The 58,711-nt window shown below is 43.6% G+C and overlaps 3 protein-coding genes across 4 annotated transcripts in view; 1 reads left to right on the forward strand and 2 right to left on the reverse strand.

Moving 5' to 3' along the window:
* Positions 1–11,307: 11,307 nt before the first annotated feature.
* On the reverse strand, positions 11,308–40,325 carry LOC307245638 (uncharacterized protein; the record flags this gene model as incomplete). The annotated part of the gene is made up of 21 exons (XM_080021284.1): positions 11,308–11,474; positions 14,282–14,330; positions 15,575–15,648; positions 19,931–19,988; positions 23,343–23,426; positions 23,938–23,978; positions 24,569–24,646; positions 27,124–27,211; positions 27,930–28,168; positions 29,259–29,332; positions 32,172–32,229; positions 32,754–32,898; positions 34,049–34,122; positions 34,487–34,681; positions 35,369–37,396; positions 38,281–38,399; positions 38,642–38,678; positions 39,075–39,163; positions 39,282–39,362; positions 39,810–39,863; positions 40,252–40,325. The coding sequence occupies 21 exons, from the start codon at positions 40,323–40,325 to the stop codon at positions 11,380–11,382; spliced, it is 3,834 nt and encodes a 1,277-aa protein (XP_079877410.1). The 3' UTR covers positions 11,308–11,379.
* A 2,170-nt stretch (positions 40,326–42,495) lies between these two features.
* Positions 42,496–53,603, forward strand: becn1 (beclin 1, autophagy related). Of its 2 annotated transcripts, XM_080021612.1 has the most exons (12): positions 42,496–42,618; positions 43,775–43,901; positions 44,017–44,087; positions 44,165–44,223; positions 44,609–44,699; positions 45,367–45,503; positions 46,209–46,403; positions 47,355–47,501; positions 49,189–49,338; positions 50,100–50,160; positions 51,031–51,173; positions 51,273–53,603. In XM_080021612.1, the coding sequence occupies exons 2-12, from the start codon at positions 43,775–43,777 to the stop codon at positions 51,439–51,441; spliced, it is 1,350 nt and encodes a 449-aa protein (XP_079877738.1). In that variant the 5' UTR covers positions 42,496–42,618; the 3' UTR covers positions 51,442–53,603. The 2 variants fall into 2 exon arrangements, with proteins under 2 accessions (XP_079877738.1, XP_079877739.1); XM_080021613.1 differs by lacking the exons at positions 43,775–43,901; positions 44,017–44,087 and having other exon boundaries at positions 42,552–42,618.
* Positions 53,604–54,843: 1,240 nt separating this feature from the next.
* Positions 54,844–58,711, reverse strand: part of LOC307245796 (integrin beta-3-like) — a 29,900-nt gene continuing 26,032 nt past the window's right edge. Inside the window, exons 13-15 of the mRNA XM_080021474.1 lie at positions 58,564–58,683; positions 56,098–56,264; positions 54,844–54,933 (exon numbers count right to left, since the gene is read on the reverse strand). Coding sequence (XP_079877600.1) covers positions 54,865–54,933; positions 56,098–56,264; positions 58,564–58,683 — 356 coding nt within the window. The 3' untranslated portion in view covers positions 54,844–54,864. The remainder of the gene's footprint in view (positions 54,934–56,097; positions 56,265–58,563; positions 58,684–58,711) is intronic.

Raw genomic sequence — 58,711 nt, forward strand, 5'->3', positions numbered from 1 at the left:
CCCTCAAGAGTTTTTAGATTCACCGCTTACGCTGAGAATGTTTAATCAAAAGTAAAACAAAATCCTCAAAGTAATCTCACAGTGACTGGTCTTAAAACTCATTGACCACTCCACTCAATGCTGCATTTTTTATTTGATTTGCTATTGTTTTTTCAGGGTCGAAACAAACTATCTACTTTTACTTAAGTGCTGAACTCAAGCACAACTTTGAAATATTCTTAGCAGTTCCATTTCAGGGGATTTTGTGTATTTTTACTTTTCAACATTTCAGTGGAATTACTATTTTAATATTTTTTATTAAATATGTTTAATTACAAATTGGTAGGAAGGATACGGTCAAAATATGAAAACAGGAGCTCACAGCCTCAATCAGAAACAAAATGGGTTGTTTTTGGAACGGGTTTCGTCTCTCTCTTCTGCTGCATTTATTCTTATCTTAATGACGTTTATATTCTATATTATTAGTATTGTGTATTATAGTATGGTATACCTCTACTGTAGTAGAGTACCTCTTCTGATAACACACACACACACACACACACACACACACACACACACACACACACACACACACACACACACACACACGCACGCACGCACACACAGAAGTTGATTTTAAAATAAGTTTCATGTCTTTAAACTATGAAATATTGACCAAAAAAATCTGAACTATAACTTTACCCTTTAATTTAAAGAGGTCTGAACTCCAGGAATTCGACATTTAGCTTCCATTTCTTCCCAGCACTGGATGAGGCCTGCGGCGGCGCCAACTCGGGGCCCAAAGTAAAGGGACTTTTTATTACGTTTCCTACGTCTCAGCGCTGGGAGTGGGACACAGCCGCCCTCCAGGTGGGCCACACCACACCACATGCCATACCAGGCCCACTCTCCCAGGGGCCAGGCCCGCCGCCATGACCTCCCAGGGCCAGGAATACCCTTCCTGGGGCCAAGGCACCCTGTCCTCCTGGTGGCCAGGTCCACGCAGGGGCCAAGCCATGCCCTACCTCGCGGGGACCACTCCCACCCTCATGGGGCCATGACCTCCTGGGGGCCATGTCCGCCCTCCCGGGGTCCAAGCCACAGCCTCCCTCCCAGGGACCACTCCCACCCTCCTCGGGACTCACTGCATACCCTCCTGCAGGCCACACCACACACCCTCACTGGGCATGACTTCCCAGGGGCCATGTCCGCCCCCCCGGGGGCCAAGGCACGCCCTCCCTCCTAGGGACCACTCCAACCCTCCTAGGGGCAAGGCCGCATACCCTCCTGGGGGCCACGCCCATCCTCCTGGGGGCCACGCCACACGCCCTCACTGGGCCATGTCCTCCCTCCATGGGGCCAAGCTATGACTCTCCTCTCGAGGCCACTCCCACCCGCCCTCCTGGTAGCCAGGCCCGCACTGGGCCACACCTACCCAAGGGCCGCACCCACACTGACCGCAAATCAGGGTGGGAGTGCAAAGCTCATAGGAATTGCGAGTAAATGTCTCTCTCTCCAGCCGCCTGTCTGGAGTGTCTGCAAAATGCCTGGGGACCAGAAATATGTGCAGCAAGTATGGCTGACATGAAGATTTAATGCATGATTTAATCTTGTTGCGTTTGTAATTATTATAATTAAAACATGCCCCCTGGCTCTGGCTTTGCTTGTGGATGTAATTGGACAGAAAGATTTTTTTTCCTGGACTTTTCTGTTTCACTGTCGCTTGGTTTTCTTTGGAATGGCCATGAAAACAGCGGAGTGAGATGGCTGTGCTGGTAAAGGGAGGTGTGTTCAGATTACTGGCGTATGCATATAATTGGCTATTAAAGCCAAGGTGTCAGTTCGAAGCCTCAGCTCTGGGTCAGGACCTGTCTGATGCAACACGCTGATGATGCTGCGGAGGATGGAGAAAATGAAGATAACGATGATAATAATGGTGATGGTGATGATGTCAGGATGCAGATCCTTCAGCCTGGAGGGAGGAAGAGGGAACGTTTCATTTCACTCAACACAAATCCTCAAACGTAATGCAGAGGACATCATGGAACACAATGCAGTAATACGACTAGTACTACTACTACAAATATTTATACTATTATTTATACTATCACCGGTGCTGTAGTGCTGACAATTAAAGGGATAAAACCACTATGAGGTATTGGGGCTGGTGTGATTAAAGCAGCCACACCTGTCTTGGGTCTAGTAAATTGGACCCGGGATCAGGGTGGCTGTACGCCTGTTGCTCATCAGCGCAATCAATGAGCACAGGTTAGATCACCCATCCCCAAACACACGGGGAGGAGCCCTCGTCATGACATGTTTCCATTTGCTCCGGGCTTGTTCCACCTTGCCCAGTGGCTACAGTAAACTGGTGTGTTTTCAACCCTATAGTCTGTGTCTCTATGTCAGAGGGCGACACAAAACATGGCATGTGGCAGACGGAACCGCCACATACTGTATATAATAATACAACATCTTCCCTATAGGTTTTCAGATTAAAAAACACCATTAAAGGATAGAAGAAACTTACCCCTGCTGTAGCTTCCCGCTGTGTTTAAATGCAGTCCAATGGGGCAAACATTTAAGCCTCAAAATAACATAACACGTTAAATCTCCTTAGAAAGCGGGACGCTGACGATATAATCAGACCGTCTGTACATGTCATACCGGGGGAGCATTTTAATCAGGTTTTTTCAAGGTTTTATTGATTCATTTGTACTTCCGCAAATCAGCTGTATTGAATACGTCCGTGCTATATAAAGAGAATAGAAACAGGAGGTTGTGCCTTCGAACATCTCAAGTAACAATGTACTGCGGCAATGGAACCTAGTTCTGAATAAAACCGGATATTACCGTTATTCAAAACGTGTTAAAAAACATAAACAAACAGACACATGGGGCTACAACGTGAGTTTAACGTCGTCAAAAAAGGAAATTCAGCCTTGTCCAGGCGTTCAAGACCTGTTCAAGTTATAAGAGTACACTAAGACACGTGACTATAGCCTGACTTTCCTCAACAGCCAAGCTTTCAGCATGTTGTGCTATAAACAGTTATAAATGATGGGAATCAACATTTAAACAAGAAATGGGTTGAAAAATAGAAAGCACCTTTTAAGCGTCATCAGTTTGTCTGCATAACAACATAATATAATAAGATGTATTGAGCATTGCTCTGTTTGGTAAAGCAGCAGTTGCAGTGAGAGCAGCCAGGGCTTGCAGCGGGGGGAAAATAAAACAAAATGCACATCTTATTGAATAAAGGACATCGCAGCGAGTTTAGGGAAAATAACTATTCCGTCTATTAGCGTCTGGGCCAAATCCGCAAAAAAACCCCCCCCAAAAACAAAAAACAAACCTGAAAAATATCTGGAGTCGTTTTCTTTCCCTCTCGCCATAATTGCATGGGCCATTAGTGGCACAGAAGCAAACTTTCTGGCATCATTTGTGATTTTTATCCCTAAATTAAGTGATGTTATCAGTGACCGCCGGGCTCCCACCTCCTGCAACTTTAATGTCTTTCAGCTCGAACGGCGTCTCCTCTCATAAAACCACGACCCCAATGCTCAGAACCCCAGAGACGCAGGTCGGCATTGATCTATTATTAGCGCATTGAACTTCAAATCCTCTCCTTTGGAGGTAATCGATTTCTTCTGATCTGGGGCCAAGAAGAAGAAGGAAAGCATCCCGTAATGCAGGCGGCACTGCGCCGTGTCAGCGGCAGGGGCCGCATTAAAAATGCAGAGCCCATTTAAACTGTATGTAAAACCAAGCACATTAAATATACATGCGCGCTGCGTCCACCGGGGCAGACGCTGATCCTCGTGCTCTCTCTTCGCAAACAACGAGCGAGAAAAATGGAGAGATTCCCGCCGGGGAAATCTGTAGCACGCAGAGGTGGAAGATCCGGGTTCAGAAAGTGAAACTCCACCCTGGGATTTGGAATCAACCATGTGATAATTTGCTAATTAGCACCAACCCAGTGGTCCAGCTAATGAGTTAAATGTGATTGGTGCATGGTTGGAGCCGTAATTGGACATTTTTTTATGATACCAACTTGGAGAATTGAACTGGGGGAATGAAAGCAAAGTGAACCGTAATTTACTTATTCCGCTGCTCGCGCAGTGCTGCCACCCATGGCCAGGGCTTGTATTGCAACCAATTTAATGTACAAGGATGTGCAGCATTAAATTGGTTGTTCTGGCCACGGATGGCAGCACTGAGCTAGCAAAAGGTTATCTAAGGGAAACAGAATAACGGTTAATGGAATGTGATTGTTCCAAAAAATTTAATTTTTTGGATTTTTGCAAAGGCCAGCATTAAATTGTCTCGCGGGCAAGATCTGGCCCCGGGCCTGTGGTTTGAGGCCCCTGAGGTAACTGATAGATAAAGTAAAAAAAAAAAAAAAAAAAAAGGATGTTTGCATTGCTCTCTCAAACGAAACCTCTGGCTTGCTGGGGGGCCGACATGTCCACGACTTGACTTTTAACATCCCGGTGAATCAGCACTTTGCTCGTTTAGCGTGCACAGCGAGCGAGCCAGGCTTGTCTGTGAGCGTGCCCGTTGTTTTTGTGTGCACGTTGCAGCCAGCTGGAATCCTGCTGCTGCAGCTCTGCGGGGCTGGAGGCCGCTCGGGCACTGGTGTGCTAAAGCGTGAACGCAATCAGGGTCATCACAGATAACTGCACTCATTATTCACATCAGCTCCCAGGCGCTGGATGCGTGATTTTGTGTGCGTGCATGCGAGGACGTGCACGTATACTAGCAGGTGCTGCAGGTGCACTTCCTTCAGCACAGACAGACTGCACCACAAAATATCTGAGACCATTTGTGTGTTTGGGCGAGAGAATAGTAAATGTGTTAATATTTACTATACCTAATATTTCCAACACAATTTGGGCATTCAACTGAGGTGACACCTGGTGCTACCTGCATGTAAATCACCGGAGATTTACTTGTAAAATTACCTCGTGTCACCTGAAGATTTGATCTTGTTTGCATGGTTCGGATGCTTTGCACAGGCTTGTTTACTTTGACTTTGACTTCATAGAACATGTTTTATCTTAGAGCCAAATATAATTGTCTTCATGACCTCCTATTGAGTATGCATGGTGCACAGACTTCAAGAACGCCTTGCTTTTTTAAACACATACAGAGGAAATACATAATATCCAATATTGCCATTTTCACTCACTTGTTTTTCATTTTCTAGTTACAGTATCTCCTCGCTTGATTATCATTGCCTGCTTGTTTTGAGCTGCTGTTACACTGCAATTCCACCCCCTGGGATGAATAAAGTACCTATCAATGTGATGACAAATAAGCTCAAAATTGTCGTGTTTTGAGTGATAGTGTGGGGTTAAAATGTGGTGTGTGTATATATATATATATATATATATATATATATATATATATATATATACTGTATATATTGCCAACAGAGCAGCTCAGACCTCCCTTTCAACAATAACTTCCTCAAGGCTTTCCTGGGGGGTCACTAGGCATTCCAAGTCCAGCTGAGAGATAATCTCTCCAGCGTGTCCTGGGTCTGCCCTGGGGTGGAGGAGCAGCCGCTGTACTCTGAGGTCCTCCCAGATAAAGGAGATTCTCACCCCATCACGGAGGGTGAGCCCCACCACCCTGCGTAAAAACCCCATTTCAGCCGCTTGTATCTTCTATTCTTTCGGTCACGACCCATGACCGTGGATGAGGGTGGGAACGAAGACCGACCAGTAAATTGAGAGCTTCCCCTTGCGGCTCAGCTCCCCCTTCACCACCACGGTCCGGAACAGTGTCTGCAATACTGCAGGCACTGCACCTAATCGCCGATCAATCTCCCGATCCCTTTTCGCCTCATTCTTGAATAAGACCCCGAGATACCTGTACTCCTCTTCCTGGGGCAGTTGCTCCCCCCTCATCTGTGGGCAACAAGTCATCTTTTTCCGTGAGAAAACCATGGCCTCAGATTTGGAGGTGCTGATCCTCCTCCCGACCACATCACACTCGGCTGCAAACCGCTCAAGTGCGCGTCGAAGATCACAGTGTGGACGACATTATCTGCAAATGGCAGTGATGCCGCCCATATGTCACTGTGGCAATTCCGCCTGCCACACCCCACCCGGGTGGCGTTTTCAGGGCCCTCAGACACGAGGACACAGGTAGAGATGTTGAAAACACACCAGTTTATTGTGGAGAGTGGCAAGATGTAACAAGACGGGAGCAGATGGGCGCATGTCATGACAGGCGCTCCCTGTGTGTCTGTGGGGAAGGGTGATTTACCTGCTGCTCGTCGATCACTCTGACGAGCAACAGGCGTACAGCCGCCTCTGATCCCGGTCCCAATTACTGAGACAGGTGTGGCTGCTTAAACCACACCACCCCCACACCGCGGTCACCCAACTGGACACTCTCCGGACAAAGGCTATGGCTTGATATCCTAATCACCTTGGCGTGAACTTTCCCGGGAAGGCGGAGTAATGCGATTCCCCACCCCCACTCTCTGGAACACCCCTGCCGGTCCCCTGTTGTCTGTTGGGCATTGCACCCCACCCCCTACCCCGCACCTTGCAGAGGGTGAGACCATACGATAGAGTCTTGGTCTTCATGTTCACTGTGTCATCGGAGCGTTAGGATCATGTTTATCTCGATTCTCACCCCAGACCTGTTCACCTCGGGAGAACCTCCCGGGAGCATGAAGCTCCTGACGATATAGCTCGGGCGGTGGGGGCGGGTCACTGAAACTCGCAAGCCCTTCCGCCACGACGAGGCCACAATCCGGGAAGGCATGAAGGGCTGTTTATTAGTGAATCTACACAGATGTGTTCAATAGCACCCGCCAGCCAAGTGCTTGTTAAATTACCAATAACCATCACAAAAACATGATTGGGGGTGGTGGATTTTGCTGATGTAAAAGTAGAAATTACCTGACATCGAATGACTCTCGTTAAAGTGAAAGTACCACCTTGAAATTTATACTAAAATAAAAGTATGTAGGTACTTTTATCTCTTTTATCTCTTAAATGTACATTAAGTGTTAAAAGTCAAAGTACACGTCAAATCCAGTACACCGACACAACACAGTCTAAAAACAGGACGTTTAGATGTTTGCTTTGAAATTTGAGATGTCGTGGGGTAGAGGTCAAAAGTCTCCAAAACTCAAAACAGACACTTGAAAAATATACTTTAGTTCAAGGAAATGAACAAAGTGCTGAATTGTGCAGCGTTGACTCATTCAAACAGATTTAAAAAAGTGTTTATTTCTTATAATGTTTTTGTGCTCCGTGTTCCTCTGAAAGCCAGGATCCATCTGAGGCTCTGGTCCACTGATGATACACCATAAAAAAACAAACACAAAAAACCCAAACACAATAATAATCATCATAATTTTGGTCTGAAAAATCCACATTGTGTGACCCCCACATCTGGAAAAGCACATCTGGTATTCCGAAAGTCTTGGAGTGGAAAGATCTTCCGTCATTGCCTCTTTTGATCGGTTTATTTATCTTTTATTGCTTTATTTGTTTATTTATTTGCTGTGATTTCGTAAAAAAAAAAACTGAAAAAAAACGAACGCCAAAAAAAAAAAACCTTCAGCTTTGCGAGCGAGGAGCACAGCGGGCACGGCAATGATGGACAACAGCACTCAGCGACTTGGCCTTCCAGTGCGGGCAGATGTCTGAGACGCATCATCCACTCAACTATCAGATTTTCCTCGATGGCTCCAAGAAAATTTACCACACACACACACTATATTTACTGTATATATACAAATATACATATATACTGGATATATATACTGTATATACACATACTGTATATATACACACATATATACAATATATAGAAAATTGCATTTGGAAAAACAGCAGAGGCTAAAAATAACAACAAATGATTGGATCCATTAGAGCAGAGACGAGGCTATACATTGGAAATTCACAATCTCACGTCCCTTCATAGTGGTTTTGTTTTAACGCATGCGAGTGTAACTAATGTAGTTCCACTTTCGGCAGATATCTGCATAGTTGCGCCCGCGGCGCAGGGGGTGGGGTGCAATAAGGAAATCATCTCGACAGCAGATCCTTTTGTTTCTGGTCAGTAGGACATAGCGTGCAGTCATTCAAGTAGACACGGGGACCATCATCCCATCCAAGTCTGGTTCTCCCCGTGTTTAAGTGTTTGGCGGTTATCGTTTAAGTTAAGGGTTTAAGGCTTTCTCTGTCTTTAAAGGACCGGTTTGGTCATTTTCAACCCAGGCCTCATTAAAATGTTCCCATCGTTTATAATTGTGCTTCAAAACCTCCTTACATTCTGTTGAGCAACTTACCACTCTGCTGCAGCTTCTCACTGCACTTGATGCAGCCCAATGGGGCAAACGTTAAAAACATAAATCCCCTTAAACTTATATTATAGTGGCACGTGTCTGAGTGTATTTTATTTTTTTTACATGTACGTTTTCTCATTAGGGGAGAACATCCAGAGCGCAGCATTGGCTACAGCATGTTGCCGGTAGGAAGCGTCAGAACTTCCTGTTTTTGATGTAGCCATGGGAGATGATTTGTGGAAGTGCAGAGTCCTGAAAAAACCCTGACAAAAGGAATGTGTTGCAACCACTTATCCCCAGTACAACATATAAAGGCCGTCTGACTATATTGTCAGTTTCCCGTTTTCGAAAAGGAGATCTAACATGTTCTTTGTTTTTTTTAAGTCTAACGTTTGCCCCATTGGATTGAATTGAAGCACCGTTAGAAGCTGCAGCAGGGTGGTATACGTCTCCCAATGGCAAACCTTGATGGGAAGCAGCACAAAACATTTTAATAAATCACATTTTAAAAGAAAAGCACACCCATCGTTTAAAGAGTTCCCTTTCATTACACCAGGTCTTTTTTCCGACCGCATTAGTAATTATTCCCTAAACTTCCCAGTTCCCACCACTCCTACGCTGCTTTTATCCACAACCATTAAGCCGTTGTGTTTTGCGTGTTTTAGGGGAATATTGTTCCCATTTGGGGTGCAGTTACCGTCGGACCAGATGCGAGAGCTCGTCCGAGTACGTTTCAAATGCCACGTGCGAATTAATCTCGTTTGCACGCGAATCTGACACAACCTGTGGCCCCCGAGCAGCTGCGCGGCGTGCGGCCCACTCAGCCATGTGCACGGGGCATCGGCGGCCAAAGAAACAGTGGGCTCCGAACGGACAACCCACTGCCAAATCAAAGTCTTTGGGACTAAGATCTGAATGAGTTTATTCCGCCAGGTGAACTTACATGCACTGTACAGCACAAGGAATTTGTCGCGGGGATGATTCGTACGTTTATACAGACGATAAGCACTTAAAAAATGTAAATAAAAAAGAAATAACATAAAATAGAAGAAAATAGCAAAAAAATACAAAACAGAAATAGTCAAATATGAAAAAGATATACAGAATATTCAAATGTGATTCTTTATGCACAGGATACATTATTAGTATGGTTATATAGGGTATAAATTGCAATTATTGCATTGCATTACTAAGTTATTACAGTTTGTACAGTGTGATTATCCCTTGAATTGTAATAATGAAGTGAATGTTTTCAGAGCTTTCTCTTCAACTAAATTTTATGTTATCATCCCTTTGTTGAAAGTAAAGAGACTAATAACAAACTATTATGCATCTAAGCAACACTGATCGGACCGGTGTTATGGGACTGCAGCCTGCTGTGTATTGATTCAATGGGCAGGGAAGCTGGTGGTGGACTAGGGGGAAGCGCTGCCAGTTCTGTTGATTGTCAAGGAAGGAGCACATTGTGTTTACCATTATATTTCAGACGTGGTCGCAGATGTGTCCCGTGCGCGTGTGTGCGTGTGTGTGTGTGTGTGTGTGTGCGTGTGTTCCGAACCACCAGAATGAAATCCAAAAAACAACGTCCGGATGAACCAAGTCAAATGAAGGGTGGGTTTTGCGGCAGCACTTTTGACATTCGGGGGAACGCTGAGATCACACATTCATAGGATCTGTAACTTCTGTAAGTCATGACATTTATTAGGATGAACAAAACGAGCACTGCACACGAGGTGCTCATTGATTCTGGGCCGAATGAGACACATTGCTCCCTGAAGTGCTGATATGATCAGGTTGACTTAGGAATGTTGAACTTTTAACAAATACAAGACCGATTAATTTAACCATAAGCCTGTTAAAAAAAACAAAAAAAACAACAACTATAAATTGGTAAAAAATGTAATTATGATAAACATAATATATCATATATAATATAATAAATAAAACAACATTTCCAATGTGTGCCTTTTTCAGCCTTGAAGACGGCATACGGACCACTGAGAGCTCTTTCTGTTGGAGATTTAAATTCAGACTCATTCAGCGTGAAGCTGGATTTCTCACAAGCCAACAGGCGAGCTGGTACATTTCTTAGCAGAGAAAGGTCACTGTTGTCCCCTCACACTGCATCATCCCCAAACCCCCCCCGCTCTCCTTTATTCCCATACATTGCCTCTTCAATAATTCAAGCTAACGCTTCGTCTCGGCACAGAATGTTCTGGTCGTTTCCTCCGCTCCGAGTGGATATTAGTCTTTGTCTCAGTGAAGAGTTATTATACTGCACATATACTGTATATTGTACATATACGTATACTGCACGCGCTCATACCGAAGAGAAGGAGCGATGGTGCAGACGTGACAACTGATTGTATAAGACGTTGTGGGCAATGATTCCAATCAAGTTGACATAATTGTTGAGGCCTGATTGACAAAAAAAAAAGAAAAGAAACAGATTCTGGGTCTCCTTACTCCGTTGCTCAGAGGTTTTGAAAGGGAAGAGCTCTGGGGAACGTGAAGGACACCACAGAAGTCGAGACAGAATTTTGTACAATGCAGCTTTTTGCAAAGATGTTCCAGAAAGCTGTCACTTGTCAAAGTCATTTTTTTATGGATTGGATCAACCCCCCACCCTTCACAAGTAATGTGAAATAATCAAATAATCAAATTAGGAAATATCTGGACTATAGCATAACGACTCCAAATTATTAGGGTTGAAAGGAGGGTTTGGTATTGACGGGCAATTCCAAATTCTATAATTTAATTTCTCCAAATAATTGAAAAGGCACAACAGCACTGGATAGTGTATTGAATGATTGTGTTTTTTTATTGAGGGAACCAAACTCCAAGCAGAAATACAAAAACACATGAAACACAACACGGGTGAAGTGCGTGAATGACAATCAAAATAGATAATTTAGGACATCAAGTTAAGATTATTACATCGATTTCCACATCAACTACAACAAAGTGGAACAATCAGAGCGGATTCCTTCAGAAAGCTCAGACCAGTTGTTTGACTTTAGAAAGAGTGACTGAGACGTGGGAGGGATCGTAAAACATGCGACCGTGAACAGAGTTCCCCCGGCTCAGGGTGCGTAGTCCTGGTGGTTCTGGAGGGTGTAGGTCGCCACAGAGTCCAGCAGCCACGCCCGCGTCACCGCCGTGGCTCTCCCGTGGAGGTCTGCGGAGACAACGTCTTTAATGTTACAGCCGGTCAGTTTCGACCATTAGGGGGAGCGCGGCCTACCGAAACCCGGTCGGAGAACGCCGAGTCGGGATCCGTTTCGAAAACACTTTGGCTCGGTGACTTAGAACCCCTCCGTCTTGTCGACGCAAGTCCGACATAGATTCAAGTTTAAAAAGACTATTTCTCCGACATTCTTTTATCCGAAAGAACAGGGCTTCTTTGTGTCCCCGGTGGCGGGTTTCACAACGGAGTCCTCCGTCTCGGTACTTCGACAGGAAATGAGTCAGTGTCCGGCGGGCGAGCCGGACGGACTGAGCTTTGTCGACAGTGACAGCTGCGTCTGAGGCGGCACACAAACATACTCATTAGCACGCAAACCCGTATGTGAACGAGCCGAGGCTGTCCGACACCATAGCATTCGGAAAGTACCGGGACGGCGCACTACAATCTGGTGAGACACGGCCAGCGCATAGAACGCATGGTGAGGGCAAGACACTGGTAAAAGTTTCTCTGCAGTGCCAAGAAGGAAACCGACGCGGCCGTACGACCACTGCTGGACGTCCGAGAAGCTGCCGCTCTTTCTACTCGCATACTAAACTGGACAATCCTACGAACGTTTAACTGGCCGTAAGGAGTACGTCACTTTGGAATCGGAATCCGAATCCATACCAGAACCCTCCATCGTAGGAATGGAGCGGATTCCGCTCAAAGCAATTTCTTCCTTGAACGTTCTTTCATCCAGAGAACAGAGATTCTTTGTTCCGGACACTTTGGGGTTTCGCGTTCACCATGCGGTCCTCCGTCACGTCACGTCACGTCGACAGGAAATAGTCGGCGTGCAGAGACGGGGAAAAGAGGCTGAAATGACAACAGCCTCGATGACCCCTCAAATGTCCCCTTCATAACCAGATGAAACCCGTCTCACAGCTTTTACTGTGTTTATTATTGTGTGCGTTGTACGGGAATACAAGCTGCCTGGACTCCACCGCCCTCATCTTTGAATACCATGAAATTTTAATTTGCGATGTCAATTTCGACAGAATGCAAGAGATTTAACAAGAGTTTTGCATTGCACCATAGAAACGACCGTTAAATTCATTAAAATAATACCCGACATCTAATTCTGCTGATCCTCGTCCGTCTTGAAGACCAGCGATGACTGATGGTGACAAATGTACACTCCCAAAAGACAGTGATACGATAAGTATCAAGTATCAAGGAGGCCTTGCGGAGGAGCATCGCGTCTGGCAACGTTGGTGCAGCTTCTGCGTCTTCCCGTGGCTGTCACAGTTTGTTCCCACTTGTCCCAAAAATGTGAGTGATCGGGCCTTTAAATCTGCATTATATTTCATATTAAATCCGTTTGGGCTGTCTGGAGTAAAATAATAAAACAAAAATTTATGAAACTTAATATTTAGATGTGAGTGGATCTCTGACCCGCGCCGTCAAGTGACAAGCTTCCCATGTGAAAACTGTCTGTTTTAGCATCTATTTTAACAGCGTGCCGCATACATTTCCATTTCCCAGAGGACGAGGGAGAGGGGGAGAGAGAGAGAGAGAAATCCACGGTCACAGAGAGAGGAAGTAATCGGCGGTTCAAAGCCAAGGGAGGGTGAGGGTGAGCGGTGGCAGCCAAACCGGTGACCTGGGCTAGAAGAGCCCGAGGAGGTGGCAGAGAAAGGGCACATTAAATATACAGCAGCGCAAATTAGGGAGGCAGGGGAGCCCGAGGGGGGAGGGAGCCGGTGGCACTCGCTCTTCCCCCCTTTTCCAAACTGTCAACCTGCTCAGTTTTGTGTGTCAGGCATTGCCATAACCCGTCTCTCTCTCTCTCTCTCTCTCTCTCTCTCCTGCTTGACGTCTTCTCTTGGATCTCTCTCTCTCTCTCTCTCTCTAAAGACACACGTTCTTTATCACTATTTCAAACTAGCCACAAATGCTGCACAAGTCCCAACTTTGCTAAAAATAAATTAAAAAAAAGATTTTCCAAGTTATTTATTTAGTCCATCCAATAATATGAACTTAAGCCAGCCATAATGATTCTAGTCAGTCATTTTAAAAGTGTTAAAAAACAGCACATATAATCAGTCAATCAATGGTGCATGTTCTCTAAACTCATCCCTACAGGATGGCTGCAGGAATCAGAGACTTCAATTTAACACTTTACGACTTCGAAAGGACCTTGCAGGACGCCCCGGTCCATCACCAGAGGCTCCGTGCTTCGGCTACGATTGCGGTAAGATTTGTCAGCACCTTTGGCAGACCTTTCCTGAGGGACGACACCACACACACGCACAACCACTTAAATCCACAAAAAAGTTAAAAACTGTACCCTCGGTGAAGGATTTGTCACTGTTGAAGACTAATTAGACGCCGTCGGTGCCTATTGAGAGCACCGACATCTCACACTGGTCATCACAAGTACAGTGTTTGCTCAAATCAACCCACACAGAAACACCCACGCACGCGCACGCACACGCACACACACACACACACACACACACACACACACACACACACACACACACACACACACGGTCTATTCCTCCGTCAGACGTGAACCCTCCAGGCAAAGCGGTGCACAGATTATGCAACCAGTACCCCTGCTGCTGTCAGCCTGTGCTAAAGCATGGGGTGTGTGTGACAGTGTGTAAGAGTGTGTGTGTGTGTGTGTGTGTGTGTGTGTATGTGCGCTCGCACACAACTTGTTATATGTAAGTGAGAGAGAAGGACTACAAGTCGGTGAGCGTGTATTATTTGGTGAGAGTGCGGTTGTGCTGCTACTATGAGAGGAGACTCACCGCTGCACGTGAGCGCTCCGGGCTGCACGACGACCAGCTGCCGGGACGTCTACGGGAACAGACGGTGGAAATGAATCCAAACATTTTAAAGATTACACACTGCATAACATGATGTCGTTGATAAGACGATTTTGTCTGAAGTGACTGATGATATGTCCAATTAGTCACAGTATGAAAGCAATTGTATTTCACAGCTTAACATTTAACTTTTTTTTTTTTTTTTTACATACATACATACATACATACATACTAAGGGGGAAAGAGTTCCGTCAGTGCATCACAAACAGGGGCCGATGTGATGAATTACACCTACTTACTTTGCTATAATTAAGTATTTTTTATTTTTTTTTTAAGAAAATACGTTACACTATATCATGTACTTCACACCTTTCACAACGACCAATGGCTACCGAGTGCAACTTGAATTTTGACCAAACCTTTAGTTTGAATTTCTTTTTTTGTCACATGGTCCCCATCATTTTCCATTTGGCCTTTATAAGACATTTTAGTAACCTGCTTTATCTATATTTTGGTTTATTTAAAAAATAACCGCCTTGGTTGATAGATCCATTAATATTATTTAAAGAAATCTCTGCTTTGCTGAAAAGAAGTTGAAATGTGTTTTCTACATGGATCTCCGCTTTCAATTGACCACTTCTATTGATCACGCATTGCACATCAACAGTTAAAAAGCAACTCATATTCTAAAAATTACACCCAATAGTTTTCTGTGAAGAATATTTTGCATTTTAACGAAGTATCTCTTACATCAGTAAATTTAACTTGTAGTTGTGTACAATTGTCCTGCTTCTACTTGAGCGGTGCATAAAGTAGTAAAATAAAACATATGCGCCCCCTGCTGTAGGCAACAGAAGTAAATACTAACTAAGTTAATACTTTTACACTCAAGTTTTGTTTTGGAGAACTACTTTTACATACACATGACTGAAGACATGTTTTTTACATATTTAATATTTTAGGAGTAGTGACCAATAGTTACCATTTTTTAAAGTAACCATACATAACTTGAGCATAATTTGCGAGTAACTCACTCGTTCCTGTTCAAAGTAATTCTCCTGATTTGCTGCCGTTGCATATTGTACAAAACTCACCGCCGCCTGTACATATGCCAAGATCATTTTGGATACAATTTAAGTTAAGGACGTACCTATAAACAGATATAAAAACTAAGGCGCCCCAACAAAGATCACCTCCCACAAGCCTCCAAATCACAAGTCGAGGTTGTAGCAGCTACTCTGGTTTCTTTCGGGGTCCGAGAACAGATGCACTCACTGATTTACTGTGGAAGAGAAGTGGGTCTTTCACTGCAGAGGCGCCACAGAGCTCGGCCATCCACTCCAGCTGATCTAGATAAATAACACACAGAGATGAAGCAAATGAAATAAAAGCACCACAACAGCTGACCAGAGCCTGTTGCGATTTCCCCACTTTGACAAATAATCCCCTTTAACGTGTAAATGGCCTTGACTGATTGATTGCGGTTGAAGAGAGAGAGACTTTCAGCCTCTATTCCTTTTAAAAACAGAATTCTTTCTGACGTTATATCAAAAAAATCAAAATAATAGAATAAAAAACCCAACAACTCAATGTGCACAACAAACTGCTTTAGGACAAATTGCATTTGGCTTGAGAGGACTCGACGGGGGAAAAAAAGAAGAGTGGACACCATCTGGAAAACGACAAAGTGTATCTCCATCAACTCAAATTGCCATCGTGCGGAGGAGAAGAGCAGCAGGGAGGAAGGGTGGGCGGCTTGCTGGGTGCACTGAAAAGGGCTTTACACGGGAAAGTTCAGAGATGTGTGCATTTGATAAATCATTGGACAATGAAGTACTGCTACTCAGGCTCAAGCAAAGCCACTCGTGACTTAAATAACACAGGACGCTGAATGGACAAAGGACACTGAGAGGACATTGTTCTTTCCATCTTAACTGCTTCTATGCATGCACCATCCTGCACTTCATCAAAAGTAAATAAATCAATAAATCAATAAATCAATCAAATTACAGCATTCAAGACAAGCGTCAACCAGAGAGCATAATGAGAACCAGGAATGTGCCGACTAGCCATTTTGCTGACACCGTGTTTCCACTGCTGGTGCTGCCGTCTTTAGCCTTTCCCATTTAGATAATACACTATATACACACATCCCATTAAAAACTGATATAGTGCTCTGTCTCAGATTTAAAGTATGAATTTACAGTATTTATGTATATCATGAGTGTTGCACTGTGTTGTGGTCAACCACCAGGTATACACACCACTAAAAAATAGATTGTTTTTTTTGTTTTTTTTATTTGCAGCGGTTGTTTTTTGCCCTTCAGATATCCGGATATCACACGATATATGTCAGTGGCAGGGTCTTACAACAACTCTCTTGTAGAGCATACTTAGCGGGTTAAATAATGCATGAAATAATCCTGTTGGGAGGGACGGAGAGAGCGGGCTCCATCCTTGTGTTTGTAGCATGTGAAAGGGAAGCCTTGAAAGTGCTCACGCTTTGCCAGCCGACGCTGACCCATTAGCAAAGCTTCATCGATCAAGCGGGCGGCCTGAGTATACCACTGGACCACGTTAAGAGCCCCGGTAAGGAAGAGGATAAGGCCGGAGAAGAGGGGCCCCTGAGAGCCCCACTCGTGGCCTGGCAGCCCATTCATCCGTGCACTCCATCAGGGAGGTGAGGGACGCACGGGGCGTGCTTTGGGGATCTCGATCTCTCTCCCTCTCCCTCTCCCTCTCCCTCCCTCCAGGCGGGAAGCGATTAACCATCATTAGACCCCCGCGTTCAAACTGCTGTGGACGCCAGCAAAATTTCAAAGCACATTTATCACCGCACGCACATCATTTCCTGGAGAGAAGTGCCAACCTGTTCACTGACAAGCCGTGAAAGCGGAGAAACTCCCGTCCATGAACAGCAAACACGGCTCCGCGGCCATAACCGTGGGACGCAAAGATAGTGCACCAACTAATCCATGAACCATGAATATCTCACACACACACACACACACACACACACACACACACACACACACACACACACACACACACACACACACACACACACACACACACACACACACACACACACACACACACACACACACACACACACACACAGTCTCTCTCATTCACTCATCATTCATCTATCTAACTACGTCTTCCTCCTTGTCTGTCTGTCGCCATTGGTGGCAGAAGTACTCACATTTTTTTATTTAAGTAAAAGTACAAAGTGACGCAAAGTGAATGTACCACATTTATATTCAAATCCAACATTTAAACTCCACTGGTTATAGGCAACACCGAGGCCACACACACACACACACACACACACACACACACACACACACACACACACACACACACAGACACACACACACACACACACACACACACACACACCATTGTTCACCATTTCCAAAGCCATTCCAGGTGTCAATCAAAACCTCTGAACTACTTTGACTACTTTGCTTTGTTTTGTTTTGCAGCCACCTGAAAGCAGAGCAGGTCATATCTATCAGGGTCCAGCAGGATACCACAATTCATTAAAGAGCAGACAATATGGCGGAGAAAACACAGCATTGAAAAGGTTGGACCGACGGGGGGTGGATTCTTTTTGTTTTTTTTGCACCGCCACTCCCACTGCAATTCCTCTTGTACCGTTTGAAGCGTCCATGAAAGAGGCGTTAAGTCCTTCCTGTCATATTTGACTGCTGCAGGTGCTCCCATGCCGTGTTAACTCGCAGAGACCAAATGCCGTTCTGACTGAATGACGTCCAGGGCTCCAGACGAGGTGAGGGGCAGATGAAAGGCTTCGGGGACGAACCCCAAGAACTGCGGCATTTAATAACACTTCCTATTTTCCCGCAGTCCAGGTACCGCTGGATGTATTCTCGCACCGTCCAAAATATCTGGGATGAATGGGTTGACCCAAATATCAAAGCTTTCTCTGCTATAGCAGAAAAAAACAAAAAAAATAAAAAATAAAAAAATAAACCCACATAAGTTTGTCCTTCCAAGAACTAAAGTCAGCCCTTCAAGAACTTGGTATTGAAACGGTCTGTGGCTGCCGCCTGATTGAGTTGAGCAGGGTTGCCAGTACCACTCTCTTTCCAGGACATATTATATGACTTGCACGTGTATTCATATTAAAAAGACCCCCTCCATTCACACAGGGAGGTCTTTCCACTCATTTCCCCCATGATTCTCCCGTCTCTTATGCTTTGTTGCACCAGAGGACCTGCAGGACAACGCACACCTTCCTACACTATACCGGGCACCTCCCACATTTCTGACTTCAGAAAGTTCAACCTTCTGCTCAACCTAGAAGAGGGTTCCCAGAGAACCCTAGTCTAGTAGTATTATGGCATTATATAAATATGAATTCTAAAATGAATACTGTTGCACAAAAAGAATATCGCTGCACATTGAATACCGATTCCATTGTCCTTCGTCATATTCCATGACTGGTTTTCCAGAGGGCTCGGGAACCATCTTCATTTCAGGCGCCACTTTCTAACTCTTAATCATGCCTATGCATCTCTACAACATGATTAAAGACCCGGCACAAGTCCCACGCCGTGCAATAATGATGATCGGAGTTAAAAAAAAAAAAAAGAAAAAAGAAAAAAAAAGAAACCCTCTTCCCTCGTCTTCGTAGCTAACCTTGCGCAGGCCCAGCCCCGAGGAGGGAGACCACCCTCGGCGAGGCATCTGCTTGCATCTCCCATCATTGGCTGTTATTATTCCACTCTGCTTCATCACGCCGGCTTCCCGCCTGGCTGCAGCGAGGCGGCGATGCCCTGGCAGCGTCCTTCCTCCTCGCACGTTTGCAGCGGCCGAGAATGGAAACCAGCCCTCAGCAGCACTCGGGGGCATGTGGGCTCAATGGGTTTGCCTTCACATCCCATTGCAAGAAATACAATGTATAACGTGTGGTAAGAGTCTCTAGGTCAGGGCTGTTCAGCTCAACTCTGTTGGAGGCCAGATCTCTAAGTCATTCACGCTTTTGTTTGTTGAACCATCGTGGCGACACAATCAAAAACAATCAATGAAACAATGAAAAGGTACATGCACAAACACCGACATTTTTTTTATCTCACACCTGTATTATTTATATTACTCTGTTGCACTGTTCTGTACTGCTGTGCTGCTTCTGCACAACCATCTGGTTTATTTTGTTTTAATTACCATCGGGTATATCTCCCACTAATCTAACTATGAACAAGAAAGATTTTTTCACTTTGCTCACTTACCAATTTATATTTAATTAATTAATATGCCAGACTATTCAAGAGAAATGACACTAGTTTGACAGAAATTAAGCAAGCAAATTGCTCTAGGTTGACAAGGCAACATTTAGCCACTTTTTGTTTTGTTTATTGCCAATTTATCCTACTCAAAGGGCCAAATCTAGCCACATGTTGCATAATAATATGCAAATGGTAGGAAACAAACAACTAAAACAAGTTTATTCAGGTGTATTTACCCACAGCACAGTGTTAAAAGCTGGCTTTGTTAGCAGTTCAGCATTAATCTACACACTCCCAGCTTCTACTGTCCCCCTGAACGATGCGATACAACGATACAACTCAATTCCTGACTACCTTTGAGATGTACATAGTGAATTACCTGTTGTCATGTTTGTGAAGGATCCTTGGAAGCAGATCTTGTAGCCCTTCATGAGGAGCTAGGGGGAAAGAAATAGATGCAAAGACTTAACCAATGGCCATGATTATTTAAATACTTCTGCAAAATGTCAAGCAATCACGTCAAAGTAATCACCTAGTGCACCTTGATGCAACAATAGTGGGACTCATATATGATGTGAAAAACGGGTTTTTCCATTTTTAGCACATAAGCAGTCTAGTTGCAAGTGGCTGTGTTCCAATTTTTTATTTATTTAGGCTCAGAGGAGGGGGTCGCGACTGCAACAGCGGTGCCATGATACTACACAAGGCAGCCCAAGCAATATATTTTAACCCCGCTGTGGTCTGAACATCGGAACTCTTATTAGGCCATTGCTCTTATTGTGGCACTTTGTTGGGAAAAGGCTGGGGAAAAGTGAAACTGCGAAGCTACAAGACCGCACACACACCGGACATTCCTCGTGGCAGGATCGATTAAGGAGCCTAAGAATCTGCTGATGATGATGAAACAGGTGAATGGCTCCAAACGCTTGCATCACAAGCTAATATCCACGGCTGGGTGAGGGCGCTCGGAAGATAAATGTCTGAGCAGCCAGAGCAAGAAGTGCAAATTTCTCACAGCTCCGTGGCTACCCATAATGATCGTTAGCCCGAAGGTGCTCTGGTCGGTCTGAACGAGAGAGCTTCTCCCATTCTGAGATTTTTAATTTAGACAACAACTAATGTCCTTCAGGTGGTATTAGTGCAGGCTCTGCCGCGCTCTCCCGCACCTTCCGAGGCATCAACATTCGTGTGACAAACTCCCCAGCGAGGCTGCTTTATCTGTAAGCGTCTGTCACTTGGAGGTGACAGAAAGTGAACAGGACAATCTGTCTGACTCAATCAAAGCCCTGCCGCCGTGATAAGCCCCCCAACGCCCCGCGCACGCACACGCACACGCACACGCACACGCACACGCACACGCACACACACCTAACCGCAAGTAGGCCTGAAAATTACAGCCAAATTGAATTAGTGGTGACTCTTAAGACAGCAGTGTGACCAACATGCCAATATTTTTTCCCCTCACTGGCAAGAGAACGATTCACACTCTGGCCTTACAACAACACAGCCCAACAGAGAATTTGCCGATTCCTTCCAAGGCAGATCCAGCAGAGGGACTTTTTTTTTTTTGGTTCAAAAGCACATTCAATAGTGGAGTGGATTGGAGAGTGGGAGAGGGACATGTGTGCTGTCGGGGAAATGTTGTGCGTTTGCAAAAAAAATACAAAATAAAAAAATAAAAGAACAAAAGTGATGAAAAAAATCCCCCGAGAGCGGGGCCGCGTAAAGTGCTGGTCTCGCTGAAACAAACGGGATTTGCCTCCGCACGTGTCAGGCGACAGTCATGATTGATATGTCTCATTGACAATCAACGACAAATCTGAAATAAAACAGAGTAAACCAACCATAGTAAAGCTTACCGCAATCATGTCTTTAAAAACATAAAATAAACGTTTAACAAAAACAAAAAACTGTATACTACAGTGATTGATACAAATGTGAATGCAAGTGCAGATGTGTAATATATACTGTTTATAGCAACTGCTGTCCAAATGTCAATTTCCTTACTTCTGACCAACAACATAAAAAAATGTAGTAAATACAGAAATGCTCCCATGCATCTTCCTCTTCTATGTCATTGGTCCAGTGAATTGAAAACGACTGTAAAGAAAATCAATACAAAATGTGATGGTGTGTATTAATATGCCATCAACGGAGTAGACGCCGATAGGATGCTAATTTAAAGCTAAATGGAATAAAAATGTCTTAAAAACACAGGAATTACCTGTTTCACGGAAAGCAGCTCCAGGCATGCACATTAGTGGCAGTAAATGTATCCCCCAGCGTCAATTTTACCGTGCGAGCAGCCATTTACAGTCGAAACCTGACTTCGACCGACATCGCGGGTTTTCTATGGAAAGGCTGCGTCTGCTCCAACTTTAGTTCAGTGCTCAAGATGAATCTGTTTGCGGCTTCTAAACACTGACACCAGGCTGCTCCCTGGGGGTCTCGCCCCCAGCCAGACCGAGAAAGACACCATTCCCGAGTAAGACACCATTCCCGAGAAATTAGGTCAAATAGGGCATTCCGGATGCACCAGACCTGGCAAACAGTCACCAAATATATAAGACAACTTTTTTTTTTTTTTTTTTCTATCTGACTGAAACACTAAAACTCCAGAAAAGGACAAGTGGAAGTCGGACCCATACGAGATGAGCAGACAAAACTGTCGCAAGGTTCGCACGGTCGACTGGACAGCGGCTCCTTTACGCGGTCGGTCAGAAGCTACCGTGATAGTTATTTCTGTCGTTGCGTCCAACGGCTGGAAAAATAAAAGCCCTCCCTCGTTCGACGCCTTTTTCCCCTGGTAAAATATCCTTCTTCCGCTCTCTCAGTCCCAGCGCCGTGTTGACCAGTCAACTGATGAACATGTCATCCCCCACTTCCGGGCTCCTGTAGGAGGACTCTGAGGTGGCTCCTTCCCCCTTGGACGACTCACCTCACACCCCATAACTCAAGCGCTGGAATCTGCAACCGGGGCGGCGGAAACGCTTCCCACCTTCGGGGTGAGGCCGAGGAGCCGTCTCTCGGGGATGCACCTGGACCCCCCTCTACCCTCCCTCAACCTCAGCCAGTTTTTGCCCCTCCGGTTTAACCTCTGTTCCCTTCGCTCGGGGGCTCTTTTACCTTCTGTGTTGTCTCGCATCCTTCAAGAAGTCCTGATGCGACAGAGCATTAACCCGGCTCAGAAACACAATAACTCATTTAGATTATCGGCACAAAGCCATAATCGCTTTCTAAATTATAGCTATTCATTTCGATTTTAGCGGTACAAGTCAAGATTAAGAAGCTTTTCTGAGAGTCTGCGGAATTATGGTCATTTTTTATTCTTGTTGTGGTTCTCGTCAAGATATACTATACGCAATAATGAGCAAATACTAATTGCTGTAATCCATAACATTTACCTCTTGAATTCGTAGCAAAACTTCAAATGCCTCATTTTCTTTCAGCGCATGACTGCCTATCATCTCCAATAAGTTGGAAAATTTTCTACTTTTCTTCCATGTTGAAAAGCAACACGACGCAATGTCTGAACAGTTTAGTAGGGGGGTGGTAGTGACTGGAAAATGTGATCTGGTGTCCATTAATAAATATTTATGATCTATATTTCTTGCGTAGTTTCACATTTACCTGATATGCTGCCGACAAAAAGTGCAAGTGAAAATGTATATACACCCTGCGGAACCCATGCGATTCCTGCTCCTTAACCCAGGACTCCTGGGCGGCCGCGGACCTCGGTTTGGGAACCCCTTAATAATGAAAAGTCCAGTATTTATTATTCCGAGACTCACGTTCTGATCCTCTGTGGTCCGAGCCCTGGTGGGACCCTGGTGGTTCGGTCCATTCACCACGTCTCCCTGCACCTCGAACGGACTCTGTTGGGGGGGGGGGGGATAATAATAATAAATCACATAAAAAGCTGAATTAACCAGTAAAAAAATATATGTAATATCCCAGAAGATGTTATATCTGGCTTTATTGCTTCCTGTTACTGAGCTACAACTATAGCTCTAATAGCACCGACTTGATTCATGTTGTGAAAGAAACGTTTATTGTTTTTCATTAAAGGCAACAAAGAATACAACGTATGTTTACGCTTGAAGGAAAATCAAATGTACAGTATCTCTCACAGCGACATCGCAAATCTAGGCTTTATCTGCAAATACCGCTAGGTTGAGCAGGATCCGTTGAACAATGAAACCACGACTTAACAGCAGGTGAAACAGCCGTAATATGTGAAACATGCCTACAAAAGCTACAAAAGATTCATCCCCAATTACCTACCAACGGCAAACGCTGAGATTTAAAAAATTCCAAACAAATAATGCATGAGAGTCGTCACGCGGCCTTAATGCGAGGTATCGGTCGGCACCCGGGACGACGTACCTCGTCTAAGAGTTTCCCTTGTTTCAGACACTCAGATATCCCTGCGGGGGTGGGGGACGGGAGGGGAACAGAAAGCAGAATATTATTGTCGGCGGGTCGACCGCTGCGGGGTTATGCAACAACTCCATCACCACCACACTGTTTTAAGAGCATTTAGAACACGGGGGGTGGGGTGTTGTTCTCCACCGGTTGAGCCTCAGGATCCAGATTTGTCGTTAAGTCGTTGAGTCCCGACAAAAACCACAAGTGGCACCGAGCACGAGAGCGTCACGTACACCGTGGGTGTGTATCACCAGTTATAGGGACCAGCGCATGATGGCCTCCCGGTTAGTGCCTTACTCAAAGGGATTGGGATCAGGACCCACCCGTTGAAAATCCCCAGGGCGGGGCGGGGGTTGCCGGTGGCGTTCGAATGCTTGAGCTCCATGCAGGAGGGCAACGAAAAACAACATACACCAAGGGTTCGTCAAAGTAGTCGGCATTCATACTCATCCAAACACTAAAGACGGCATTTTTCCACCATTTTTCTGGCGGCCAAGCGGCGGTTCCACACGCGTGGTGTTTGGGAAAGATTGGGAGGAGGACGGGTTTCAAACCGCGTCGATGGACAAACTTCTCTTAATGGACTCACACTGGAAGCTCACCACCCACTTCCTCCCTGCGATGCCCAGGAAGTACTTCAGCGTGCGCTCACACACCAGTCGTTCATCTGTGGCAGGAAACGAGAAGGAGAAAAAAAACAAAACATGAGAGCGCTCAGAGACGACATCTACATGTGCATAACAAACCGTTGGGGAATTCCACTACTAGAGAATTTACCATTTAACTTACTCAAATTATAAACAATGAAACAATGAATCAACTAAATAAGTAAATATCTAATTGAAATTAATTTACTTACTTATTTCATAGATAATGTAGATAGATCATTAATACAATAATAAATAATTAATACTTTTTTTTTTTAGGGATGCACCGATTTATATATTTGCCTTGTTGACTGCCACCGGCCTATCGGTAAATGAGATGACACTGACCGATGGCAGTGGCCAATGTTTATCCAGTGTTTCCCCAACTCATGGACTTCACTCGGGCCGGCCACCGCCCAGGTCATTAAATGGCCGTCAAAGTATATTTGGCGACCCACTATAGCATTTTTTTTTATCCGTCCCTGAGAACGACACCATCCGCAATAGATTTTCGAAGACAGGGCTCCTTGCAGCTGTTCCAAGAAGGAGCTCGGAAAACTGTACGTGATGCTGCATTCAGGGGAACTCGGAAAACATCGGCAATCGCCATCGCCCAAATTGTTAGTTTGAATATCGGTATCGGACTACAATTTTACAGTCGGTGCGTCCTTACTTCTCATTCTTTTTTTAATTACACTCATCTTTGCAGGTTACTGACCACAACGAGCTAGACTGGTTTATCAAATTGCCTGATGAGTGCATTCTTGCTGGGAAAGGCGGACCCCGCCACCAACAATGGAAACAGCTGGCTGCGGCTGTTTCTAAACACTGACACATGGCTGTTTCATAAAAAAAAGTGCCAGCTAAAATACTACACTAACTCCATTTTTTTTTTTTTTTTTCATCTTTTATAATATTACGGAAATTGGTTTGAATTTTCATTCCGAGCTCCTTCCAACTACTATTACAACAAAATTGTGAGAGCCACAGCGCACTTTTTACTGCGTACATTGAGTAGGCAATTCTGCCGAGAATTTGGACAGAATGAAACAAAGCGCACGCACGCACGCACGCACGCACGCACGCACGCACGCACGCACGCACGCACGCACGCACGCACACAGAGTGTGCGTGGGTGGGTTTGCACCCCCCGCTGTGATGTCCCAGACACTGCTGGGATCCCCACCCCCCACCCCTCTCTCCGGTGCCAAAAAGCAGCTCTATCCACTTCTTGATTTCCTAGATTTCAACTACCGTCCGCTTCTCCCAACACTCCCTCCAGACCCACATGCGACCACAACCAGGCACGCTGTTCAATTCAATGTGGGTGCTCAGAAAATTTGGGGATTTTATATAATTTTCTAACCTGTCCCAGTCGCTTTATGCTCCTTGTGGCCGAAATGGTGTACTGCCCACAGAGAAACAGCTACGCCTTGTCCTCTCAATGCATTGTGGGATACGCTTGCGCGAAGTGTTTTACAAGATGTTGTAGTGTGATCCTGGTACTTTTCCCCGTAGTATGGATGCACACTGTAGCTTCAGTCATACTAAACACGCTCACATACGAACTTGCCGTACTTAGTAGTACGCTCGCAGTAGAGAGCACACAGCGCTTGACGACTGAAAATACGAGGAGTCTCATACCTTGCAGAATCACTTTTCAACTCGCTGGAACTTTCTACCGCGTGGAACGTCACAAAATCTCCAAGGAAAACAAACATTGGTTCCGATATTGGACAAGTAGCATCGAATTTCTTGTCGTGACTTTGGTATTTTTGGGGTTCACCGGATTAAGCCGTCTGCCTCTTCCAAGTGGTTCCCTTAGTACTATATCTAATAAATAACACTAACCTCCAGACACTTCAGACCAGCATTTCACCACAAAGAATCAACAGACCCCGAAGAGAAGTTCTAGGTTTTTTTCAGTTGCTGGAGAAACTGTTTGGATTGAAGAGGCTCATTAAATGGTGACTGTTAATGTGGTGCTTAAGAGACAGCGGGCTTTGCAGTAAAAATAAAAAATAAATAAAAAACAAAAAATCTATCAGCAGAGGTAATTAGCAACAAGCCAATTTAAAAAGAGAAGAGGAGAAACAGAGAAACAGAGAGGATATCTCAGAGGAGCTCTTCTAAGAAGGCTGTTAAAAGGTACTGTCCGCAAGAGTAAAGACAAAAAAGGGTGACTCGAGGAACAGGGAACGTTTCCTGATGAAACATTTAAATATTTACTCTGAACCTCAAAGGAGTTCCGTCATTCCGTCGCCGCGACGGAAATGGGGAGAGAAAAAATACAATAAAAAAAAAAAAAAAAAAAAAAAAAAAAAAAAAAAGACATTGTTCAACACTCACACCCACTGTCAGACGAGGATGAAAGCCCCCGCGAGGCCTTCTTAAATCGAGGTAGACTGTTGCACTGAACAGCGTACCGTTTCCAGTACTTTCTACAACAACCATCCACTCGCATGTGTGGAAAAACCACGCCCACGCACGCACCTACCTGTGCACATGACGACATGGGTCACCGCCGCGCTCATCTGGGAAGCCACGCGAGCGCCCGTCCTCCTGGCGAACTGTCTCACCATCACCTAGACAACAGGACAGAGCGGGGCGGGAGAGCCTCGTGATCGGAGACAATGACGGCCTGCTAGCTCTGTGTGAATTCTCAGGGTTCTGTGTGAGTCCCGCCGTTCTCTGCGAGAGTCAGGAGCAGGCAAATAATTCTGTGTGAATTATGAGAGGCTTCCGTGCGAATACCGCCGTTCTCCGTGCGTGAGTCAGCGAATTGATAATACTCGTGAATCATTTGCCGAGAAATTATCACGATCCTTCAAAGTCCAAATTGACGACCCGAATCCGAAATTAGTATAATATTTGTACTTGTATACTTATACCCTCAAAAGGCTGCAGTCGCTCAGTCGCAAAGACGCAGAATGAGCGAAGAACTAATAAATAATCATTTGTTAAGTGCTTTTTGCCAAGTATTGTTTTTTAACAAATTTTGCAAATTGCACTGCAGCAAGGAGTGGCATAGAACAACTCTAAATAGGAAAAATAGATAAAAAAACAGAACCACTAATTATTAATAATAATAATTCCTTCAGTGACTTTTCCCGCACTGAGGTCTTCACAGTCCTGGGTTTGAAAGAATCATAAATAAAATTAGAGCGACGCCGCGCTGCTCCACATTGACAAGAGGAATTATCAGTGAGGCGGTTTATCTATTCAGATAACACCATACTGGAAGCGGTTTTCCCCAAACCCAGCACATTGACCAGAGAGTGTCCTTGGGAGTCGTTCCCGTACCTGTTCGTTGGAGTCCAGTCCTGAGGTCACCACCAGCAGCTTGGCCTCGCTTTTCTCCGTGAGAGGACTGTGCATTGTGGATGCCCGTGCGACGCAGACGTCGTGTCCCACTGGTGGAGAGCGGCTGATGGTATCTGGCGCCCTGTCGGTGGCTTTGGCCCCAGACTCCAGAGCCCCCATCGCCTTGGGGGATCCACAGAGTCTCTCACTCCGCCTTATCTGCCCGGACATCTGCAGTGCTGGAGGAAAAGGTTTATCCACTGATCAGACCCTGACCAGAGCAGACCACGCTGAAACATGTTAGAGAATCTCAACTGATTAGCTGAATATTGTACATCCTCCAACGGTGCCAACGTCTTATAAATATAATAATGAATCAAGATTATCTATTAATAACTTTGCTGGGGACCCCCTGGAACCTCTTTGAGGGACCCCCTGGGGGTCCCCAGACCCGGCATTGAGAACCACTGAACTAAAACCATGAAAGATGGGCTTGAACTTTTTTACTTTGCATTAAAAGATTCCCTCTGCCTGCATGAGATTGCATTCCATTGTCCCAACTCCAATTGAGCGCTTCAGCGGCAAATTTACAGAAGATAAAGAACACACAATTTAGGCTCCATCTTCGGCATCTTTTCACTCTGTATTCTGTATTTGTCTCCTTCTCTGAGAAAACGTCCAAACTCCCTCCAACTATACAGCCAAACAAGCGTTTATCAGTCAAAACCACTTGGAGATGGAGAAGGAGAATTGTTTATGCTGCAGAATGCCAGACTTCTTTCAAATAACCCTTTTGGAGAAACATTTAAAAGCTTAATTTTAGTTTTTTGTTTCCCTTTACAAAGAGAGAGAGTGCCTTAAAACCAACTGGTGGTTTTTAGACTTTGTGCTTGTTTTTATTAGGAAAGAGTTTTATAGGGAAACAAGCTCTTCAGGCATTCTCAAGAGTTCTATTAATTTAAATATTAATAATTATATTTATAATAAGCTGAAAATATATTGTGTAAAAATACACTATAAAAATGTAATACCGATTGAAAAAAATATATAATAATAATGAAATAAATAAATAAATCGCTGGATTGGAGACATTGGATGGATTTAAAACAACACAACTTTCTCGACTTAAAATGTCCATCTTAATTTCAAGTTGAAAAAAAAAAATATAGATTTCCTACAAATTTAAGCCAATTTTTTAAGTTTATCTGATGACAATATTCAACGACAATTTAACCAGTACGCAGGAGCAGCAGAAATAGATGGTATTTCCTCCCACCCTAATCTATCACTGTACACTTAATATTTACTAAAAAGCACCAGAGTCAGTACCATTACAGGGGCGGGTCTCTGGACCTGGACGCGGGGAGCTGAGGCGTCGGCCGCCCAGGTCTGGAGGGGTTTCACTGGAGACGAAAGGGAAGAGAAACAACATGTAACGGGTGAGTTGGGGTGGTCGTAAAGTGATGGCGAGTGCATTATTAATATTAGATCTATTTTCTGATCTCAACGCTATCTCAACAACATTTCCGCGCTCTGTAAAATATATACAGTAAATTGTTTCTTGGGAGGTTTGCACTTTTTGTCTGAAAAGTTTAAGCCAAATTGTATATTTATATTTATTAAAAGGCTTGGCCTTAACTAAGAGCGCCATGGCATAAAAAGTTTGGGAGCCCCTGATCACATTATTTAATGCTTTTGTAAAAGTTGAATTAAATTGCATCCCTTTCCCGACTTTTTGCTGCTGTAACGACTGAATTTTCCTCCAGGGATTAAAGTTTTATCTTATCAAATAATGTATTAATAGTAAAAGTAAAATGTCAAAATTACATTTACTTTGCATATTTGCACCTTGGGTGAAAATGTTCCAACACACAGCACCCAAAAACCTCTCCACATAAAAATGTGGAATAAAAAAAACAAAAACAAAAAAACAACCTCAAATTAAAAGCAAAAAAGCGTCTGATCGGGACAAATGAGTCGGGGACGGTGAAGAGTCTCCCGGAGCACTTGATATGCTCTGGGAGTGCCTGTTCCCACTCGGGCTCACGATGCAGAGGCTGGGGCGCGTGGCAGTCTGCCCGCAGCCACATCGGCTGAACTCAGGTGATAAGAGCTCGGCGGAAGCCTTGTCACAAATTCCACCGCGTCACATCGCTCATGATGTCACCGAGTGCGGCGCGCCGGCGAGCGGAGCAAAACTTCATGTCTCATCTTGTGCAGTCGTCAACCGTCCTCATTGTCATCCCACTCTCTCTCTCTCTCTCTCTCTCGCTCTCTCTCTCATATGCCTCTGTTGTTTACAAACACTCCTCTCTCCCTCCCCCCTTAATTCCATCCAAACCCCCCTCCATCTCTCTCTGCTACTCCCCCTCTCATCTTTCCCTCCTTAGTATCCTTCCTCCCTCTCTCATCTCTTCCCCTTATAATTTCTCTCTCTCTCCTCCCCCCTCACCCCTGTCTCTCTCCCTGTTTCTATCTCTCCACTAACTCCCACTCTCACATCCTCATATCCCTCCATCCCATCTATCTCCCCCGTCTTCTGTCTCACCCACAGCTCCCATCTGATCTATCTCTCTGTTCCCTATCTTTCTCTCCCCCATCTCTCTCCCTCTATACCCCTCTTCTCCAGCTCCCATCTCTTCCTCCTCCCCATCTTATCTATCTCCACCCCTCTCTCACAGCTCATCGCTCTTCCTCCTCCTTAATATCCCCCCCCACCCTTTTAATCTTTCTCTCTCTCCGCACTCCCCTCACACCTCTCTCCCTTTCTCATGTCTCTCTCACCACTTCCCTCACACATCTCTCTCCCTCATCCCTCCGCCTCCACACACACACACACACACACACACACACACACACACACACACACACACACACACACACACACACACACACACACACACACACACACACACACCATTAGAGGTTGGAGGGGTGCAGTCAAGCAGGCCAGTGGGGAGTGAAGGGGGAGAGTAGATGGATAAATTACCATCGCAGCAACACAACTTTGCCTCTAAGTGCTCTAAATGACAGATAAGATGCAGTCACTAATGACTTTTTTTCCACCCTCCACAGCATAAGCAGATTCTGGGTTCATTAGGGAGATTATCCGCCTGTCCTGTTCCCATGCATCACCCTGCGCGAACCAGCCTGCAACTTTCTCCTTCGCTTACAGGCCGAGAGAATGAGGGAAGAGTTACGCTCGCTCGAGGTATCGCTTGGGGTTATATGGTTGCGTAGCTGGAAAAACAGCAACATTCATATGTATTATGTATGTCAATGGATATCTAAAAAGGTTTTATGTCAAAATCTGATGCACCGAGCCATGTATTATCCCTTTAGGTGTGTTTCTATACAAAGCAAGAGGCTAAGGACCACATTTTGAAGCCCCCCACCACCCCGTCCCAAATGCAGTTTAAAGTGAGAATCCATGATGTCTGTGTCGGAGGGATTACACTGCAAGTCAGAGAATCCCATTTCCATCAAGTCACTTTCATCCCTCCAAAGTTTGCCTTCTTCTGACCGATTGACTTGTCCAGTTTTTTCTTGGTCACTTGAGGTGGTAGGGATATTTTTTGTTATTTTTTCGAAATGTTCATCCATATCGACAGTTTCCTGTCAACAACTTGCTACGCTGCTTAATCAATTTCACTGCAGCTTTCACTTCTTGCACGTGCCCGATCTTTGCATTCTTGCCGAGACCCCACCACCAACAGAATGTGCCAGAATTAACAAGAGGGATCTTTTAAAACGAAATAATCTCAGATTACTACTTTAAACTAGAAATAAGTGTCAGGGTCACGTGTGAATGAGAGCAGGAGTCACTTTTCAGTATAACTCCTTTCTCAAAAACCCAGAAAGAGTTTCTCAGATGTTGCTGTACTTCATTCAGCAAATTACTCACAACCCGCATTTATCGGTAGCGACAGATTTGATTGCAAGGCGATGAATAATGAATAAACCGTTTCTGCCCAAAATAAATCTCTGGAATTGGGAATATTCGGGAAAAAAAAAAAAAAAAAAAACTTCTCGCAATCAGCATTCGGGGAAAAAATGAAATAAAAAAAATATATATATTTAGATGCAACATCCTGCATTGTCCAATCAATGTGGGACAATTATATCACTCGCTATCACAACATAGAAAACCTACTAATATTAAAGTTTGAATGTGGAACCACTGGAGTTAAACCTGAGAGGAGAAGTTTCAGATCTCAGGAAGGAGCCTTAGACCTTGCATACCTGCCGGGGCTCAGCTCGGTGGCCCGGTCACACGGCTCGGGCATGTGGAGGTCGTGCCCTGAGGAAAGACAAGATCAACAAGTGAGCTGCAGATCAGCTCCGAAAAAGCATGCACGGTCACACAAATGTCAACAGTGGCTGAATACCTTGCACGCATTTAGCTTCTGAGCTACAATAACCATGTGTGAAAGGTCTTGAGTCAATTGTGAGAAAAGAGCAGGAAACACGACAAGTTTTTGCTTCTTATTTTAATGTTAGCGCAAACTTTCATATCACTAATTCTATCATTTGTGGTTGATTAGCATAGGTACACAAAAGTTAGTTCCCGGAAAATAATTTGATAAAAGGGGCGTTCTGTGAGTGCTGTAATATAGTTGCACAGCAGTAGGTCAGTTTTATGATGAGTCACTGCACTTAATATTAGTTGTACGTTATTTTTTACGAGCAGCAAAAATAAATAAATAGATAAACATAAAAATTAACAAATAAACAAACAAATAAATAAATAGTTTGGGGGGTATATATATATATATAGAATATTGAATTTTTCTCCAAAATATAGATCATATTGACCGGTTGTACCTCTGGTGTCTGGGCATTGATCCTTTGATGGTTTGACTGATGGGACTTTGGCTGCAGGGCTGTCCTCCTTCTCCTGAAGCACCTCGGACACGAGAGCCATCAGCTTCTCCAGCCGCACCAACTCCTCCTGCATCGCTTCTTTTTGCTGAAAGAGAGAGGGGGCGGGGACGACAAAACCCTGAAAACAGCTACGACGCATATTTACAATTCTAATAGAGTTAAGGATTAGAAAAGGTGCGAAATTATGGAGCAAAAACAAACAAACGGTGCTGCCACAACACATGGGTGGCCCAGAGAAGTGGGAGCCGCTTGCACAGCTGGTGCTTTGCAGGGAAAACAACAACAACAACAACAACAAGGAGGGTCCAGTAACGAGTCGGGACCCGCAATCAGCTTGTCAGTCCTTAATTGATGGGATGCATTTTCTGCCAGACAGAGCTTGTCGGGGAGAATATAGAGCAGTTTGAGTGAGTGTCTGAGAGAGAGACATACACACCGAGCACAAGAGAAAAGGGGGACACATTGGATAACAGAGAGAGTGGAAGAGAAGAGTGAGAGAGACAGACAGAGAGCGTCAGTGAGTGAGAGCGAGAGAGAGCAAGAGAGCAAGAGAGAGAGAAATTGGGCCAATTTAGTATAAGTGTCTCATTGCTGCCAGTGCTATCCAGATGTGTTAGGGCTTTGCTTAAGCTCATTACCAACTGGGCATGACGGAGCTTTCAGCTAGCAACACACAGAGCCACAGAAAGTAATCCCCAGTGGAAGAAAAAAAAAAAAAAGAAACGACGGGGGAGTTGTTTTTTTTGGTGCTAAAATTGATACGCAGTCCAAATTTTCCAAACAGCCAGTTTACAAAACGTAGCCATAGATTGTAAATCTTCTGCAGTTAAATAAACACGGGGGGTTCAAACGCAAAGACACACCCCAGTGGTGAGCATACGTAGCTGTTTGCAATCACAATCAAATGCAATGAACAGATAAAAGCAGGAAGTCCTCGAAGATGGAGAGGAGAGGAATACAAGAATCTCTACGACTGCATTTCTTTCAACATAAATGAAATGCAATTTAGAGAGTTGCCGAGGGGCGCATTTTCTCCCAGAGTCGGGTAGTCTGTCATCCAAAGGCTGACAGCTTAGAAAACGCTTGTGACTGCCCTCTATAGGGCATGGGGCGCCAATGCAGCATGGGAAAGAAAAAGCACACTTGAGCAAACAGAGAGCCACATGAACCAGGGGGAATACAATTTGGATAATAATAATAATAATAATAATAATAATAATAATAAAAATTTCTACCTGCGTAACAAGGAGCTCGCTTAGGAACTGTGAAGATTCCACAGAAACACAGGTGTCATGCACTGGGACATCACCTGCAAAATATTACAAGTAGTTCAATAAGGCTCACACTATCAGGGCATAGGGAAAACTCTATAAGACACGTACACTCAATCTAATTTTAACTTTTTTTTTTTTTTATTAATAATAGAACAGCCTTTGGGTTGACTTTGGAACCCACTTGAAAATCCCTCGCCTTGCTCAAGGTCATACAGGCAGCAATGGGAAAACAACGGCACACAGACCAAAACTCATCATCACTCAATCATTGGCTAAAAATCCAATCCACATTAAATCCACATTATTCACTTCTGTTTCAAGTTTACGACTGCTTCATGTGAGTAATGGCCCTGGAAATGTGGCTGTAAAGGCAGTTTAATTCAATGTAAATTGACTTACATTCATTAGGCGTGCCAAACAGATCCACAGAGGCTTGGCTGGAATCCACTCGGTCGGGGCTCGGGCACGGAGGCGGGCCGCTCGACTGCTCCGCTGAATTGGCCGAAATGACAGGCTCCTCGCATCCGCCGGCGTCGCCAGAACCTCTCCGATTCCGAGCATGAACCCCAATCAAACTGGAAGAGTTCTGCTCCACTGCAGAAGATTTGAGAATTTGAGCAAGAGAGGGCATTTCCTCTTCCCCCGAGTTGCAATCCGGCTCCGGTGAAGAGTCGAGCCTTTGAGCTTTTCTCCTCTTTTTCGTATTCCTCTTGACGGGGGAAAGGCTACTAGGATCGCTGCTTCTTTGGCTTGGTGCCGCCACGAGGCCATCGGGGGTTAAGGAGGCTTCTGTGTTGCCCGCTAGCTCCAAACTGTCGCCGGCACCGCTGTCTCTGTTGTTGGCAGACGTTTCCGCCGAAACACAATGACTTACACCCGACTGCCGTAAAGTTCCCTTTTCCCTCTTGACGCCGTCCCGTTTGTTCTCATTGATTTGGGAAGGCTTTGCGGGTGCGGGGGCCGAATTCAGAGACCCCTCCACCGGCACACTGGGTGCGGTGAAAAGAAGTCCAAAATCCAACGCACGGGAGACAGCAGAACAACAGGTTGGATTTATTGGCACTTTATTGGGACTGAGGGCACTGCAAACACTATTTCCTGAAAGACTGTGATGACTATCATGAGTCTTCCCAGTGGCACCAAAGGGTGAGCAGTCCACTGTTTCATCTGATTTGGCAACACCTTCAATCAAAACCTTTGGAGGCTTGAGCCCGGACATGCATGCCTCCTGGCCAGGTAGGTTAGAAAGCGGAATCAAACTGCCACAAGATGAGTCTTCACCCTCTTGCGACGCTCCCTGGCGAGGGTCAGAATGTTCTTTGGTGTTGTTTGCGGAAAACCGATTCGTCGCCGCTTCGGCCAGAGGGCCAGGGCGGGCGCTCAGGTCTCCGGCCAAAACGCTCCCCGAATCCAGGCGCTCTCTCTCTGGAGTAACACTGCCCTTGCGCTTCAAGGGACTTCCCAGACGGAAAGATTTCCTTTTGGTGGCTTTGAAGCTCCTCAGCATTTGTTCAGTGTCCAGCTCGCTATCATTTCTCTCCTGCTCTTCTTCCACTTCAACACATTTGTTTTGACAGGCTGATTTCTCCAGCCAACGATCTTCCAATCGGGCATTTTTGGGGGGTGGGTTAGCTTGTCCGACACTTTTAAGACGCATATCTGGTACAGTTGCCTCGGTCGGACTCCTACCGATGGTCACTGAAGCCACATAAAACGCACTGGCTTCACAAGGGCTTTTTGTATTTGGGACATCAGCAAACGACCCGGTTGGCGTAAATCCTTCGGTTGCACTCAGACGGGTCATCATGCTCTCAGTTGACTCCATTTTCTCAATTCCTCCCATATCCTCATCACAGACGCAGCCATTTCTCTTGACAGCATTTTCCACACTTGGATTTTGGGAGCAGGCGGTATCATCAGGTGTACCGGTTTCAACCTCCCCACAGTGGGTGACTACAATCTTGTCTACGGAAGGGAGGGCGTGGTTCTTTACCTTTGAGGCACTTTCCTTCTTGCCGTGGCTCTTGTGACTTCTTTGGACTTCTTCGGCAAAAAGCTTAAGTCTTCTACTCCTGGTGACCCTTCTGGCGGGGGTTCCCAGCTCCTCGCTGCTAGGGTAGTGCTCTATTTGAACCTGGACTTCTTCAGACCACGGCCCAACCTTGGCCGTCTCTGGATTTGATTCTCCATCTCGAACGCTAACCAGAACAAGGGGCTTCGTCCCTCTCGAAGAAGAGCCCTTGCCTCGTTTTGTGTTTTTCCCTTTCTTCTTGACAGCTCTCCGTTTCTCCATAGTTTCCGGCTCTGCTGAAGCTTGGTTTCGTAGATCACTATCGACGTCCCGCATGGCGTGAGGCATCCTTTTTGTCGACTTTTCCTCCAATGTATGCAAAAGCGTATCAAACAAAAGACTGCCGCCCGCTTCCAAGTCCTTTTCCTGCAGCAACTCACCTGGTCCCTCCCTTTGCTTTTCCGTATTGGTCAACTCCGAATTGAAGTCCGACAACATCGGCTGTTTTAAAACGTCACCAGTGGCATCATTTAACTGTTCGACCATTTGTAGCTGGCCCTCCAAAGCACGTTCACCGTTGCCCTCGGAGAAGGGTTTCTTCACAAAATCAGCCGGGGTGTGTCCGTTGCTCTCCTTTCTTTTGGTAGGCTTTTCAGGAGGACCTGCTTCGTGAGGCGGGGACATCACGGAGGGATCCACAAATTCTCGAAACGATGGAGAGAAGTATCTTTTCCTTCGCTTGTAGACGGCCCCAAAGACCCGCTTCTCGAGGCTTTTACCTCGCTCCCCCGTCTTGGAATTCAGCTCGGCTTCATCCACCCTGGAAGAGCAGCTTTCGGTCGGGGAAGCCGAGTCTACAGAGTCCCCGGGGTTTTTCTCCGATTCTGAATTTTCCGGTGCAGACGGGACTTGTTTGAGCCACTCTGCAACTTTCTCCAGACTCTTCTGCGTCTGCTCCAGGGCCTTCTCTGGTTCTATGCCCTTTTTCCTTTTGTTCCTTGGTGATTCTCTTGAGGTCCTCTGTTGCTCCTCCTCTGGAACCAAGACCAGCTGGCAGGAGGAATTCTCCAACTGGGCAATCCTCTTTTTACCCCTCGTCCTGTGACTTGAAGTGGATTTCTCCACAACTACTGTCTTTTCTTTATCTGTTATTGGTTCCAAATAATCCCCGAAAGGGTTGCCGGTTCTATGGACCCGCATTATCTCATCTGCTGTCTGCAGGGGATCACTGAGGTGATGATCAGACACCTCATTTTCCTCATCCTCAAGAGCCATGAGTCTTGCGAATCCGCGTTGGGCTAGGACAAAAGATTGAATGAAATACAAATATTGTATCTTTAAGAATACAAAACACTTTAAAATTCAGTGTGAAAATGTCGAGATCGATGTTTATACTGTTGTATACTGTGCTGTATTATCGCAAACACTACCTCACACTATTCACATTCACACGCCACTTTAATTCACATGCCACTTTAAATGCACATATCTGTATATACATAGGCATATTCCTTCTAGCTATTCCATTTTATTTCAATTTATTTTTATTGTATTTTATTCTATATATTTTTATCTTATTCTATAAGTATTCCACTTACTGTATTACGTTTTAGGAGTCAGTTAGTCGGTCTATTAGAAAGGAATTTTCTACTTTTTATTTTATTTTTTAATTTTTTTCCTAGGACATATTGTGTGCTATCACCGGGTGCGTTGCATTACATTTCACTGCATATATGTATGGAAGTATGTATATGTATGTGACAAATAAAAATCTTGAATCTTGAATCTTGAATCTTGAATCTTATAACACCTGTTCATGAGTGTGTCATGGACACAGAAGAACTTGCAGACCATAACTATATGCTGTCGATTTTCTGCCCAAAATTACTTTAGAAGTGTTCATCTAATTGAATCAAGAATAGCATGAAGGATCAAACATCAAAATATGAAAAAATAAAAAATAAAGACCTCAGACACCCTTTTTCTACCTGTCTGCATTTCCGTGCCTGAAAATAATTCAACAAGTGAGAGTAAAATTAAAACAAGGTTCTTCTTTTTCCAAATTGGTTGATTATGGGTTAAATTGAAGGGCAAGTTTTGAGATTCAATACAAATTTTGAGGGGTTGATTCTCTGATTTCCGATACTTTATACAAATATTGCGACAGTGCTGAAGATGCTACCTGCTACAGTTGAAGAGTGAGACCCTGTCAGGCCAAGATGCTCTTCCTTTTCCCCGTGATCAAGGCTATTAGCAGGTACATCCCCGGATAAAACCGTGTCGGCCTCAGCCTCTGTGGTGCTGGTCAAAATTAAAAAAGGAAAAGACGTATTAGAACCAATTTAAAGAGGATAGAAGTGTTTGTTGATGTCCTATACCAGTTCGGGCACCAGGATTTGAATACCACATATTTCTGACAACAATCTAAGTTGAGTCAAAATACATATTCTGGTTTTAAATAAAAACACCTCTGTCATGCCCGACTTGGATTTTTGAATTATTCTACAGCAGACACTTAAATTGCCACGGAAAGACATTCTTACATTGGTTCTCTTCTTTGCAGGGACTTCCCAGTAAAGTCTGTAAAAGGTAAACATGATAGTCAGAAGTCCTATATTCTAAGAGTCAATTATAAAGCATACTTGTGGGAATTCCATACAAACAAACATTGGTAGGGTTGGCCAATATGGAGCAATGATACAGCATTATACTAGTTTCGAGATCTGCCTCTAAATTCCAAATCCTGTGTTAAAGAGCCCAACGAGGTTTCATCACATTGAACTTTAGGTATAGCAAAGGGGATAGTATGATAGATGTATGATATCAGACCAAATTATATGTATTTTTATACATTTCAAATATATCAGATCTCAAATCTTAATTATCATCAAATTATCAAACGTCCTTATCTTAGGACGGCAAAATTGTGTATCTTATTATGACGACGCCACTGAAAGACCCTGAGTGTGTGCTTACAATTTGTGCAGGTGTCATGTTCATAGGCCTGTATCATATTTTTCAATCCTCTTATCAGTCTCTGAAACACAGCGCTCTCCTGCAAACTTCTGTGGAGAACAAATAATCACAATATTAACACCGTCTTTTAATTGAAACGAAAAATCTTTGTCCACCACTATTTTCGTGTCAGTGGTATAATATAAAACTGGCATGTCCTCGACGTACCGTCTGGTAATGTTGGTCTTGCAAACAGGACAGTGAGCTGCTTGTTGTTTTCTGCTGTCCAGAAGCTTCTGCATACATAACCTTGTGAAAATTAAGTTATGACATGCGGTCACGTTAGATTAGTCGGCACCTAATTATCCCACTGGGGGAGGGTAACGAAGATAGAGGATTTAAAATGGAGGAGGAAGAGTACAGGAAGAGGAGGGGGAAAAAAACAGCTGGTAAAAAGTGCTATTTTGGAGAGTATTCAAGGCAAGCTTTTTCATTTTAACAAATGTATCTCCACTATTCCGGCCCTCAACATATAGTATATAGTTTGAATAGCTCTAATCGTATATGAAGTGCAAATACAGAAAGTTGTTGTCCACAGTGAATATGAGTATGAAGGAGGAATGTCTAACCAATTATACAGATAAACACAAACATTATAATGATATAGATAAAACAATGCTAAGATTTGAAATCCCTTAAACTCAGCAGAACCATCATGGTTAAACATGTCGGCATTTCAAGAAATGTACCACTTACTTGCAAAACTGATGGTCACACTTTGTCGACACGGGTGTACTCATCAGGTCCAGACTATATACATACATAAAGCACAGCAGGATATCTGGCATGACATGTTGTGGACATGACTGAATTATTACTATATACATTTACATTTACATTTAGTCATTTAGCAGACGCTTTTATCCAAAGCGACTTACAATTGTTCAAACACCGACGGACGCAGCCATCAGGAGCAATGAGGGGTTAATTGTCTTGCTCAAGGACACTACAGCCTGCTAGCAGGAGGAGCCTGGGATCGAACCAGCGACCTTTAGAGCACTAGACCACCAGCTATATATATATATATATATATATATATATATATATATATAAACACAATTGTTCCTTGTCAGCAACCCTCAGTCCCAGTAGATCTTGACATTTGATAAAGTTTATCATATTGAACAAGAACTCTCACCAGATAGGACACTGCAGCGTCTCCCACAGGTCTGCAATGCCCCTCTTGACATCCTCTGCTTTTGGATTCTTCATCATCTTTTAAAAGAAAAATGAAACCTGAAAGTTCAATTTAAACACAAATAGGCTCTCTGGCAAGTTCTTGTTTTCTCAAATATAAAGAGCAGTACAAAAAAAGATCTAGCAACTATTTTGATACCAGTCATTTTAATTAAATCATTATTATTAAATGCCGTACTTGCCTTGGATATATTTCTTATCATAATTAATTTCAGCCTGAAACTAGTGATACAGTATTTATCGTCATAATACTGTGTTGGTGTAAAAGACAGGCAAAGGTTATACCCAATGCATTTGTCAGTGAAACACAGTTTTAAATTTACATTATGGAAAAACTGACCTTGACATCAATCATGAAAAGGTCTTGTGTTAATGCTTTGCTATTGGATCGTAAAACAAGTTTATATAAAAAAAGAAATAGAAATTGAATTTGGTTTTCTATACAGCAACCGTATAGTAGTGATATATAACATGGTCGAGGATAATGTAACTAAGTACAATTACTTAATTACATTTTTAAAGTATGTGTACCTAATCACATTCAGTTTCATAGACTTAAGACTTTTGCTCCACTACATTTCAAAGCAAATATCGAAACTTTTTACTAAATTCTAACAGTCACTTTACGTAATAGTTTCTGAAATAAAATAATAATAATAATAATAATAATAATAATAATAATGACAACAATAAATCTGTATCTATCAGAGATATCATCAGTGATTCATTATCTCTGTATCCTTGTAAATTCCCATTTTATTGTAAATGGTAATCAGGATCTACATGAGGATCATCGGCAGGAAAAGAAAAAAGCTACAGCAGCAATTTATACCATATCATTGACTCAGGGCACTGGATATGACAGAGTTCTTCTACTTTTAATACTTTGAATGCATTTGAGAGCAAGTACTTACAAACTGTTTTCAAGTGGAAATGTCAATGTGGTGCTTTCACTTTGCGTCACTTTGTACTTCTCCTCAAATAAAAAAATCGGAGTACTTCTGCCACCAATGGCGACCCGCGGACATGGAGGGGGACGTAGTTGGATGAGAGAGAGAGAGAGACAGACAGACAGACAGACAGACAGACAGACAGACAGACAGACAGACAGACAGACAGACAGACAGAGTGTGAGCGTGCGTGTGTGTGTGTGTGTGTGTGTGTGTGTGCGTGCGTGCGTGTGTGTGTGTTTAGATAACTCGCAGCTCCTCCAGGTTATAAAATAACCTCGACATCAACGGAAACGACCGTTATTATCGCGTAGACCCAGAGAAAACGTCCCAATAACAACAACAATGTTGAAGCGGCCACTCGCCGTGTCCTTGAGGTGATTTTAAACGAGCAGTTTAGAGAGTTTCAACTCACCGCGCACCGCTGCTCCGCTGCGGCTCTTCAGTTTTTCCCGCAACTTGCTGCTTCTTCTGCTGCTTCTGGGTTCCACTCGGTATCCGGCCTCCAAGCGCACGGCAGCCACCTAGCAGTCGGAGGGCAGTAGTGCGTAATTATAATAATAATAATAATGATAATTATAATTATAAAACAATAATAATAAGGGTCATTTTGTCCTTCAATGAAACTTTTTGTTGTTTCGCTGTCCACAACTGTAATGTTCGTACGCTTTGCGAGTCTGTTTTAAGAAGAATCAAATTACACTACGTCTGTTCACACGGTGCGATCCAACGTGAAGTTAAAACTACGTTGACCCAATTTTAATATTTAACATTTAACCTTTCAATATTGACTAAAACCATGCAATTTTTTTTGGTACAACTGTGTTCCATGTGTATGATATTTGCAATATAAATACACTTTGCCTTGCATTAAAATAAAAATAAAAAATTTAAATATCATTGTTGATATATATGTTTTTTATATAGACGGCACAGGTTTTATATATATATATATATATATATATATATATATATATATATATATATATATATATATATATATATATATATATATATAACCTGTGCTGTCCGCATGCTGTGTATATAAATATATAAAATCATATTAAAAAATAAATATATTGAAACATATATAATAATAATAATAGTAATTTAGGCACGGGGTGTAATGGTATTAAGTAGAATATCTATGAGCTGTATTCAAAACGATACTCGAGGTGTCAAACGTTTCACCAAATTACGTCATATCCGACGTAAACAACAATAAGGAAGTGAACCGGAAGTCAGAGAATGACAAAGTCACGTCCAGCGCCTCCGCACTGAATCCTCCATCGTTTCCAACGCGCGTTTCGGTCGTGGTTCGCTGCTTCTTTTAACGCGGCGACCCCTCCTCCGTGACGGTAAGTCCCCTCTCTTCCGACAGTTCGCCAGTCAGAGGGCAACACAAATCCCCGCTTCTTGGCAAGCTAATTTGCTAGCTGCGTACCCAACTTACTGCTCTATACGTGCTCCCATGATGAACACACACGATCCATGAAATATAATGAAGCTGAGGAATGATCATGATCCTTCAAAGTCTAAATTGACCCAAAACTGAAATAGAGTTTAATAGTCACCCATTTTTATTATTTCTTTTCTATGTTCAGTTTGCCTTCTATTAATTGGAAGCAATATTTGCATTAGAGTTGCTATCTAAAAACGTTATTGTTATTATTATGTCGTGCACGCTATGGTTCCTAGCATAAGTAGTGACAATGAAGAAGGTAAAGAGAAAATTATTTTACTGAGGCAGCTCTGATTTTATCTGTCCACCTTAACCTCCTCACAGTTGATTTCCTAGTTGTCCCTTACAGGGGAGGGGTTAAGTTCCACAAACACACACCATTGCACACTATGATAATAACTGCTGAACAAATATACACGTGAGTGTTCGCACTACAACCGAGGGACCACCACACTGCCTGACTGGGATTAAAGAGGAGTAATTAGTGGGGGAAGCCAACAGATTTGCTAAAAACAAATCAAACACAAGAAATGAAAGAACACTAGTCCACCCCAGGGGCGATACCCATATGTTTTTGCCCGCTACCGGCTCACCAGCCAGGGCGGACTAGACAGGAAAATAAACCAAAACAAACCAGAAACAACAATGAAAATTAGTCCATGGCAAGAGCAGCTAATGGAGCACTGATGCTCTGCTGGTCGATCTAGTTCCTACTATCAACCGCTTTCCACAGAGCAGAGAAGCAGGTCTGAAATATATGAAACATTAAATTTCACACACATTCAAACCTGAGTATAAAACACATTCACAAACAAAAACAGCCGTAAGCGTACCAGTACACACTCCTGCATGCTCAGCTCTCCTGCATGGAATGAGGTGTGCTCCTGCCTCACGCCGCCAGCCAGAAACAACAGCTGCAACCATACGTTCCTCCCGCAGGTAGCCCTATATCTGCAACTTTGATAATTGGCGCACTTCCCCTTTTTACTTGGGGCCACCTGCCACAGTTATTACTATTGTTATTACTAAATGCAGTGTTGTTGTCTTTTTAGATGGAGGGCTCCAAGTCCTCCAGCACCACCATGCAGGTCAGCTTTGTGTGTCAGCGGTGCAGTCAGCCCCTGAAGCTAGACACGTCCTTCAACGTGCTGGACCGGGTCACCATCCAGGAGCTTGTCGGTATGTTGGGACCTCAGTGATGTCCAAACATTAGAACTAGTTAGTCCCACTGGTCCTAGCATAACAACTATTTCTATCCCCTCTTTTCTTTTCCTTTTTTTAAATTTATTTTTAGCTCCACTGGTGACTGTGACCCCCAGTAACAGTAAACAGTCTGACAGCAATGAAGGGGAGACTGGAGCTGAGGTAGTTTCCGCAGTCTTAATATAGAATAGATTATCACATCAATGTGCTTCTTTCATGAACTTTATTTTTCCTCCAAGGAGACTTTCGTGGAGACCAAGCAGGATGTCGTGGCCAGAAAATACATCCCTCCCGCACGGTGAGCACCAGAATGACCTCATTTAAGAAGTTTTTTTTTAAATATAAATTCAATAGAAAACAATGTAAATGGAAATTTCCATTCGTCTTCACAAAGTAAGACTTTGTGAAGTCATTGTGTTTCAAAACTGACAAGAAATTCTTGGTGAGCAGTTAATTTTAAATTTTCTTTTGAGAGTTAAACCCATTTAAATAGTATAAAACTGCTATTTATTAAATAACTGTACATAAAAATAAAAAAATTATAAATAAATAAATAAAATAATAATAACATGCTTGTCTGTCAGATTTCGTTGTCTTCACAGATGAGTAAAGTAAAGAGAAGGGCGACCCTGAAAGGGTTAACAATGTCTTTCAAACCTAACACAACTGTGCCCACCTCACAGGATGATGTCCACGGAGAGCGCCAACAGCTTCACCCTAATTGGAGAAGCCTCTGACGGGGGCACCATGGAAAACCTTAGCAGGAGACTAAAGGTCGGCTGTCCCACCCCACGCTACCACCTTTTCAAAGTTCAAAATACTTAATTTTTTTGTCTCGGCATGGCTTCACAATACCAATAAAATTCTCACATTTTATTAATGTAGCATTAAAATCCTGCAATGTTAAAAATGGTAGAAAGTTTGATTTGGGCCTTTTGTAACTTTCCATACATTTCTAACACTACATTTAAATGTCTTAAGGACCTGTCAAAGAACTTTCCTGGCGGGCCAAGAGGAACAGGAACATGAGATATGTTTCATAGTTTGGATAACACTATTTTATTGTATGACTGTATAGATAGTGATAGGCTACATATTCTTGGCTGCTTTTTCCCCTGAGTTCAGCACCTCTGAATACTGTGACTGATCGACTGAAACGATCCATAATGAATAATGAGAGATCCACACACACCCACACGCACCCAAACTCATTTTCACTATCCAGTCATTTCACTCGTTTTGGTTACAAATCCAACTGTTTCTGTATAAGCCTCTGAAATGTCTTTAAAACGTAGTGGTTTTACCACTGCAGTGTGAAAGGGCCTTTCTATACACAATATCTGTGGTAGACCTCAACGGAGGGGTTAAGAAGATGTTTCAAGACGACAGCGACGTTTCTATACCAGGCACTTAACCCCCTGTCCCGTCCTGACCCGTCCAGGTGACCAGCGACTTGTTTGACATCATGTCGGGCCAGACGGATGTCGACCACCCGTTGTGCGAGGAGTGCACGGACACCCTGCTTGACCACCTGGACACGCAGCTCAACATCACCGAGAACGAATGCCAAAATTACAAGTAAGAGGATCATGATCATGTCCTGCAACATTATTATTTACACCATGTAAATAACTTATTGTCCTAAAGAGGAAATTTTTTCGCCATTTGGTAAACATCAACAGAATGACATGAGGCTCAACAACGCACTGACATCACAAACAGGACTCGGTATCGACAACCAATTCTGTTTTTGATCTGCCAATAAAATTTCTGAATTGACTAAAAATTCCTCTTATCAATGTTGGCCAGCTGTAGGAGCACTTTTGACTCTTCCAGTGTGCTGTCAATTACCATTAAAGACATAATTTGATGTGGGGCGGAGGTCTTCTTTGCTGTGTCCAAAAGCTTTGAAATCATAGTACTGTAATTAGAGATGTACAGATACTCGGCCAGATACTGTGCTCATCTATTGATATTTGTAAAAATGCTCCATTAGCTAAATCCCAACCCAATAGGATGTAGATTAGGGCAAAACGTCCTCCAGTCAGAGTTTATTTTTGGTAATCGTTTTATGTTATATGTGCTTTTGTTTGAACTCGTAATAAATATACAAATTGCTGACACAATATTATCGCTTGATATTACAGTATTGATATCAGTACTACCTCGCTGCAAGTATCAGTACTTATACTTTGTCATTGCAACACCAATGATCCCGGTCCAATCCACAACCAGGGACCTCTTTGTTTCCTCTGTGTTTCAAACGGTGTGTCACCCCTGCAGGCACTGTCTGGAGCTGCTGTCCCAGCTGCAGGTGGAGGGCGAGGAGAGTCTGCTGGCCGAGCTGCAGCAGCTGAACGAGGAGGAGGAAGCCCTGGTCCAGGAGCTGGAGAGCGTGGAGGATCACCGGGCCAGCGTGGCCCAGGAGCTGGCCCAAGGCCGGAGCCACTCGCAGCAGCTGGATGCAGAGGAGTATCAGTGAGTCCGCTGAGTGAGTGAGTGAGTGAGAGTTAAGTCTGAGGGCTGGGGTGGAAGGTTTCTGGCTAATTAAAAATAAATGAGTATCGTTTCCACTGTCAGAAGGAACATTTTAAAATAATATATGCCCATGTACTCTAACACTGCAACACTGACATGCTAATGCTTTGTGCAAATCCTCAGCAGATAAAGGTTGTGCTGAACTGTAAACTGATTGCGGTACTTCACACAGAAACCGTAATCACTTCCAACAGACGGATCATCCCCCCCTAATAGCCATCGGCTGAAATGTGTCTTCGCGTCACAAACCATGTCAGGGAAATGTCGGGTGTTTGGTTTTTTTCCAGGACGACAAGTAGTTTGCTCAGCTTGGCATTTACCATTTTCCATGAATGAGAGTTTAATATTCCCTTTATATGGTCTTTGCAAAGTGTGATTTAAAAAAAAAAAAATAATAATAATAATAATACACACATTCACTTATATAAAAAGAGATTTATCAATAGAGAATATGGTGACAGCCAAGTTTCACGTTAATAACTTTAGTATTTTATTAACGTGACGTAATAACTTTGTCTTAAGTCGAGTTCTAATAAAAAACTTGACTGACGTAACTTCCGGTCGTAGTTTGGGACCTGAGAGATGAACATTTTTAATATATCCCAGGGCCTCTATCGGACGTGGAAATTCCACACCGCAACGAGTCGCGGCTTTTCGCGCGTGGAATCCGACCCTTCATGCGAACGGATGGTCTGGTGTGTTGTCATCGTTTGTCAGATTCGGTGTGAAGCGCGCTGAAGAACCGTGTCCAAACAGGGACAGTCTCAGATGGTAACTCGCAGTGCAAACATTTAACACTTGAATTTGTGCGCGTGCGCGTGCGTGTGTGTGTGTGTGTGTGTGTGTGTGTGTGTGTGTGTGTGTGTGCGTGTGCGTGCGTGTGCGCTCCAGGTACCAGAAGGAGTACAGTGAGTTCAAGCGGCAGCAGCTGGAACTGGACGACGAGCTGAAGAGCGTCGACAACCAGATGCGGTACTGCCAGATCCAGCTGGACCGGCTGAGGAAGACCAACGTCTTCAATGCCACCTTCCACATCTGGTAACACACACACACACACACACACACACACACACACACACACACACACACACACACACACACACACACACACACACACACACACACACACACACACACACACACACACACACACACACAAGGAGAGCCGGGTGGAGGGATGGGGTTTTTCCTTCCACGGCACACAGTGTACCACAAAATAATCCCGTGGCACTCCTGTTAACCACTGAAAACATCAGAAATATGTGGAACTGGCAAACAAGTCGTTTGTAGCGAACAGATCTTTTAAATGACTTGGGTGCCGCGGGAAAAAAAAACCCCACTAACATCCGGCATTTGTCACCAGCGGGAAAGGAAAAACCCAGGTTGTGAACAGGACACCCGGGTCGACCCACTCATTTTGGGTTCCTTTACCGGCGCGATGCGACGCGCGTTAAAATTCCGGACGTCGACGCGTAAGCAGAAAGGAATATCCGTGTATGATTCCATCGTTTCATATCCCGTTTGGAATCCAAAATCAGAGGTTATTGACTTTTTTCCCGCTTCGGGGACCGTGGAATGTTCTGAGTGTGGGGATGGTGCCGTGGGGGAGCACAGCGGAGAACCTCTCCCACGCTCCCCTGCTTCTACCGTCGTGTCGAGCCGATTTTTTTGAACAGCTCCAAAACTCCCCTCCCCAAATTTTACAGTTTTATGTGGTTGTTTGTTGAAGTTGCCGCCTCCTCTTACTGTTTTGTTCCCGTTCACACTGGAGCCATGACACGCCCCCTTTTCCCCACGTATTCGTGACGTCGCACGTGACGCGCCGGAAAAAAGACAGCGTTTCTCCTGGCAATGGGAAAGGTGTCAATCGGCTGTTTTTAGCGGGTTGAAGCAAATGAATCAAATGAACAAAAAGTCTGAAAATGACACGACTCTTTACAGTGACTCATCAAGAATTTAATTAAAAAAAATAATAATAATAAAACGAGTCGAACCTTTCGTCACGACCAACGATCACTTTGAGAGTGAATGTTGCTCTGATGAGCTGCTGTTCTGCTGGAACTGGTGAATCAGATGAGTTCGTTCGGTGATTTTGATCTTGCAACGCACGCTGATTTGCATTTTATTTTCGAAGGCAGAGTTTGAGAACTCACTCGTACTGACTCTTGGGTACGTGTCAATACCGAGCAGCGATATCATTTTATAACATTTGACACAAAAAAGAAAAGTGACAAAATACTGAAATGATGAGTTTAAATCATATCGAGATTTTAAAAGAGACAGAGTTTATTTTCTTTGTTTCATCAAAATGTGATTAAACATGAAACTGAGTGTGAAAATATAAATATGATACAGTATAAAAATTTCATCACACTGGTATCTGCTTTATGTGTCTTATCAAGCTTTTTAACGGTCATACATGATCAGATCCTGAAGCGATTCTAATCCGATACATCAAATATTAAAACTGGTATATTAGTAATGGTCGGTATTTGATTTTTTAAATGTTTTTAAGCACCATGATGAAACTTCCTGTTCAGCTTGAATGGAGAGAAGAGTCTCTGGATCATTTGTTTTATTTAGATCGTTCAGTTTTTTCTTTTTTAATATATATATATTTTAAACTCATTATATCAATAATACTTTCTAATGTGAGTAAGTGACTGAGAATGGTCTGATGATCTTTATTTTAATCTGGATTATTTTGTTGTGCCCCTGCCCCCAGGCACAGCGGCCAGTTTGGAACCATCAACAACTTCCGTCTGGGTCGTCTCCCCAGCGCCCCGGTGGAGTGGAACGAGATCAACGCCGCCTGGGGCCAGACGGTGCTGCTGCTGCACGCGCTGGCCAACAAGATGGGCCTGCGCTTCCAGAGGTGCACACACACATGAGCACACACACACACACTTTCCTGCACACACACACACACACACACACACAAACACGCACACACATGCACACATACACACAAACTTACGTACACGCACGCACGCACACACACACATACACTCACTCACACACACACGCACGCACGCACGCACACACATACACACACACACACACACACACACACACACACACACACACACACACACACACACACACACACACACACACGGCGCACGTGCACCTTACATTTAGGTCCTTGAGGTCGAGTCAGGATTGCAGACTGTACCAATCCTCCTGTGGAACCGCTCTCCACAAAGTTTTAAGGTCAAAACTTTGACACTTTTTCACGCCAGAATAAAGCGTGTTTGACCTTTTTTAGAAATGGCATCGATAAAAGCGTTAATAAAAGCGAAATTTGAAGGAGTCAAAATCGTATTTGTCCCAACGCCGCTGTGCGGTGAAAGTAAAAGGAAGATCTGAGGAAAGTCTTTTCATTATTATTTATTTATTACAATAATGCCCCCAAAATATATCCCCCCCAATAAAAAAGATATCCAAAGAGAAAATAAGACAAATATTAACAGAAACACTATTAGATACGTTTATCCAAGAAGATAAGAAGATAAAATATAGCGTATGAAGAGGGGCATGAATATAAATATCAAGTCTACAGAGATGAACAGTTCAGTTTTGTTTGTTGTCATAATAAAAATAAGAACGGATGTTTTTAAATGAGTATTTCTTTAGGTATCGCCTCGTGCCGTATGGAAACCACTCGTACCTGGAATCCCTCACGGACAAGTCCAAGGTAACGTGCCACTTGGTGTTTGAGCTGCTTTTGGGTTGATTTCTGCCCTTTGACCTCATTGTCTGTAACTGTTTTTGTTTCTATTTGTGCGGCAGTGATATTGTTTCTGTGAGAACAGTTCTCTATTCATAAAGTTTATTATTAGTGTTATGACAGCGTACCTTCAGGTTTTAGCCAAATTCTAACTAAGCCGGTTTCAGAATTAAAAATTAAACACTGGGTATTGGGGGGGGGGGTTTAACACAAAAATCCTCCGTCCATTGATCATTGTATTTAAATCCATCTGACATTGGAAAGACTTTTTTGGGGGGGTGAATTCTCGTGAGTTCTGAGCCTAAAATGCATTCAAACTTTTTTTTTTTCTTCCCAGCAAGCATCCTCAATGTCCCGATTCTAATTCCATACATGTATACAAATTATTTATTTTATTAGACATTTAACATTTCAATACCCCTTGAAATCAAAATATCAGACTTTTAATATGATAAAAAAAAATGTAATTGATGTAACTTGCTTTCAATCTTTTTAATGACCCCCTGAGATGCTTTATGATGATGATGATGATGATGATGATGATGATGATGATGATGATGATGATGATGATTATTATTATAATTGTCATTATTATTATTATTATTATTATGACGATTATGATGACGATGATGATGATGATTATTATTGTTATTATTATCATTATTGTTATTATTATGATGATTATTATTACGATTAAAATTATAATTATTAGGATTATTATGATGATGATTATTATTATTATGATTATCATTATTATTATGATGATGATGATGATGATTATTATGATGATAATGATAATGATGCTGATGATGATGATGATCATCATCATCATTATAGGAGCTGCCACTGTACTGCTCCGGGGGCCTGCGCTTCTTCTGGGACAACAAGTTCGACCACGCCATGGTGGCCTTCCTGGACTGCGTGCAGCAGTTCAAGGAGGAGGTGGAGAAGGGCGACACCGGCTTCTGTCTCCCCTACAGGTTCGACCATGTCGTGACAAAGAGCTTCTGGGAAGGATTGTGTTGCGATGTGACTTGGACCTCGAACTTTAACCCTCGTTTGATTTGGACCTGTTTAAGGATGGACGTGGAGAAGGGCAAGATCGAGGACACGGGCGGCAGTGGCGGCTCCTACTCCATCAAGACCCAGTTCAACTCGGAGGAGCAGTGGACCAAGGCCCTGAAGTTCATGCTGACCAACCTGAAGTGGGGCCTGGCCTGGGTCTCCTCCCAGTTCTACAACCGGTAGCCGGCCCTCCTTCGCCCCCCCGCCCCCCCCACCCCCCACCCCCACCCCCGCCCCCCACCAGCCGCACACCTGCCCAGACTTGGTTCTTTCATGGAACATCTGGATGCGCGGGCTGCGTACGTGTGTTAGATCTGTCCCAGAGCCAGCGCTTTGAAGCCTTTGTTAAAGGGGATACGTGGACATTTATCAAGGCTGTAGCTCGATAGTTTGATAAGACTGAAGCACTTCCTCTAGGAGTCTCTAGGGCGTTGTGAGTCGCTCTGGACGAAAAGCGGAGTGACGCGATGTAAAGTCAGGATTACCGCAGCGCCGCGTGTCCCAAATTCTCTTCAAATCTTTTCCTTCACGGCAGAAGGTTTTGGATGAAACATCGCTTGCTAGTCGACAGAACCGGCTCCATCGCTCTGTTATCGGGCTCATGGGCTGAAAAGCAGAGGTGGGGGGTGGGGGGCAGAATCTGGGTTCGGAATCCGGGTTCGGAAAAAGTTTAAATCCGCTCAGGGGTTTAGAGTCGAGCGCACGTTGCTTGGCCGGAGCGAAAACATGGAAACAGGGTTTTACTTTCTGGATGTGGATTCACCCACCTCTGCTGAGAAGGGCGAAGAAATGTCTTATATTATCTATCATGTGTATTAAAACGGCGACATTTCTCCGTTAATGCACCTGACATGACTCTTCCACACACTGGCTTCAGTCACACATGTTAATATTATCAGATTATTATTATTATTGTTATTATTATTATTATTATAATATATCACCTTTTTGTGACAAATTGATGCCACGCAGGCTACAATAAGAAAAAATAAAAAAAAGCTTAAATGTGAGAAAATGTACAACATTGATTTCATGTCTATAGGTCATACTGTGAATAATGTCTTGTCTGCGGGGGAGTTTTACTGAACCACATGGATTGATTTTAGAGCGGCTTTCAAATGTCCTCTGTGGCAGTTTCGCCACCACACGCCGCCCGAGTGGCATTTCCAGGGCGTTTCTTCCGGCACAGAGACACCGATGACAGGGGGGTTGTTAACACCAGTTTATTGCAGAGAGGCGGCCCCGGTGGCAGGAGCCAGGCGCAGATGGAACATGTCATGACAGGGCTCCGTGTGTGTGTGTGTGTGCGTGCGTGTGCGTGATGGTTTTTTTTTTTAAACCTACTGCCCATTAGCCCAACCAACGAGCATCAGGTGTGGCTGCTCAAACCACCCCATCCACACACCACATTCTCGTTATTTTTTGACTTGGTGTAAATCTGTATACGGTGTCTTGGGTTGAGCCCAATTTGCACAGTAAAAAAAGGCACAGAGGTAATAACTGGTTTGACTTCAGAGGGTTCTTTGTGGATTCTTGACATGCGTGTCTGTTAAAAAGAAATGTCAAATTGCCCAAAAGCTGGAGTTTCTCTTTACTTTACACTCGCCCTGAAAGCACTTTCAGGGGAACAGCAGAAATAGTGATCGATCGTTCAATATTTTGGATTATTATTGCTTTATCCAATTGTCAAATAAAAGAGTTATGGAAAGTTAAACTGTCCTCAGCAGACTATTAAAAATATTTTGAGGGTGTAATGGACAGAAAAATTATTATTATTATTATTATAACAACAACAACAATAATAATAATAATAATAATAATAATAATAATAATTCTGTCCATAAATACAATTTGGTATAGTGTTGTATGCTTGCAATACGTGTTCCGTCCATAAGGTGGCAGCAGTGCGTTAAACAAAAACGACCGGCAAATGGTTAATAACTGAAAATCCACCCAGAATTATTATAATTATTATGATGATAATAATTCTGTGCATAAATGACAATATAAAAAACAAACTTGATATATTGTTATAGTTATGTCATTTATAGAGAGAGAGAGGGAGAGGGAGGGAGGGATGAGATGAGATTTGGCAATTCGGCAATTCTCAAACTGACTGACGGAGTAAATTACATAAAATTTGAAATATGTAGAATAATAATAACCCCATACAGGGAAGGAACTTTGACCTGTGACGTGACCTTTGACCCAGCAGACATTTCGGATGGCATGGAAGGTAAACACACCACTGCGGTTAATTGTCTATGAATTCTGGTTCTGTTTCCTCGAGAATATTCAACACTGACTTAGGGATAAACAAACTGATGACAATGTCCTCCTAGTTCTGTGACATATATTATAATAACATACATTTTGAATAAAATCACGTTTTGTTGTGTTTTGGGAGATACCTTGTCAAAATATTTATTTGTTTATATAGAGAGGATCTCATTGTATTCTATCTAATTACATTACCATGAAATGGTAATAGAATAGTAATGGTACATTACCCAAAATGTATTTATTCTGTCCATAAAGAAACAGAATTTGGTAATGTGTACTTGCAGTACGTGTTCCGTGTTTAGCAGTGTGCTAAACACAAAAGGTTAATTAGTGAAAATACATCCAAAATTATTATTATTGTTATTATTATTATTATGTACCATTATTGAGTATGTAAGTATCAGTTTTATCAAAAAGGTACAAAGAAAATAATAACAAAAACTATAATAATGCTTTGAAAAGTAGAAAGGTACGAGGAAACAGTTTTCAAATGATTTAATGGTTTGTTGCTTGAAAAATCCCAGTAGAAACAGTACTGTATACACCACTGTATCACTAAAATGTACAGACTATTTTCTCAGGAAACTGGATTTCGGCCTCATTCATCTTGGGACCCTTCCATGGGAAATAAATGACAGAAATTAGCCAGGGATGTTTTCACAAGGCCCGCGTAAGAAGTACACACAACAGCTGAACATTATTCACAACAGAGTATCTGAAAATATTTGGCACTTAAGTCATTAATGATGAATGTTTTCCCCGCTGTGTAATCCCTGAAATCTATAGAGGTGACTAATTACTACTCATTTGAATTTGTTTGGCGTGCCAGGATAGATTATCATGTGGTTTTCTCATTTGGGATTAAAACCTTCCTGCACATGAAAAAATGTACTGAACTACATTGAGAAAATAAACTTTCAAGAAATTTATCATTAGAAAAATAAGGCATCTGAGATGTGGTTGACGCCCAATAAGAGTTTTATCTCTCTCATCTCAGAAAATCACAACATATTGCTCAGAAAGGAACTTAGAGCGTTTCACCTGCAATTATCTACACTTTGCATTTTGTTATTGTTTCAGCATTTCAACAGGTCATTTGCAGTAAAAACATTGAGACACTGAAAATACAACCTTTCCATCGACGTAGGAGAAATGGCTGTTTTTTCCTTTGTCTTTGTTTTACCAGGACCCTCAAACAGCATGTCAGCGCAACCATTTCTACATATTTACAAACACAAATAATTATTAAATATTGTTCTGTGACAGTAGAACCCTGCACATGTTCCTGGTCCCTCCCGGCCCCTCCCGGTCCCTCCTGGCTCCTCAGTCCTTCCCTCTGTAGGTGATGTTGGTGAAGGTGGACGTGGCTCCTTTGTACAGCGGGTTGTGTCCCTGTGGTGGAACATAACATAGACAGTGGGAAGTTCTAAATGAAACTATGCATCTGTAAACTAAGTACGGGATAACATGCGTCGGTCATTATCACAACAAAGCCTCCTTTAGAGTGCTGTAGGCTGGGGTTATTTTGCCATAATGACCGGCTGGCCGCACGTTATCCCTCTTATTATACAGCTACTTAGTAAATCAAATAAAACATTGAGGCTGAATACTGACTTGAGATCATGAGTAAATTCATCGTTATTCATGAAGTTACTATTTATTTCTTCCTTTGTAGTTTATATCTAGCGTCACTAGGTGGGGCACGAGCAAGTGTTTATCATTAGAGAGCAAACTGGTGCTCTGGGTACATGAATCCTGGCGATTAAATGGTTTTTCTGTTGCATGTTGTGTATGAAAGGTGCACTTTAAATAAAAGGTAATAATAATAATAATAATAATAATAATAATAATAATAATAATAATAATAATAACTTAAAAAGGCAATTAAATAGTAGTAATAAAAAATACAATAAAACAAATTGACATTATTGCTTCAAAAATATTTGATCCACATGCCGCCATGGACAAATTGATTGGTTCAATTATCCCCACTGACACAGTATTATACACCAGGTTCTCTTGCTTTGCTGATAATGCATCTGATAAACGTCTGGCTTCATGTTTTTTAGCCTGGCGGTCATTTAACAAATTACTAACAGCTTAAAAACACAAATCCCACCAAGATAAACACCACCAAGATAGTTTCAGGAAGGCTAAACTCTGTGTGTGTGTGTGTGTGTGTGTGTGTGTGTGTGTGTGTGTCTGAGGCCTCGGTGTTGCCTATAACCAGTGGAGTTTAAATAGCGTCAGCTAATTTCCTTTTGTTCTGCTGGGACTAACAGCATGCCGCAAAATAATCAACAACATCTTGAGGAACGCAGAGGGAAACGTGTACATGTGTGTGTGTGCGTGTGCGTATGCGTGTTTGTGTGTGTGTGTGTGTGTGTGTACCAGGGCTGTCAGGCTTCGTAAAAAGAAAAATGTTTAATTATAAAATATAAGGCATATGATTGCAATCGAATCAGTTGTAACAAAACGAATCCTTGAGCTTCTCTTTGAATCATCACCATAATATCATCTTCCACAGATCTGTCGTCTTTTTTAAATTCAACCTACGGTGTCCCATTTGGCGCGTGCGCGCTCCTCCTCGAATCTGGCAAACTCCCGTCTGTCATGAATGGTCACCAGCAGCTTCCATATGAGCAGAGCCGCCAGGCCTAGGAACAAAATGGCCCCAGCCACCGACAGCAGCACCACCAAGATGTCCGGACCTTTGGGGCAGTCTGGAGCGAGGAATCAGAAGAGATGAATAGATGAGTGATCACCATGGATACATCATGGATATCTCATGCTTTACATGAGATATGAGACTTTACATGAGATATGAGGGTTTACCGGAGATATGATACTTTACATTAGATATGACACTTTACATTAGATATGAGGCTTTGCATGAGATATGACACTTTACATTAGATATGAGATTGCATGATAGGTGAGACTTTACATAGGATATGAGACTTTACACAAGATGTGAGACTTTACATGAAACACAAGACTTTACACGGAATATGAGACTTTACTTTATATATGATACTTTACATGAGATATGATACTCTACATGAGATATGATTCTTTACATTAGATGTGAGACTTTGAATCAGATATCATGCTTTACATTAGATATTAAACTTTACATTAAATATTATACTTTACATCAGATATGACACTTTACATTCAATATGATACTTTACATCAGATACGATACGTTACATTAGATATGATACTTTACATCAGATATGAGATTTTGCATTAGATAAAATACATTACATCAGATATGTGAGGGTTTTATCATCAGGGGCTTGATTATCTTCCTACAGTGCACTTTACACTGTTACTTTACATGATGTATGAGACTCAAGAGGAGAGAAAACAAGACCTTCTGTAACATGAGAAATGAGAGTGTCTTCACAGGGGACAACACGTTCACAGAGTGGATGGATGAGTGCAGATGAACGCTGTGGTGTGAGTGGCGTACGAGGGGCGGGTTGCGGTGAAGCACGCGCTTGCGGCATTCGGGGAACGGCCAATGAATGTGTTCTCGGGGCTGTGAAGTCTCGTGTTTCCACGGCGGTGGAGGGCTCCGAAAGATCTGCTCAAAAAATCTGGTCCCCATGCACCGGCGAGGTCGGGCGACGGCGACGATTTGTCACGATCAGCAGGAGGCGCATTCAGGCTCTCGGGGCGCGGGGTTGGGAATTCATCTGATCTACCCGCGTGCGTGTGTTTGTGTATCTTTGTACGGTTGTTGATGTGTACGTTGGTGTGTATCTGGCAGCGTGTTTGTAGCCGAGGCCTGTGGGGCGACGGCAGGCGGGGGAACTTTTTTACGGCTGACATCAAAGCTCCGCTCATCCGCTTCCTCTCTCCCTCGTTCGACCCGTTCCTTCCTTTTTCTGTCCTTCACTTGTATGACTGAATAAGCCTGGATCTGATCGCAGCCGGGGTTTGGTGCTGAGTACGATCTTATGTCTTTGAGCGCTAAGAGATCGCAATGTGACCCAACTCCAGGAAAACACCAGGAAATGTTCATTTAAAGTCGTCTTCCTCAAAGGTCTATGGCGCTGTAGCTGTGGATGCATGAGCAGGTTGCCGCACGAAGGCAGAGGCGAGTTCCCCGACGCCGCGCCTCCCAACATCGAATACTTCCCGCTGGCCTTTCATCCTCCTCCTCCTCCCTTCCTCCCTCCCTCCCTCCCTCCGTCCTCCCCCTCCTCTGCAGGATTGTGTCCCGTCAGCGGGTTCCGCCGGGAGCCGCGCGGCAGCTTTACGACCTCCTCTGGCGCAGCGGGGGCGCCCGCTGTTCAAGGCCTGATCCCTGCACCTCCCTGCTTTCCAGTGGTGTCTAAATGAAACCCACGCTGCCATTAAACGCAGCCCGGGGACAGACTTTCTCTGCGGGCACCGCTGGTCATTAAAGGCCTTTTTTTTCTTCTTCTTCTTCTTCTTCCCTTTTTAACCGGCCCAGATAACGATTTAACGATCAGATGAAAGGTGCGAGGCGGGGGTGGGGCGTACGACCTCCAAATGTTCCAAACGCCCCCAATGTGGAGGTTTACGCTCGGAGGAACGCGCTTCAAGGCGACCTCTATCCGATGAGCTTTTTTTTACAACGATCCATTGTCCCCCTTCAGTTCAGCTTCCCAACCTTTCTGTAGCTCACGGCCCGCCCGAAAAACCTCAATTCGCGGCCTCGCATCCCACCTCAAGTAATATGGGAAGAAACTAGCAGCACGCAATGCACGACCAACATAGTGTTCCTTAAGTTCCTATCTATTAGTTGATCACAGTTTAAAAGGGAAAATACAGTTAAGTGAGTTTTTAAACATTTTGGGAAATAGCATGAAAAACACTCATGGACCACTAGAGGGCCACAGTTGACGAGTCGAAAGTCACTGATGTAGGACGTTTGCTTTCTGCTTTCTCCGGTGTCTGACTTGTGAATTGTCAAAATACATCCCCTTGTGTTTTATTTACTGGGCCCGAGGTGTTGAGATGTGCGTTTTCTTTTTGTTTTCTCACCGGGCTCCTTGACAACGAACAGGATGGACTTCCCGCTGGCGTCCTCGTAGTACTGGAAACGCTCTACGCAGTCGTTCTCGTCCTTGTACGTACAGTTGACGGCGTTGGTGTCATGGAAAACTGAAGGGCGGTCGAGAGGAAAAGGTAA

This window comes from Zeus faber (assembly GCF_960531495.2).
Source record: "Zeus faber genome assembly, chromosome: 20".
NCBI lineage: Eukaryota > Metazoa > Chordata > Actinopteri > Zeiformes > Zeidae > Zeus > Zeus faber.

What these genes read in the sequence shown, in the direction of transcription:
- becn1 (XM_080021612.1), top strand. Translation starts at nt 43,775, where the DNA reads ATGGAGGGCTCCAAGTCCTCCAGCACCACCATGCAGGTCAGCTTTGTG. An exon ending in AACGAATGCCAAAATTACAA is followed by an intron (nt 45,504 to 46,208) that starts GTAAGAGGATCA and finishes TCACCCCTGCAG; the next exon opens with GCACTGTCTGGAGCTGCTGT. An exon ending in GGCTTCTGTCTCCCCTACAG is followed by an intron (nt 51,174 to 51,272) that starts GTTCGACCATGT and finishes GACCTGTTTAAG; the next exon opens with GATGGACGTGGAGAAGGGCA.